Raw genomic sequence first — 72,089 nt, 5'->3', positions numbered from 1 at the left:
ACTGATCTCTCGAATGGCATTCGTCTATATCATTTAGATTGATCTCGCTTTAGTCTCGTATCAATCAATCACGCCTCCTGAGCAGAGTATAGGCAACTATACTGTCTGTCCTGGGAATAATGAGCCCCTGGCCGGACGTGATTTGTTGTTGATGAATAGAAGAGAGCTTGATTATTAAGATTGATTTTCTTTTTAGGATTGTCCCGCATCACTTCCGTCACTGAATTAAAAATTCAGATAGTTCAGTGCCTAAGTGCAGTGAGTTGCTTGTAAGTCACCGTGGCGGTCTCAGGTCGGAGGAATATTTATACTCATATTCCATCGGAGCAAATCTTGACAGCAGAAATAGCTCCGGAGTCAGTCACGTTCAGTACAGATGTACCCTTATATCTCACCTGTATGCCATACCAGTGTCTCCACACTCATTGATTAAGAGGACAACCAACCTATATGGCACACAACGACCTATGCTTGATAAACATTGTCGTCCTTGGTAACAACGTATCATTTGATCGTGAACAGATTTAAGAACTAAACGACAAATCCTCTTTTGTCGAGTCTAAATAGTCCTAAGGACTTCACCACAACATAAGAGTTCATTAGAAGATGAAACATTTTGTGATAAAAAATACTAAAATAATTTTTATTAATTCATAATTCATGTACATATACAAAAATAAGTACAACCGTCAACAGACTGATGATTGACTTTGGAATACTGTTTTCAACAGATAGATCTCTTATAAGTACACACCCTACTCCTATAGCGAACCTACTGTAGCCAACGAACACCACAAGACCCCAAATGGCTAAAGACCATATTTATATATTGTCAAACTATAGCAACTCCACTGTGAACAGTCGAGGCATCATAGGTCTAAGAACTACTTACACAATTACTGCATCGAGATAGTCATTGATGAGTGAGTAGACATCTAAGTGACTTCTCATTGTTGATCACATTCAGTATCATTGTTCTCTAATAATCACCGACACTCTCGCTCCAATATCCCCACACTGTAGACTCAAGATCCGTTTATCCAAAGAGAAACGATCCGTGCATCAATCTTAATGGATCAATCACCGTCTCCATGATGATTCAACGATCAGGAGTAATTCAGGAGTTAATCTATAATGACATATGTCTCAAATTCTCAACTCTTGAGAATATGTATTATTAAATATTAACTCTTTGATCGATTCTAGAACACATTACTCTAGAATGAAAATAATTATCTATTTAATTAATTTTAGTAAATCAAGTATAAAAATTTATTCTAAAATTAATATAATGTGTCAGTCAACAATTGACTTTTCAGATCAATTGTTGGCTTAAAATATTTGAGGCACTTATTAGATGGGGATGGCTTAAGCGATACATGGACAAGCGACTAAATAAGAACGATGCTCGAACTAAACCCTGACAACCCAAAGAAAATTCAGAGAATAGATCTACTATAGACATCACATCAACATCATCTTTGGAGGCCAACTTGGCAAACTGTCTAAGAGCTGCAACTGAGCTGAGGAGAATGAGGGAAGTTGTTGCCAAGCTAGGAAGGCTCATACCAGATCGATGAGTTGGTGCAACCCAAAACTTATTAGCTTAGACATTTAGATGGGACTCTGGTGTTTTGAATCTAGAATTTAAAAAACTCATAGATTTACCATCAACACTATAATCATATCCACTATGAATAAAAACTCCTTTGATTTCATATTTCCTTCAAATTCCTTAAACTATAGCAGGCTGGATCCATTAAAGTCGAGTCGAAGCCAAGCCTCTTGTCGTCTGAGCATAGGGAGAGCAAGAATAGCCTCTCCACATCCGAATACAAGGAGAGCCTCTCCTCATCTAAGCACGGAGGATAAGATGAATCTCTCCTTGCTTGAGCGCAAGAAAAGAATCAAGGCTCCCTCCTCATCCAAGTACAAGAAGGGCAAAATGAACTTCTCCTTGTTCAAATATGAGAAGACCACGGTGAGCCTCCCCTCATCTGAGCATGAGGGGCAAGATGAACCTCTCCTTGCCCAAGTGCAACAAGAGTATCAAGGCTCTCTCCTCATCCGAGTTTGAGGAGGGCAAAATGAACCTCTCCTGATTCAAGTATGACAAGAGCATGGTGAACCTCCTTTCGTTCGAAAACAGAGGATAAGATGAACCTCTTCTCATCCGAGTACAAGGAGAGCATCAAGACCTCATCTCGTCTGAGTGTGAAGAGGACACAATGAGCCTCTCCTCATTCGAGTATGAGGAGAGTATGATGGATCCTCTCATCCGAGTTGAAAGAATAATGTCCTACAAGATAATCGCATATGGGATGCGATAGGGTATTTTTATAATTTATCTTTCAAACTCATATAAATTGATATTTATATTATTAATAAAAGAGATATTTTTGATTCATTATATGTTGTATCTTATTAATTTTAAGATTATAATAAACCCCATAGGTCTGAACAATGATTTTAGGACCATGATGAGATCACACCAGTGAGACCTAATTTCTCGATAGCTCTGATCTAAAATATTTTTAGTCATTAGTACATTAAATCAGAGATCAATGATACTGGTAAGACTGGCATGTCCTATGTATGCTCAGAAATGAGGATGGTTGATCTCACAATCACTTGTGTGGTGACACTAATACAAGGATATAGGTGCTCATTAGAGAATGAGTTCACTGAATTGACTTAAAGAGAATATCAGATGGAGTCTTATTTACATATCAACTGATGTTTCTTTAGTGAGAGTTGTGTAAGTGATCCTTAGACCTGAGATCATCATGGTACCTTATGTACTTAGATCCATATTTTGGTTCACTACCTAACTTGGTTCTCTGATTTTTGTATGGAATGTTCTGGATATGGTAAAGAGTGCATAAAGATTGTGAGTGATCAATAAAAAATCAGTCACTCTTAATAAGAGGAACGAACATCCTATGTGATCTCATAGATCGATGATTCTGGAAGTCTTTGGCCAAAGTAGGATGATAATTAAAAAAAAAATTTAATATATCATCAACTAAATCATCATCTTTTGATCAAGATATATAATGATAAGTAATTGAGTTTGACATATTTTCATACCCACAGCTCATCTAGAATATTGTTTGACTGAAAGATTGAATTACACGGGAACTTGTCACTGAAGGATATTTTGATAATTTTTTATCAAAATTTTTAAATCTTTTGAATAGTCATGACATATTTTTAGACATCAATCTTGACTCATGGGCTCATCAGAATTAAAAGATTTTAATTTTGAAGTAAATTTGAAAGAGTTCAAGTTGATTGGGACTCTTCGGGTGACCTAATCTTATCAGATTAGGGTTACATCGAAAGTCTTGATCCACTGCTGGCTAGATTTGGAACCTAATGAGTCACACATTTTGAAATTTAATCTTGATCTGATCTAGTTAGAATTTAATATAAATTCTATGAGTTAATTTGATATGCTAGCACATTGTATTAACTCAAGTTTTCAAATTGGTTTAGATCAAATTGTTTGAGCTAATCTAGACCAGTTGGCTTTGACCTAATAGGATTGGGTCAATTTGGATTGGATCCTTATCTAACTTGAAAGATTTTTATATGGAGAAGAAGTCTCCACATCCACCAGAAGTCACGGCAAAAAAATAAATGCCACCCACTTTAAATTGGCGTGAGAAGTGGAGAGTCCTTAATGAAGGCTCTTAACTATTACGCATTACCTTAAATTCTCGATCAGTTCTCCTATGATTTGATGCCAAATTTAATTTAAATTTTTATGACATCTAGAAGACCGAGAGTCCTTCTACTCTAAATATCTAAATCACCAAAAAATTACTCGATGAATTTATTTGATGCATGGGAAGTTGGAGTGCCAAAGGTTGGCGCCCCATGGTCTCATGTGACATCCCTTGGTCCCTATTTATAGGGGATGTCCCGGATGGTTTCTTATGGTGGTTTTTGGCTAAGACTAAGAGGAGGGATGTGATAAACATAAAAAAAAAAAATCTAAAAAAAATTTGGAAAAAAAGGAGAGAATTTTGAGTGGCAAAAGTTGCTACTAGGGTGATGAGATTTTTAGCAAGTGTTGCTTAAGTACCCTAGGATTTAGTTTTTCTATATGTTGGAATCAAAAATTAAATCTTTAGTTGTATGATATCTGAAGAGTGTCTTCTTAGTATCGTTCTGCTAGTGAGATCGAAAGCAACTGAGCTTTGGTGCGATCGTGATGCAAGTTCGAAACTGGCAGTATTCTTAAGAAGACAAGGCTGCGGTAGCACACCGGTTGGGAAGGACTTTGGCCAACTTTCGTGTGAATCACCATTGGAGGACTTATACCTTGGGGTCTTGTGGAGAACACCAATGTACCATTTTTTTATATTGGTTAAAGTATAATTTTCTATCTCTTTGTATGTTTGAATTTGCTTTGATCATGATCGACAAAGTGATTCCAAGGTTTTGAGTTTGGCTTGATAGTTTTATTTGATAAGGCTATTGATTTGCTTATTTTAAAATTTTTAAAAATTATTTTTCACTGCATGGTTGGAACCCAACAGTGATATCAGAGTCACCTTTGTCTGATTCGATCAAACAAGTGCAATAGTTGTGCATCGAATCGTTCTTATGCATATCTTGCCAAAAAATTTTTGCATTGATTTATAGCATCAATCCTTTAAACTCAAAAATTATTTTTGATTTTATATATGCCATGATACATAATTTTAATTATTAAATTATTAATTTATGATAATTTTAAAATTTTTATTATTATGGTTGTATGATGCTCAACTTGATGCATTATTAAGGGTGCAAAGCATGCCTAATGTGATTAGGGTTTGCTATTTTTCTTCGATATACTTGATATATGTTTTGAATTTCATTGCACCCTTATATAATTTTAGTATGTCATATGATTGCTATTTAGAATAGTAAAAGCATATCAAATTACATAATTTATAGTGTACATTTTATGTAGTTATAGTTAGGATGTGTTGAGGCCAGTTTAAAGTCTCTCGTAAAAAATTATATTAAATTATAATGTCAGGATTTATTTTATTAATCAAAATTTAAATTCTCAAGATCAATTGGTGTTGAGAAAAGTGTCAAAGATAGTTTTCTAATTAGATCCGTATGCTGGCCTGGTCAATTCTATTGGTGTCTAGAAAAGCTACGAGGAGCCTCCCACCTACTTGCCTGGCCAATTTAGTCTTGTTGAATTTTGGACTTAGATTGAATAGTGATGAAGACATTATAAGGGCCTTCCTTCACACTTGATCGATCGAGTATGTCTAGATCTTAGTGAGCTTGTTGTGCTATCCACAAGACTTACTATAGAAATTGACATGATGTTGATCAAGTGCATATTGATGCTCATAGCATATTTGAATGCTATTGCTTTGTTGTGCTATCCACAAGGGTAGCATTGTTTAAGTATGACCATATAGGATTGAAAGGTCAACTTAACCAGAACACTATAGTTTGTTGTGCTATTCACAAGACTATATATGATCTAGAGGTCAGAGTGAATGATATTGAGAATTGTAAAGGTATAATTGATAAAGAGTTACCTACTCTTGAACTCATAATGCTTGTTGTGCTATCCACAAAGTGTTTGTAAGAAATTGGGATCTCAACTCCACTAAGAAAATATTAGAATATTTTTCGATTTTTATACTTGAGGGCTATGAAGTTCGATAAAATAGTGAGAAACACAATTAGATAAAAGTCCTAGTCTAGTTATGCATGTCATCATGAGTTGTCCGCTTATATTATGTTCTTATTGTTGTAAATTAACTACCACATGGCATCCTCACTTTCACTTAGAGGTATCTTAGATGCAAACAAGTTGACTGGACCTAACTATGTCGACTGATTAAGGAACTTGAAAATTATTCTCACTTAGGAGAAAATCTCCTACATTCTGGATACACCTGCTTCAGATTCTCTTGATACTTTTAAAAAGGATAGGGCCACATACAAGATATAAAAAGATGACAATGTGACTGTCAAATATATCATGCTTGCCTTAATGAGCAATGAGCTCCAGAGGCAGTATGAGGACATAAATATTCTCTCTATTCTCCTTAATCTTAAGGAGCTATATGGGGAATAAAGTCGGACTACTCGATATGAGATATCGAAGCAATTATTCCGTGCCCGTATAACTGAAGATTCTTCTATGCAAATGCATGTCCTAAAGATGATTGATTTGATCACTCATCTGGGACAACTGAGTTTTGCCATAGATAGTGAACTGAGCCAGAATTTGATTCTGCAGTCTCTCTCTGACTCCTTTTCTAAGTTTGTCATTAATTATCACATGAACAAACTAAACATCAGCTTGCCAGAACTGCTGAACATGCTGAAAACAGCAGAGAGTCATTTCAAGGGTGAAAAGGCTCAGGTTCTTCATGTTGATAAGATCAGCAAGAAGAAGGTAAAGAAGGGTTCCAAGAAGAAGGCAAAGAAGAGTTCTAAGAAAAAGTTAAACCCTAAGGCTGGCATCTCCAAGAAGAAGGCGAAGAAGGTCTCCACCAAAGGTATTTGTTATCACTGTGGCAAAGAGAGCCATTGGAAGAAAAATTACAAGGAGTACCTTGCAATCATAAAATCGGCAAGTATTGCTAAAGATTTGTATATGATACAAATTAATTTATCATTAAGTACTTTATTTTCAGATTCTTAAATTTTGGATACCGCCTATGGTTCGCACCTTTGTAAATCATTCAGGATCTACAGAAAATAAGGAATCTGAATAAAGGTGACTTCGAGCTGTTCGATGCTAGTGGAGAGTCTATTCAGGCCGAAGTCATAGGAACTAAGGTTTTGAAGTTGCCTTCGAGTAAAATTTTGGAACTGAAGACCTGTTATTACATTCTTAATATTGTTAAAAATATTATTTCTATACCGTTGTTATTGGAATAAGATTTTGAAATAATTGTAAAGAGCAATGGTTGTTCTATTTATTTTTCTAATGAATATAATGGAAGTGTTTTTATTAATAATGATCTTATGTTTCTTTCACTTAATGATAATGTGCTACATGTTGATAATATGAACAAAAGAAAGAGAGAGGATGTGAATGTCACATATCTCTGGTACTACCGACTTGACCATATAAATAAGTCAAAGATTAACAAGTTATACAAAGATAATTTCTTTGATCCTTATTGTTGCTCCTAGATTGATTTTGATGATTACAAAGCAGATTGAAGGGATACAAATATTTTCATTTGAAAAAGTCTTTATGCTCTTCAGGGGCAAAATTGTAATTTTGCTAAAATCCTGATTTGATAGTATCATTTGTTAGAACAAAAGATTTGTGATCCAATGGTGAAAATTTTATTGATTTTGGACTTGTATTTTGAAAGTTATGCATATTTGAAAATCATGAGTCAACCCGTGAGTCAACTCATGGCACAATGAGCTGATTGGCACCCAGATTTTTTGTTGGCACACCCTGTGAGTCGACCCCATGGGGTCGACCCCCAGGCATGAGTCGACTCATGAGTCGACCTCTGCTGATTTGGGCCAAAAAAATCCAGAAACCACAATTCTGGCTGTTGCAACAGAAGTCGACTCATGAGTCGACTCCTGAAGCATGAGTCGACTCATGAGTCGACCCTTGCGACGGAAAATGTCCGCAACGGCTAGTTTTTTGCCCGTTTTAATTGCCTTTTATGCTTCCTAAAAATGCTCTAACGGCTCTTTTTCTGCTTAATATATTTTCTCTTGTTTCTTAAGGCTATAAAAGGTTTCAAATGGTGAAAGAAATCGTAGAGATCAAACATATATACAAAAGGATCCAAAATCTACACGAGAAAGTCTGAGATCAACGAAATACCCAAAAGAAAAAGAGAGAGGATCCACAATATACAAGAGAGATTGTGAAAGAGAAAAGCAAGAGCATTCAAAGAGAGGGTTTTTCACGCCTATTGTTTAACCTTGATCAAGAGATCTTTCAAAGCCTTCAAGAAGTCTTCAATCAAAGATCATCTTCTTCTCAAGCATTCATTCAAGCGTTCATCCACCTTGAGAAAATCCAAAAAGGAGATTCTTCATTTGAGTAAAGTATTTTTATTATTATATTCGCTCATTTAAGGAGCTGTTATTGTATTAATTTGTGCTCTAAGCTATTTTACTCTTTGTGAGTATTTGTTCTTATTTTTGGAGGATTTCCAAAACAAGGGAAGGTTGATCCGAACCTGAAATCGGAGTGTTTTGGGTTGACTTGTACCCGAGAAACAAGTAGACTAGCTTGAGATAGCTAGTGTCAGAGTTTTCGACGTTTGTATTCGGGTTGAATACAAGTATAGTGGATTAGAATTTCCAAGTAGGAGCTTGGGGAGTGGATGTAGGTGCAAGGTTGGCACCGAACCACTATAAATCCTTGTGTTTGTGGTGTGCTTTATTGTTTCTCTTTATTTCTTTATTATATCCTTGCATTCTTGCTTTAGGAAATTAATCTTGATTTAAAGTCTTTGTTCTCATTCATCATAAGTAATTAATTAAGCCTAAAATTTTTAGAAACCCAATTCACCCCCCCTCTTGGGTTGCATAGCTGGGCAACAAGTGGTATCAGAGCCCGGTGCTCTAGCCCTTCTTTGATCTAACAATCAAAGAGCCAAAGATCTATGGCAACCCATGTCGGTACTTCTCTAGTCGAGGGGCAATCTACAAACCGACCTCCACTTTTCAATGGGTCTAATTACACCTATTGGAAAGCTCGGATGAAGATTTTCATACAAGCACTCGACTATGATATGTGGAGTATCATAGTGAACGGTCCTCACACACCCACCAAGATTATAGATGGTGAGGAGTCAACCAAACCCGAAAAAGAATGGGATGAGGTTGATAAGAAATTGGCACAATTAAATACCAAAGCTATGAATGTTCTTTATTGTGCACTAGATGCAAATGAATTTAATCGCATTTCTACTTGTGCATCTGCTAAAGAAATATGGGATAGGTTAGAAGTAACCCATGAGGGAACAAATCAAGTAAAAGAGACTAAAATAAACATGCTAGTGCATAAATATGAATTGTTCAAAATAGAGCATGATGAGTCCATAACTGCTATGTTTACTCGTTTTACTGATATAATTAATGGTTTGAAGAGTCTTGGCAAATCTTATACTAACAGTGAACTAGTAAGGAAGATTCTCAGGTCATTGCCAAGAACTTGGGAAGCCAAGGTGACTGCCATCCAAGAAGCAAAGGACTTGAACACTCTACCTCTAGAAGAGCTTCTTGGATCCTTGATGACTCATGAACTCAGCATGAAGCAACATCAAGAGGATGAAGTCAAAAAGAAAAGAACCATTGCCCTTAAATCCACAGCTTCGCCTGATTATGAAACGGATGACACTGAAGATGAAGAACAGGATGAAGAGATGGCACTCATCACCCAGAGATTCAAGAAGTTCCTAAGAAAAAGGAAACAGGGGATGAGAAAGAAGTTCACAAAAGGGGAACAAAGCAAAGAGAAAGAGAAAGATCAACCCCTTATATGCTACGAGTGCAAGAAGCCGGGACATTTCAGATCCGAATGTCCACAACTGAAGAAAGGTCCCAAAAAGTTCAAAAAGAAAGCAATGATGGCGACTTGAAGTGCGAGTGATGACTCAAGCTCCAATGAGGAAACCTCAACAGAACAAGCCAACCTGTGCCTTATGGCACACGAAAATGAGGTAACTTCTGAATCCACTAGTGAATTTACTTTTGAAGAATTGCATGAAGCATTCTATGATTTAATTGATGAATTAAAGAAACTAGGAAAGAAAAACAAAGAACTGAAATTGGAAAATCAGTCCTTAGTGAAACAAGCTGAAAACCTTTCAATTGAAAAATCCACCTTGATTCAAGAAAATCAAAACTTAAAGAATGAAATTAACAAGCTGAAACCTATAGTAGATAAGTTCACCTTATGTTCAAACAAACAAAATATGATTCTTGATAATCAAAAAGCTGTATATGATAAGGCTGGACTTGGGTATAACCCCTTAAAGAAACAAAAATTTCTGAAGAATATTTATGTAAATTATTCAAGTAACAAGTCTACAAATATTACTTGTCTCAAATGTGGTAGAATAGGACATAAATCATACACATGCCTCAAATCTGCAAACAAAACTATAAAGAAAATATGGGTTCCAAAAGGAACCATTTTGACTAACCTAAAAGGACCCAAGAAAGCTTGGGTACCTAAGACAGAAACTTGACCTTTGCTTGCAGGTGTGTCTAGCATCCCAAGGAGGAAACAGAAAATGGTATCTTGACAGTGGATGCTCGAGACACATGACTGGTGATGAATCATAATTCATCACGCTTGATGCTAAGGATGGAGGGATGGTCACCTTTGGAGATAATGGCAAAGGAAAGATCATCGGGATAGGTAACATTGGTATCACTCCCTCCAAATACATTGAGAATATTTTATTAGTTAAAGGTTTAAAGCATAACTTACTTAGCATTAGTCAATTCTATGATAAAGGGTATAAAGTAGTTTTTGAATCATCTGTTTGCATTGTGACTAGTCCTATTAACGATGGCATTAAATTTATAGGACATAGGCATGGCAATGTTTATATGGTAGATTTGAATGACTTAGCCAAATTAGACATGCAATGCCTAGTATCCTTAAATGCTAAAATTAATGAGACTAGTTGGCTGTGGCATCGTAGACTTGCACATATTAGCATGCATTCTCTTTCAAAATTAATTAAAAAAGAATTAGTTCTTGGTTTGCCAAAATTGAATTTTGAAAAGGATAGAATTTGTAATGCATGCCAATTAGGTAAACAAACTAGAGTTTCATTTAAATCCAAAAATACTGTTTCAACTTCTAGACCTTTAGAGCTCTTACATATGGACTTATTTGGACCAACTAGAACCACTAGTCTAGGAGAAAAATGATATGGCTTTGTAATTATAGATGATTACTCTCGTTTTACTTGGGTTTTCTTTTTGGCACACAAAAATGAAATTTTTCATATTTTCACTAAATTTCATCGAAAAGTCACTAATGAAAAAGGGTTTTCAAATCAAAATATTAGAAGTGATCATGGAACTGAATTTGAAAATCAAGACTTTGAAAATTTTTGTGATGAAAATGGAATTGGCCATAACTTCTCTGCTCCTAGGACACCCCAACAGAATGGGGTAGTTGAAAGGAAAAACAGAACCTTAGAAGAAATGGCCCGTACCATGCTTTGTGAAAGCAACCTTCCAAGATATTTTTGGGCGGAAGCAATTAACACAGCATGTTACATTTTAAATCGTGCTTTGATTAGACAATTTTTAAAGAAAACCCCCTATGAACTTTGGAAAGGAAGAAAACCAAATATTGCATATTTTCATGTTTTTGGTTGCCGATGTTTTGTATTAAATAATGGCAAAGAAAAACTTAGTAAATTTGATGCAAAATCAGATGAAGCAATCTTTCTAGGTTACTCCTCCACTAGTAAAACATTTAGAGTTTTCAACAAAAGAACTTTAGTAGTTGAGGAGTCCATACATGTTATTTTTGATGAATCTAACGATCTTCCTTCAAGGAAGAATGAGGGTGTTGATGATGCAGATCCACTAATAGAAGGTATGAAGGAGATCACTCTGAAAGATTCAGCAACTCCAGAAGACAAGGATCAAGAAGACGAACAAAATGAGAGAGGTGAAGAAATTCAAGAACAACCTCAAGGTACAAATGACCTACCCAAGGAATGGAGGTATGTTCACAACCACCCTAAGGAGTTAATTATTGGTGATCCTATGCATGGGGTAAAAACCCGTTCTTCACTTAGAGATGTAGTTAATCATTGTGCTTTTGTATCTCATCTTGAACCTAAAACTTTTGAAGAAGCTGAAAATGATCATAATTGGATTAATGCAATGCAAGAGGAACTTAATCAATTTGAAAGAAATAATGTTTGGACCTTAGTATCAAGACCTAAAAATTATTCAATAATTGACACAAAATGGGTCTTTAGAAACAAATTAGATGAGCATGGAAATATAATTAGAAATAAAGCAAGACTGGTTGCTAAGGAATATAATCAAGAAGAAGGAATTGATTTTGATGAAACCTTTGCACCTGTTGCTAGATTAGAAGCTATTGGACTTCTACTTGCATATGCTTGCTTTATGAAATTCAAATTATTTCAAATGGATGTTAAAAGTGTATTTTTAAATGGATATATTGCTGAAGAAGTATATGTAGAACAACCCCCTGGATTTGAAAATCATGCTTTTCCTAATCATGTCTTTAGATTAAATAAAGCTTTATATGGATTAAAACAAGCACCTAGAGCATGGTATGATAGGCTAAGCAAATTTCTACTAAATAATGGTTTTTCAAGAGGTAATGTAGATACAACCCTCTTTATTAAAAGAAATCAAAATGATATGCTAGTTATACAAATTTATGTTGATGACATAATTTTTGGGTCTACTAATGAATCTCTTTGTCAAGACTTTGCTAAGCTTATGCAAGGGGAGTTCGAGATGAGCATGATGGGAGAACTCACCTTCTTCCTCGGACTCCAAATCAAACAATCAAAAGAGAGAATCTCCATCACCCAAAGCAAGTACACCAAGGAACTACTCAAAAGATTTGGAATGGAGAACTGCAAACCAATTGGCACTCCAATGAGTCCCTCATGTAAGCTTGACAAGGATGATGAAGGTAAATGTGTAGACTTAAAATACTATAGAGGTATGATTGGCTCATTATTATATTTAACTGCAAGTAGGCCTGATATCATGTTTAGTGTTTGTTTATGTGCTAGATATCAATCTAATCCTAAAGAATCTCATTTGAATGCTGTTAAAAGAATCCTTAGATACTTAAATGGTACTCAAACTCTAGGGTTATGGTACTCTAAGGACTCACAAATTGATTTATTAGGATATTCAGATGCTGACTTTGCTGGATGTAAATTAGATAGAAAAAGCACAAGTGGAACTTGCCAATTTCTTGGAGTTAACCTAATCTCATGGTTTAGCAAGAAATAAAATTCGGTGGCACTGTCTACGGCTGAGGCCGAATACATTGCAGCCGGAAGTTGTTGTGCTCAAATCTTGTGGATTAAGCAACAACTCGAAGACTTTGAAATCAAACTTAATGAAATACCAATAAGATGTGACAACACAAGTGCCATAAATCTATCTAAAAATCCAATTCAACACTCAAGATCCAAACATATTGAAATAAGACATCATTTTATAAGAGAACATGTTCAAAACAAAAATATAATTCTTGAATATGTTTGCACTGAAAATCAATTAGCTGATATCTTTATAAAGACCCTTAGTGAGGATAGATTCTGTGAAATTAGGAGAAATCTAGGAATTCTAGATCCATATGCCTAAATTTTTCTCAATTTTCAAGAATTGATGTCAAAATTCTTAGAGCTCAATTTTCAACATCTATCCTGGTCTCAAAAGCTCAAATTTATCTTTCTAAAAACTTATCATTGAGCAAAACTCCTTCTCCCAAAATTTCGAATTTTTTTGGAATTTATTCATATTTTTTCTGAATTTCTGAACTTCATGAGTCGACCCCCATGAGTCGACTCAATGGCAAACTTGTTATTTCCTCAAACTTCCCACGGGCTCATTGTTTTTATACTGGAACCCTGTTCGTGAGACGACTCATCTTCTCATCGTCCTCCTTCCAAAAGCCGTCTTCTCAAATTCTTTTTGCTCCAAATCCAAAGATTTATTTCGAGGCAATTCTCCCTCCTCCTCTCCACCAAAAATCGCCACCTTGGAAAGGAATTTTTTGTGCTTTCTCGCATTGTTTGGCGCGGTTGGAACGTGCCCTAGCACTTCACCGATCTTCCCAAATCCACTTCTTTTCTCCACCAAAATCCCTCTTTACTCTCTTGTGATCCCTCCTCCACTCAATTCAAGTCTCCTTGCCTGCTACTATATTGAATATGGCTCCAAAGATGAAGCTTCCCCAAAGAAGAAAGTCAATCCGTGAGCCTGAAGAAATTGTCCGAAAGAAAAGGCATGCTCAGTCTTCAACTGCTCCCACTCCAGTTTCAGTATCTACTCAAGGTCCCTCTCAATCCTCCCTAAGCCCCAGTAAGAATCCTCTTTCTGATAGAAAAGTCGAAACCGGAAAGAATATAGATTTTCGGTTCTTTGAAAAAGAGGGCTTTACTTTTGCAACTAAGATTAAAAACCAAGGATGGGAACTCTACTGCTCCCTTAAGGAAGTCACCTATGTTGACCTAGTTAGAGAATTCTACCAGAATCTATATTATGAAAATGGGTCAGTGACTTCAACAGTCAAGGGTATTGATATTTGCTTGGATTCTAGTATATTGAGAGAAATACTTCAGTTGCCTAGTGAGGGTTACTCTTATATGGAACTCCCAGTAAAAGAAGAGGGGATCAGAATTATTCTAGGAGAAACTTATTCAGGGAGTTTAAATAAATTGGAAGCAAAGATTTTGTCCATTGAGATGAGGATCCTGCATCAGATGGTAACGAAGCTCTTCTTTCCTAGGAGTGGTAGGCATGATTTACTTTCCAGCAGAGATGTTTGTATCATGTTTCATGTCATCACTCAGACCCCCCTGAACCTCCCTGCACTTATGATAGAGGCCATGAGAGAGACTTTGAACAGATCCAAGGCACACTTGCCTTATGGTATGGCCCTTACTAGAGTATTTAGGAGGTTTGGAGTTAGCTGTGAGGGGGAGGCTTCTACCAAGCTCTCTCATGTGGACACTTTCAACCAACACACCCTGCACCGAATGGGATTTACAAAGACTGATGGTGGTTGGATCAAGGGATCTGAGGAGAGAACTGAAGAGAGAACTGAAGATAGAGCTGAAGACAGAACTGAAGGCAGAGCTGAAGAAGAAGATCCATCATCTCCTGTACATGATTTTAAGGCAGCATCACCAAATATCCAGTTCATTCCTGATACAGAGGCTGGCCCTTCAGAGTTTACTAGGATGCCCACACCAGTGTATCAGCCAGAGAGCAGAGCACCTCCATCAGAGTTCAGACTGGCTGATGATCAGATCGAGCATATATCACAGCGTGTGGCCTCTCTGCTATCTAGTCAGTGGAGTAGTACTACTTTTGCACCAGGAGCCACTTCTTCTGATCAGACCATTACTCTCCACATCTCCACTGTGTTTCAGATGATATCAGATCAGTCCATCCGGATTCAGCAGCTTGAGGACACAGTCTGGAGACTGACTGGCAGAGTTCTTGACTTGCAGGGGCAAGTCCTTGCTTTAGCCCATCCTAAGCCACAGGAGTCAACTATTGAGGTCACAGACCTCACTGCAGAGGCTGGCAGGCTCAGAGGAGCACTGGAGGGTGGATATGAGTTACTGAAGAGAGAGATCCGAGGATCGAGTGAGCATGCATCCACTCAGTTCACTGCTCTACTTCAATCTGTTTCCAGAGCACTGAACGTACTTGATTCCATCAGACTCACCCTTTCTGTTCAGTCCTTAGCATCTCAGCGTACTCAGCCTCCCAGTTCATCTCGCGCTCCTGCTCGTGCCAGAGGCAGACGGAGTAGAGGACGTACTTCTGATAGAGATCCATCAGCTTCTCATACCATATCTGATGACTCTGATCCTTGACTTGTCTTGATCATTACTAGATCTTAGGTGTTAGTGTCTTATTCTAGGATCTGTATTTTGGGGCCATGTATTGACAATTAGCTGGTTGACTTTTATATTAAGAACTATGTAATGAAACAATTATGGTTTTATGCAATCATCTTTTACTTATATTTCTATCTTTTGTAATGATGTTGATCATATTTTGGTTATATATATTCTCCTTGTTGAAATATTGTCTTCTCTTTGTTGTTGTTTGCTGTTAATAATTGCTGTATTAAGGGGGAGCAAACATCTGTGATAAACTCTAAAGGGGGAGAAATTAAAGAATATTTCAGAAAAAGGAGAAGTTAACCATGTTTGATGATGTCAAAAAGGGGGAGAAATTAAACAAAAATTTGAGAAATTAAACAAAAAGCAATCCAACAAAAGCAAAACCATAAATTATAAGCAGTTAAAGAAAAAGCAATCAAAAGCAAAACTACAAATTATGAGACATTAATGAATAAATTGGAGAATTTAAAGAACAATATCAAAAGTACAATGCTAAGTACAATGCAAATAAGTAACTTTTAAATTATTTCTTTACATATGCTCTGATTTACTTAAAAATTTAAATATGCTCTGATATACTTCAAAATTCTAACTTACTCTGATACATCTTTTGAAATTTTATTTACCTTGATACATCTTAAGAAATTTAACTTACTCTGATACATCTTAAAATTTTTTTTAACTTGCTCTGATACATTGTAAAAATTTTCTCTGATACATTGTAAAATTTTCTCTCATACATTATAAAATTTTCTCTGATACATTACAAATTTTTCTCTGATACATTGTAAAATTATTTTCTTGCTCTGATACATTGTAAAATTTATTTTTCTCTTGCTCTGATATATCTTAAACTCAAAATGAGCTAATACACTTTCAAAATCAACTCTTAAACATACTTTGGCACACATAATTATTTTTTTTGTATCAAAAAGCAATTAAAGCACATAAGTATTTTTTGCTCTGATGCTAAAACTAAAATCAAATGAGAATGAAATTTTCAAAATACAGCTTAATCTGATAACAAAAATAAGTTTTTTGCTCTAACACCAAAATCACATAATCCAATGAGTATATCTTCAAATCCTTAAGCAAATGGACAAATTATTTTTTTTATATTACATGCCAAAAGAATCATACTCTTTTCAAGCATATACACTTATAATGCATTCTTTTGAAATTAGTGTTTCACATAAATGCTTTTGTTCAAATATTTTGTCATCATCAAAAAGGGGGAGATTGTTGCTCCTAGATTGATTTTGATGATTACAAAGCAGATTGAAGGGATACAAATATTTTCATTTGAAAAAGTCTTTATGCTCTTCAGGGGCAAAATCGTAATTTTGCTAAAATCCTGATTTGATAGTATCATTTGGTAGAACAAAAGATTTGTGATCCAATGGTGAAAATTTTATTGATTTTGGATTTGTATTTTGAAAGTTATGCATGTTTGAAAATCATGAGTCAACCCGTGAGTCAACTCATGGCACAATGAGCTGATTGGCACCCAGATTTTTTGTTGGCACACCCTGTGAGTCGATCCCATGGGGTCGACCCCCAGGCATGAGTCGACTCATGAGTCGACCTCTGCTGATTTGGGCCAAAAAAATCCAGAAACCACAGTTCTGGCTGTTGCAACAGAAGTCGACTCATGAGTCGACTCCTGAAGCATGAGTCCACTCATGAGTCGACCCCTACGATGGAAAATGTCCGCAACGGCTAATTTTTTGCCCATTTTAATTGCCTTTTATGCTTCCTAAAAATGCTCTAACGGCTCTTTTTCTGTCTAATATGTTTTCTCTTGTTTCTTAAGGCTATAAAAGGTTTCAAATGGTGAAAGAAATCGTAGAGATCAAACATATATACAAAAGGATCCAAAATCTACACGAGAAAGTCTGAGATCAACGAAATACCCAAAAGAAAAAGAGAGAGGATCCACAATATACAAGAGAGATTGTGAAAGAGAAAAGCAAGAGCATTCAAAGAGAGGGTTTTTCATGCCTATTGTTCAACCTTGATCAAGAGATCTTTCAAAGCCTTCAAGAAGTCTTCAATTAAAAATCATCTTCTTCTCAAGCATTCATTCAAGCGTTCATCCACCTTGAGAAAATCCAAAAAGGAGATTCTTCATTTGAGTAAAGTATTTTTATTGTTATATTCGCTCATTTAAGGAGCTATTATTGTATTAATTTGTGCTCTAAGCTATTTTACTCTTTGTGAGTATTTGTTCTTGTTTTTGGAGGATTTCCAAAACAAGGGAAGGTTGATTCGAACCTGAAATCGGAGTATTTTGGGTTGACTTGTACCCGGAAAATAAGTAGACTAGCTTGGGATAGCTAGTGTCGGAGTTTTCGATGTTTGTATTCGGGTTGAATACAAGTATAGTGGATTAGAATTCTCAAGTAGGAGCTTGGGGAGTGGATGTAGGTGCAAGGTTGGCACCGAACCACTATAAATCCTTGTGTTTGTGGTGTACTTTATTGTTTCTCTTTATTTCTTTATTATATCCTTGCATTCTTGCTTTAGGAAATTAATCTTGATTTAAAGTCTTTGTTCTCATTCATCATAAGTAATTAATTAAGCCTAAAATTTTTAGAAACCCAATTCACCCCCCCCCTCTTGGGTTGCATAGCTGGGCAACACTTATGATTATGAATCATATGAAACTTGTGAATCTTACCTCATGAAAAAAATAATTAAGACTCCATTTACTGGACATGGAGATCGGATGAGTGACATTTTGGACCTTGTACATATTGATGTATGTGGTTCAATGTCGACTCAAGCCAGAGGTGGATACTCTTACTTCATCATGTTTACTGGTGATAGGTCAAGGTTTGGATATGTGTATTTAATAAAATATAAATTTGAAGTCTTTGACAAATTTAAAGAGTATCAAAGAATGGTTGAATAATAAACTGGTAAAAGTATTAAAACTCTTCGATCAGATCAAGGAGGAGAATACTTATCCAGTAAGTTTCTTGATTATTTGAAACAAAATGGAATACTCTTTCAATAGACACCTCCTTATACTCTACAATTAAATAAAATTACAGAAAGGAAGAATCGCACTTTATGGTGCGGTCCATGATGTGTTTCACGGATCTTTCAATATCCTTTTGGGGATACGCCCTCGAGGCTGCTGCGTATATTTTAAATAAAGTACCTTCAAAATTTATTTCTGACACTCCATATGAAATATGGAAAGAAAAAAGATCAAATCTTAAACATCTTAAGATTTAGGATTGTCCGGCTTATGTGAAAAATGTTGATGGACATAAGCTGGATGCTAGATCAGAAAAATACAGGTTTGTAGGTTATTCCAAGGAGAGTATAGGATACTACTTCTATAATCCTACTGAACAAAAGGTGTTTGTTGGTAGACATATCATTTTTCTGGAGAAAAAGTTGATTCAAGAAGGAGGCAATGGGAGGTCTGTTGAACTTGAGAAAGTTCAAAACCTACAATCCATTCAAGATTTACCAAATAGTTCTCAACCAGTTGTGCCCATTGTTGAGGCACAGCCACTACACACACTTTCTCTCCGAAGGTCAAGTAGAGTGCGTAGTATACCACTCAGGTATGGATTTGTTATTGAGAATGACAACACAACCCACATCATTGAGAATGATGATCCCATGACCTATTCGGAAGCTGTCATGAGTAGTGACTCTAACAAGTGGCTTAACGCCATAAAATCCAGAATGAACTCCATGTATGTCAACCAAGTATGGACTTTGATTGATGTGCCTGAGGGTGTGACCCCAATAGGCTACAAATGGGTCTTCAAAAAGAAGTTTAGAATAGATGGTTAGGTAGAGACCTATAAGGCCAGGTTGGTGGCAAAAGGTTTCAGATAAAAATAAGATGTTGATTATGAAGAAATTTTTTCGTCAGTAGCCATACTCAAGTTTATTCGGATAATACTTACTATTGCAGTATACCATGATTATGAGATCTGGCAGATGGATGTCAAGACTACCTTCCTTAATGAAAACATTGAGGAAGAAGTTTATATAACTCAGCCAGAGAGATTTATCTCTAGTGGGAGAGCAAATCAGGTATGCAAGCTGAATAGATTTATTTATGGATTGAAGCAAGCATCAAAGAGCTGAAATATCCATTTTGATGAGACAGTCAAATCATTTGGCTTCATCAAAAATATGGATGAACTTTGTATGTACAAAAAGAATAGTGGAAGTACTATTATCTTCTTAGTTTTGTATGTGGATGACATACTGCTCATTGAAAATGATATCCCGATGTTACAATCGGTCAAGATTTGGCTATCACAAAAATTTTTCATGAAAGATTTGGGTGAGGCATCCTATATACTTGGTATTAACATCTATAGGAATAGATTGAAAAAGATGCTAGGCTTATCTCAATCTCGGTACATTGAGCTTGTGTTGAAGAGGTTCAACATGGAGGGAAGTAAAAAAGGTTACTTGCCCATAGGTCATGGCATACAACTCTCTAAGAAGATGTCTCCTAAGGCACCTAAAGAGAAATAAAATGAGTTCTATTCCTTATACTTTGACTGTAGGATTGATAATATATGCTATGTTATATACCAGGCTTGATGTGGCTTATGCCTTGGGCATTGTAAGTAGATTTCAGGCTGATCCCGGGAAGGATCATTGGAAAGCTATGAAAAACATACTCAAGTATTTGAGAAGGACTAAAGATGTTTTTCTGATATACGGTGGATCTAATTTAAAACTAGAAGGTTATATCGATTCTAGTTTCCAATCTAATCTGGATGATAGCAAATCCATATCTGGGTATGTGTTCATCTTGTATGGTGGTGCAGTAAGTTGAAAAAGTTTCAAACAACAAACAGTTGCTGACTCAGTCACTGAGGCTGAGTATATTGCTGCAAGTGAGGCTGCTAAGAAGGCCATCTGGATGAAAAAATTCATCATAGAGTTGGGTGTAGTTTCAGAGATTGAACAATCAGTACCTCTTTATTGTGACAATACTGGGACAGTTGCTCAAGCCAAAGAACCAAGGTCTCATCATAAATCCAAGCACATCCTAAGACGGTTCCACCTCATTCGAGATATTGTCAAAAGATGCGATGTGATCGTAGAGCAAGTTGACATCAAGAATAATATAGCAGATTCATTGACTAAGGCCTTGTCAATACAGTAGTTTGACTGCCATCTTGATAGCATGGTATCAAGTATAGGGGCGATTGGCTTTAAATGCAAGTGGGAGATTGAAAGAATAATGCCTTACAAGCTAATCGCATATAGAATGCGATAGGATATTTTTATAATTTATCTTCTAAACTCATATAAATTAATATTTATATTATTAATAAAATAGATATTTTTGATTCATTATATGCTGTATCTTATTAATTTTAAGATTATAATGAACTCTATAGGTCTGGACAATGGTTTTAGGGCCGTGATGAGATCACGCCAGTATGATCTAATTCTTCGATAGTCTTGATCTAAAATATTTTTAGTCATTGATAATTGAATCGAAGATCAATAATAGCGGTAAGACTGGCATGTCCTATGTATGCTCAGAAATGAGGGTGGTTGATCTCACAACCACTTGTATGGTGACACTAATACAAAGATATAGGTGCTCATTAGAGAATGAGTTCACTGAATCGACTTACGAGAGAATATCAGATGGAGTCTTATTTATATGTCAACTGATGTTTCTCTAGTGAGAGTTGTGTAAGTGATCCTTAGATCTGAGGTCACCATGGTACCTTGTGTACTTAAATCCATATTTTGATTCACTACCTAACTTGATTTTCTGATCCTTATGTGGGGTATTTTGGATATGGTGAGGAGTGCATAGAGATTGTGAGTGATCAATAAGGGATCAGTCACTCCTAATAAGAGGAGCGAACATCCTATGTGATCTCATAGGTCGGTGATTCTGAAAGTCTTTGGTCAAAGCAGGATGATAATTAGAAAAGAGTATCTAATGTATCATCAACTGAATCATCATCTTCTAATCGAGATACATAATGATAAGTGATTGGGTTTGATATATTTTTATACCCACAGCTCATCTGAAATATTGTTTGACTGAAGGATTGAATTACATGAAAACTTGCCACTGAAGGATATTTTGATAATTTTTCATCAAAATTTTAAATCTTTCAGATAGTCATGACACATTGCTAGACGTCAATCTTGACTTATGGACTTATCAAAATTAAAATATTTTAATTTTGGAGTAAATTTGGAAGAGTCCAAGTTGATTGGGACTCTTCGGGTGACCTAATCTTATCAGATTAGAGTTACGTCGAAAGTCTTGATCCACTGCTGGCTAGATTTGAAATCTAATAGATCACAAACTTTGAGATTTGGCCTTAATCTAATTTAATTAGAGTTTAATATTAATTTTATAGGTTAATTTGATATGCTCGCATATTGTATTAACCCAAGTTTTCAAATTAGTTTAGATCAAATTGTTTGAGCTAACCTAGACCAGTTGGCTTTGACCTAATGAGATTGGGTCAATTTGGATTGGATCCTTATCCAACTTAAAAGAGTTTTAAGTAGAGAAGGAGTCCTCCATATCCACTAGAAGTCATGGCAAAAAATAAATGCCGCCCACCTTAAATTGGCGTGAGAAGTGGAGAGTCCTTCTTAATGAAGGCTCTTAACTATTACATGTTACCTTAAATTCCCGATCAGTTCTCCTATGATTTGATATCAAATTTAATTTAAATTTTTATGGCACATAGAAGATTAAGAGTCCTTCTACTTTAAGTATCTAAATCACTAAAAATTTACTCGATGAATTTATTTGGCACATGAGAAGTTGGAGCACCAAAGGTTGACACCCCATGGTCTCATGTGGCGTCCCTTAGTCCCCTATTTATAGGGGATGCCCTAGATGGTTTCTTATGGTGATTTTTGATTGAGACCAAGAGGAGGGACATGGTAAATATAGAAAAAAAAAATTGAAAAAAATTATTAAAAAAAAGAGAAAATTTTGAGTGGCAAAAGTTGCTACTAGGGTGGTGAGATTTTCAGCAAGTGTTGATTGAGTGCCCTAGGATTTAATTTTTCTATGTATTGGAGCCAAAAATCAAATCTTAGGTTGTATGACATCTGAAGAGTATCTTCTTGGTGTCGTTTTGATAATGAGATTGAAAGCAATTGGGCTTTGGTGCGGTCGTGACGCAAGTTCGAAGCTGGCAGTGTTCTTAATAAGACAAGGCTACAGTAGCGCATCAGTTGGAAAGGACTTTAGCCAACTTTCATATGGATCACTGTTGGAGAACTTTTACCTTGGGGTCTTTGTTGGAAAAGGTACAGAATTTCATGCATGAATTTTAAATTTTTTTTAAAATATAACGCAACGGAACATGTAAATTAAAAAATTTAATCTATAAATACATGTAATCAAATTACTAAACCATACAATTAGGACCTATAACATGTCATATTATATTTATAAATCAAAAAATAAAAGATTTGATATTGATCAAATCAATATTCTAGATTTGAAATAGTTTCAGATCTAAAACCTAGATCATATCTAGATAAAAGAAGAGATCAGATCTCTTACCTTCATACGGGTCAAAAACTTTATGGTTGATTTTTTTTATTACCTTTGAAGCCATACATGCGTCTGACCTCTACAGGTGATCCACACGAGACTGCAACAAAATTGGAGGTTCGTTGAATGAAGATCCGCTCGAAGTGCTAGCTTCTTGTAGATCCCTCCGGATGGTTAATCTAAAAAATATTTTTTGGATCTCTTGGATATTTCAAGAGATGAAGAATATGAAGAGAAATAAGTGAGAAATCAAACTTTTTGATCTTCCTAAAATCAAAATTAATATTTAATAGAAAAGGGTCCTAAGAGAAGACAGATCTTCTCCTTCAGTACATCAACAATTGATATCCTGAAAATATCTCTATGCTAGGACTTGAGAAGACCTTCTTCTCTTGATATTTTTTTAGTTTCTAGATCTTATGATATCTGATTTTTCTCATAGAAAAATCTCATGATTTATGGAGAAGAAAGGTTCGAAAAAAAATCTTAAGACCTTCTTTTCTTCTTCTTCTTCCATCAGAACATGATCATATCATGTACAAAATAAGATCACCATGCTCCAACTCTTTAGAGCATGAATTCACCACGCCATCCCTCTTTCTCTTTCAGATTTTTTATCATATAAAAAATATAAAATAAAGAGATATTAATATGAAAGGAAAAATAATAAGAGAAGATAATCTTCTCTCTTATCTTTTTCTTTACAAGACATCAACCTTTGATCTCTTGATTGAAGAATTTCCTCCAAGGATTTTAGCACCTCAAACCACTCATGTAATCCTTCTTTCTCTCTCATATTTTTATCATATAAAAATACAAAAAATAAAGAGAGAAAAAAATATGAAAGAAAACCAATAAGAGAAGACAATCTTCTCTCTTACCTTTCTTCTCTACAAGACATCAACTTTTGATCTCTTGTTAGAGGACTCTCCTCCATGGATTTTGGTGCCTCAAACCTTCCAGGTCTTTCTCATTCTCTTCTGATAATTTTATCAATTTTTTTATGAATTTTTGACTCCTATATCATGGCATATGGGGCCGCCTCCTTTTTTATGGCAGACTAAGTCATAAGACCTAGTCTAACAAGGAGTCCATGGGGCGTCCAACTCTTGGATGCTCCCTATCTTATTTATTTCATGGATGGCATGAAAATAACCACAAAAGGGGCAACAAAAAAAGAGGATAAACATGGGGGAAGTTGGTGCAAGAGAGGGAGAGAAGAGTCCTTGTGAAGAGGGACTCTTTCAAAAATAGAAATAGGCTAAACCACTTTCCACAATGAACTAAATTAATTTTCATGTTGAACCAGATCAAATCTGATTCAAATCTCTAGAATAAATGGTGTGAGATTACTTTTCTTAGATCATAAAAAAATTATCTGGAATTAATTAATGGGCGTGGGCTTTGATTTTCTTAGGTGGTGCAAGAGAAGATAGAATCCTAGTCTAACTAGGATTCTTATTTAGATTAGGTCAAATACTTTGAACCCAATTTAAATTAACTGTAACCTAATTAATGATGATCCTAGTCCAACTAGGAGTCTAATTAAATCAGATTAAATTATATTTAATTGAAATCCTAACTTAATTAGGAATTAGGTGCATACAAGTCCTAGTCAAACAGGGACTTGTTCTCCCTTGCAACTGGCTTATCCAATAAACCAATTAGACTTAATCCAATTAAATCTAAACTAATTTTAATTGAATCATATTCAATTAGACTTTATCTCAGCTCAATTGCTCAATCAGATTGAGCCAATTAGCAATCTAATTGCTAATGATCCTCCTGCAACACTTGCATTAGGTCAAACATCAATCATATTGATTGTTTAACCTTAGAACGATTCTCAATCATCGATTAACCATCTAATTAGGTTACAACCTCTTATGTGTATGATTCTATAGGTTCGAACCTAAGTTGGTAGTACAGAAACTAATTTCTGTACCAGTCGAAGTAACCATCTAGCAATGGTTTCCGACATCCAGATAGGTCGAATGTATGCAAAGCAACATTCTAAGAATCCTGACCCATGATTACCGTATAATTCATTCTTTTGATCAATAATGCTCAAGATGACTTCGAGTATACTGTCAACACTCATGTAAGTCATCTCTATTGTGTCTCAAAATTTTTGCAAATCTCATGACTCTTCACGAGGATTACCCAGGCCTAGATTTTGCTAAATTGAAACACAGCGAGACATTCTCTTTCTAAAGTTAATCAGGAGTGGTCAATTCCATCTTGACTCACACATCGACTTCATAAATACTTGACTGTACCTAAAAATCTTTCAAACTTATATTAAAAATACAGACAGTCTGGCATCAAAGCACAGTGAGTTGCTTGCAAGTCACCGTGGTGATCTCAGATCCGAGGGATACTTATACCCATTGATTTTAGTTAACTACTCTTGACAGTGGAGTGTTACATTGGTCACATTCAATGCAGATGTACTCCTACATCTCATCTGGATGCCATATCAGTATCTTCACACCACTTGATTACGAGGACAACCAACGCATATGGCATACAGCGACCTACACTTGATAAGTTATCGTCTTTGTTAATACTTATCATTTGGTCATGAATAATTTAAGAACCATCCAATAAATCCTCCTTTATTGATTGATTATGGTTCTAAGGATTTCATCATAATTTAAAAATTCATTTAAGGAAGATAAAACTTTTATGATGAACCTGTCAAATAACTATTATTATTAGATAATTCATATACTAATTTCAATCATCTACCACTTAGATGATAGACTTTAGTGTTGGAGCACGATCCTGGCTCCTCCCACGGACCTTGGGTGTAGGGAAACCAGCAACGAACAGATCTGGAGACTTCTGGACTCGATTGAAGGCCCTTGACGAAATCAGCCTGGTTGCTGTCTTCTTCGTCAGCTTTTCGTTCCAGATGAAGAATGCCTCTAAAATCATCTTTGAAAAATTCAAGATCTGGTACCCAACCAGATCAGGCCTGGATCGAGGTCTTTCAATTCATAGATCTCAAATCAGGATATTCTAGATGGGGAAGAAGGTAGATGGAGACAGACCTTACAGATCTGTCCTGCTGCAGCCTTTCCTGTAGATCTGTTGATGGAGATCTCACCTGCGCCTCAAACGACCTCAGATCAACTCCAAATCTGAAAGAAATTTGTATCAACCTCTTCTCAAGAGATTCTAGGTCTTGGACCTGATGCTTGGGTGGCTGCAAGAGAGGGAGAGAAGAAAATGGCTGGCGACTGCAAGGGGGAAGGGGCTAGCGCCTCCCCTGCTTTTCCTGCCTTTTTGGGACCTGGCGGCAAGAAACCCTAGGGTTTCTTGCTCTTGGGGCATGGAGAATAGCTGGATATAGAGGGAGAAGAGAGAGAGAGACTTGGGAGAAAGAGTTTCGTATTCTTTGACTTAATCAAACCTATACAGTGCATGTATATATAAACACAGGGTCAAGTGACCCAAACCCAAAACTCCCTTGACCAACTCTATGGGAGATTAGGTTAACCCAAGTCCATGTACACCCATGACTCAATCTAATCTTACCTATCCTGGGCCCAGACCTGGCCCATAAAGAGTTGGTCCCTTGAGGCCCACATAACCTAGACCTCAAGAACCCGAAAGGCCCACAGCCTTTCAACCTAGGGCCCAACTAGCCCTAGAGCCTCCATGAAGCCCTCATGAATGATGGACCTTGGCCTTAGCCTTGGTCCCCTGGGCCTTGGGCACACCACCTGAATCACAACAATCTCCATCTTGGTGTCCCAAGGCCTCAACCAGCTCCACTCTGTCCATCAGCCGCATCAGCTCAACACATCTCTGAAAGCTGTCCCGTGGAAGTACCTTCGTAAGTGTATCAGCTGGGTTCTCCTTGGCATATACCTTTACCAGCTCCACCTTGCCATCCTCCACAAGCTCCCTGATCTGATGATACCGAATATCGATATACTTTGTCCTTGCATGATAGACTAAGTTCTGTGCTAGTAGAAGTGCACTCTGATTGTCACAGTGCACTCTAATGGCCTCCTGAGTAAGGCCCATCTCCGTCAACAAACTCTTCAGCCAAATTACCTCCTTAGCTACTTCTGTCAGCCCGATGCACTCCGCCTCTGTAGTGGATAGGGCCGTGATAGGCTGCAGACTCGATCTCCAAGAAATAGGACCTTCATACAGGCTAAAGATGAAGCCTGTCGTAGACCTCCGGGTATCCACATCTCCATCAAAGTCTGCATCTACATAGCCACCAATCAGCCCCTAAGCCTCCCTGGACATGTCAGAGTATCCCACTGCACCTCCTCGCTGTCCGTAGCAGATGCCAACTCCAACTGAACCCGTCAGGTATCTGAATATCCACTTCAGAGCTCTTCAGTGCTTCCTGCCAGGCTGCACCATGAACCTGCTAACCTGACTCACTGCATGAGCGATGTCTGGCCTACAACAGACCATCGCATACATCAAGCTCCCAACTCCTGAAGCATAAGGGACCGTCTCCATCTCCTGAGCCTCCACCTCAGTCTGTGGTGCCATGGTCTTCGAGAGTCTGAAGTGACCGACAAGTGGCAGCTCCGTCGGCTTTGCTCCCTTCATCCCGAACCTCTCTAAGACCTTCTGTATGTAGCCCCCCTGAGATAGATGCAGCACCCTTCAGGCTCGATCTCTGAATATCTCTATGCCTAGGATCTTCCTTGCAGGGCCCAAATCCTTCATCTCAAACTCCCGAGATAAGGATGCCTTCAGATCCTGCACAACCTTCCTACTCTTGCATGCTATAAGCATGTCATCCACATACAAGAGTAGGAACACCCTAGAACCATCCTCAAGAGACAGAACATAAACACAGGGATCAAACTCACACCTGGAAAGTCCAATGCTACGCACATAGGAGTCAAACTACTTGTACCATTGCCTCAGTGACTACTTCAGTCCGTACAGCGACTTCTGCAGCAAACAAACCTTTCCCTCTAATCCTGGATCCCTGAAATCGGGTGGCTGCTCTATGTAAATCCTCTCCTCCAAATGCCCATGGAGGAACGCCGTCTTAATATCCATCTGCTCCAGCTCTAAATCCTGAGCTGCTACAATGCTCAGCAATACTCTGATGGAAGTATGTCTGACGACGGGAGAGAAGACCTCGCTGAAGTCGATGCCTTCCTTCTGGGAGTATCCCTTGACCACTAACCTCACCTTGAATCTGATACCTCCCTGCTCTGAAGGCCCTTCCTTGCGACTGTAGACCCATTTGCAGCCAATGGGCCTCTTCCCCTATGGCAACTGCACCAATCGTCACGTCTGGTTCTGGTGGAGAGACTACATCTCCTCGGACATCGCTTGGACCCACCGCTCTCTGTCTTGGCTCTCAATAGTTTCCTGATACGTATATGGGTCTCCATTCACTATCACCAGGGCATATGATAGCATCTTCTCGAAGTCATATCGGTCCGGTTGCCTGATGGTCCTCTTGGGCTTGTGTAGGGCAACACCGATATCAGTCCTCGGTCCAGCTCGCTCCTGCTGGACCTCTCCACCTCGATCATCCGTCCGAGTCCTCTCCACCTGTGGAGACACCTTAGGTAGGTGCTCCACCTGAATGTCATGTCCTCCAGCAGTACCTGCAAGAGGCAAAATCAAAGAGGTTAGCTGTCTAGCAGCGCCCTGCTGGACCTCCTCCTACTCCTGCTGCTCCTCCATGCCTGCTCACCTCCGTAGGATGACTCCTCATCAAAAGTCACATCCCGATTAATGATGATCTTCTTTTTTAAGGGATCCCACAGTCTGTATCCCTTGACTCCTCGCGGATAGCCTAGAAACACCGTCTTGCATGATCTGACATCTAGCTTGCTCCGCTCACCAGCTCCAATGTGCACATAGGCCGTGCACCCAAATACCCGTAGATGGCCCAGCCCAACTGTCCTCCCAGACCATACCTCCTCTGGAAGCCTGCCATCTAACCTGGTGTGAGGTGACCGATTGACCAAGTAACCTGCTGCGTCAACTGTGTCAACCCAGAACGCCTTTGGAAGCCCTGCCTGCAGCCTCATGCATCGTGCCTTTTCCAGAAATGTTCTGTTCATCCTCTCGGCCATCCCATTCTGCTGTGGAGTCTCCTTAACTGAGAAGTATCTCCTGATCCCACACTCCTCACAGTAGTCCTGGAACTCTCTGCTGGTGTACTCCCCGCCATTGTATGACCCCACTTCACGCTCCTCCCCTGCTCCTTCTCCACCCCAGCTCTCCAGATCTTGAACATGGTAAAGACCTCTGACTTCTCTCTCATGAAGTAAATCCAGAGTTTTCTTAAGAAATCATCAATTAGGGTCATGAAGTATCTGACCCCATTCCTAGCTAAAACTGGGGCTGGTCCCCACACATCCGTGTGTACTAACTCCAGAGGGGCTGCACTGTGGGCTGTACTGATGTTGAACTGAACTCTCCTCTGCTTTCCCATCTGGCAAGGCTCACCGATCTCCCCTGTAGCACCATCCTCCAGATCAGAGATGAGTCCTCTCCTGCTCAACTCCCTCAGCCCCTTGTCACCCATGTGGCCTAGGCGGTAGTGCCACATCCTGTAGACCCTCTGCTGGTCCTGTGCTGCAGCTGCTGCATCAGACTCTCCGGTCACCACAGATCCCTCTATGCGATAGAGGTTATTGTCCAACCTCCTGCCTCTCATCACCACCATAGCTCCATTGGAGATGTTCAGTACTCCGCTTCTAGCCCTACTGCTGAAGCTGTATCCACTGCGCTCCAAGTAGCCTAGTAACACCAGATTCTTTTCTAGCTCCGGGACGTGCTTTACATTTGTCAATGTCCTCACAATCCCATCAAATATCTTCACCCTGACTATCCCTATCCCAGCCACCTTGCAAGGATGATTGTCGCCTAGAGTCACTGATCCCTCATCTGTCTTGGTGTATATTGCAAACCAAGATCTGTGTGGTGTGTAGTGATGTGAGCACGCAGAGTCTAGTGTCCACTCCTCTGTGTAATGCCTGTGACCATCTGATACCACAAGTAGATCATCCTCCTCCTGCTGCCCAGCAACTGCACTCACTGATTCTGAGCCACTTCTTTCTCCCTTCTTGCTCTTCCATAGTAGACATTCTCACTTGAAGTGCCCTAACTCGTTGCACTTGAAGCATTTCATCTCTTTCTTTCCCTTCCTGGACTTGGACCGCCCCCTGGACTTGCTTCTGCCTCTGCCTCTACCTATCCTCTCCCCTACTGCCAAACCCTCTTGGAGAGCCCGATCTCTGGTCAACTTTTCTCTCTGCTCATTAGACCTCAGCACCGAGACCATGTCCTCATATTCTAGAGTCTCCTTGCCGTAGAGCAGTGTAGTCACCAAAGAGTCATATGATCTTGATAGTGAACACAAAAGCAACAGGGACTTGTCCTCCTCATCCAGCTTCACCCCGATATTCATCAACTCCGTGCACAACTGGTCGAACCTCTGAATGTGGCCAATCACATCAGATCCCTCCTGCATCCGAAGACTGTACAATTTTTTCTTCAGCATCAGCTTGTTGCACATATTCTTTCCCATATACATGGTGTGCAACTTCGACCAAAGGCCCTTCGGGGTCTTTTCTTCCAGCACTGAATACAATGCCGCATCCGCCAAACATCCTCTGATCATCGAGCATGCTTTCTTCTCCAACGATGCCCACTGTCTATCTGTCATTCCCTCAGGCTTCTCATCCAAAGTCTGATCCAGATCTGCTTGCACCAGAAGATCCTCCACCCGAATTTTTCACATGAAAAAATTTTTCTTGCCATCAAACTTCTCGACATCGACCTTCATATTACTGCCCATGACTAGATCCAAGCCAAACAAATAATATAAAATCAAGAAGTATAGAATATACCTTGATGGTACCTTGCTGAAAATTTTCAGCACTTGGAATCTTCAACTTCTCGCGCTTGGAACCGCTTCCTCACCACCGTGGCTCTGATACCAACTATTGGAGCATGATCCCAGATCCTCCCATGGATTTTGGGTGCAGCGGAACCAGTAACGAACAGATCTGGAGACTTCTGGACTTGATTAAAGGCCCTTGACGAAATCAGCCTGGTTGCTGTCTTCTTCGTCAACCTTTCATTCCAGATGAAGAATACCTCTGAAATTACCTCTGAAAAATTCAAGATCTGGTACCCAACTAGATCAGGCCTGGACCGAGGTTTTTCAATTTATAGATCTTGAATTAGGATATTCTAGATAGGGAAGAAGGTAGATAGAGACAGACCTTACAGATCTGTCCTGCTGCAGCCTTTTTTGTAGATCTGTTGATGGAGATCTCACCCGCACCTCAAACGACCTCAGATCAACTCCAGATCTGAGAGAGACTTGTATCAACCTCTTCTCAAGAGATTCCAGATCTTGGACCTGATGCTTGGGTGGCTGCAAGAGAGGGAGAGAAGAAAATGGCTGGCGGCTGCAAGGGGGAAGGGGCTAGCGCCTCCCCTGCTTTTCCTAACTTTTTGGGACCTGGCGGCAAGAAATCCTAGGGTTTCTTGCTCCTGGGGCATGGAGAATAGCTGGAGAGAGAGAGAGAAGAGAGAGAGAGACTTGGGAGAAAGAGTTTCGTATTCCTTGGATTAATCAAACCTATACAGTGCATGTATATATAAACACATGGTCAAGTGATCCAAACCCAAAACTCCCTTGACCAACTCTATGGGAGATTAGGTTAACTCAAGCCCATGTACACTTATGACTCGACCTAATCTCACCTATCTTGGGTCTAGACCTGGCCCATAAAGAGTTGGTCCCTTGAGGCCCACATAACCTAGACCTCAAGAACCCGAAAGGCCCACAGCCTTTCAACCTAGGGTCCAACTAGCCCTAGAGCCTCCATGAAGCCCTCATGAATGATGGATCTTGGCCTTAGCCTTGGTCCCCTGGGCCTTGGGCACACCACCTGGATCACAACATTTAGGACACATTTCTCAACAGTCTTGTGGAGAACACCAACATGTTATTTTTTTATGTTGATTAAATTATAATTTTCTATCTCTTTACATGCTTGAATTTGCTTTGATCGTGATCGGCAAAGTGATTCTAGGATTTTGAGTTTGGCTCAATAGTTTTATTTGATAAGACTATTGATTTATTTATTTTAAATTTTTTAAAAATTACTTTCCACTACGTGACCAGAATCCAACATGAGTACAAAGAGAAAATAAGCCGACCTTGGCCTATTGGGAGTCTAAAAGAGGACACCCAACCTCCTCGCATGAAACACAAATTGAATCGAAGCTGACCCTCTCCTCATCTATGTACAAGGAGAGAGTAGGCTGATCTTGGCTTGATGAGTAGGGTGCCCAGAAGAAGACGTATTCTCCCAGCATGAGATGTGAACTGAGTTGAGGTTGAACCTCTCCTTGTCCACATACAAGGAGAGAATCAGCCCACCTAGAAAACAATGACAGTAGTGACAATGATAAGAAATAAGAAGAGATCATTGGAAGGAAGCAAAATAGATCTTTCATTAAATGAAGTTTGGTTATAAAAGATGGGTTTTCCGATCCTAAAAATCTACTCGGATAGACCCCAAGTAGGATTTACAAAAATAGACCAAAAATAAGACTTTTATAGGCCTAAGCATCTGCAATCGTGGCTGGCTCCTCAGTGGCAGAGATCGGGACTGGGGCAGGTACCTTGTCAGTGGCCATCATGGCAAGGACCTTAGTGGCAGCTTTGGTGATATCCCCAGCCTTGGCTCCCTCACCACCTTCCTCCTCGACCATCGAGGCCTCCTCGTCGATGCCTTGGTGCCCCAAATTGAGCTAGGGGAATAGGCTTTGAATTTTGGCTCAATATTCTACCATCTCCTCTACATAGGACTCGATAGCAAATTTCACCAAGTCCTCCCGGTGCTCGATCGAGGCATGATACTCTTCGACCATCTTCTTCTTTGCCACCTCGAGCTCCACCTTCCATGGGACTTGGTGGTGTGGAAAGCCTCGGTCATCCTAGCCTCAGCTTGGGCAACTACCTCCTTGGCTACCTTTGCCATGAATTTCAGGGTATTAATCTCTTAGCTAGCCTCGAGCAGGGCATGCCTAGCCTTCCCCTTGGCCTTTAATGCCTCGGCCATCTTCTCCTCGATGGCTTGAGCTCTTGCCTCGACCTCATCCGCCGCCTGCCTGGACATCCTCAAGACCTTAGCACCTCGATGAAGTACTTGAGGTGGTGAATTTGCTGAAATAAAAAATGTTAGTACTAAAATAGTGAGCATGAGAGAAGAGGCCAAGGCTAACTTACCTAGAGGATCGAGTCATTAGAGTCTTGGATGTGGAACCCAGGGCATTCAGCCTTCATGAGCTCCATATTAGCCAAAAGGATCACCCCCCGAAGCAGATCCCAGGTGACCTTGTAGTCCTTAAGGCTAGGGGTGCAATCAATCCGAGCTGAGTCGAGTTAAGTAGTTGAAAGCTCGAGCTCGACTCGACTCAAAACTCGACTCGAACTCAATTGAACCTTAATATCTCAAGCTCGAGCTTGAATTAATGAAAAATAAATAAAGCTTGAGATCGACTTGACTTAACTCAAATATTAATTAAGTTATACTCGAGCTTGAGTTCGAGCTCAAAATCGAACCTTAACTTATTAATAATATATATTATAAATAAAAATAATATTATTAAAAATATATAAATTTGAGTAGATTCGTGAGCTTTTGAGTCAAGTATCCCACTATTCGAGCTCGATAATAACTAAGTCGAGTCAAGTTCAAATAGCTCACGAGCAGTTTGACTCATTTACACCCCTACTTAAGGCCCAACCTTGGACCCCTAAGACCCCTATCCGACATTGACAAGGGTCAGTTGAGAGATTGATCTGGACAAACTGGCTTGATATGGGGAGAAATGCAATGAGCTCTGAGGCCCCACCTCACCTCGAGGAGTAGAAGATGAAGCTACTTGTGCCTGGGGGCACAATCCCATCACCCAAAGGGGGTTGACGACATGGACCTTGAATGAAGAGGCCCCATTCCTTGACATTGGACCCCGACCTGAAGTGCGAGAGCAATCTACAGTCGATTGCACTAGAATAACCTCTACTTAGCTCCACTTCAGTGTCAAAAAGCCTGGTTGCCACCTTGTTCCTCTTCTAGGCCATGTGCCGAACTGTCTCTAGCTCCTCGGGCTTCATATCTGAAATAAAAGATCGAGGAGAAAAGATTAGAGTTTAAAGATGTGACAAAACTAAAATAAATAATGATCCAAGCCTACTACTGGGATCGACCAGGCTCAAGCCAACTTTGAAGAGTGCCTGCTAAAAAAAGAGCTCTCGAATATCCAGAGCAACATGCTTAAATATGAGCTCAATGATCTCCTCGACCAACCCCCATGATGTGTCAAACCCCCACAACTGCTTGTTCGAAACAAAAAAAAATGCTTCTTCTATCTATGAATGGAGGAAGGAGCACCTCAGATAAGATGATGCTTCATTCAAGGTGAGACATACCACCATTCGATCTCTCAAGGGTGCTCCTTGAAAGTAAAGCATGCCCCATAGTGGTGGATGGTAGGCTCAATGCCAAGGAGAATATAATGGAAAAGAAAGACGGTGATCAACGATCATGAGTTTGACACTATTGAACATGAAACGATCCAAAAAAGTTTAAGTAGTTCTATGACAAAAGCATGGAAGGAAAACAGCAGGCCGGCCTTAAGAGATTCATTATAAAGCCCTATCTGACCTGAAGGGGGCTTAACAATCCAGTCATCTGGACCGATGAGCTCCAATCAGAACTCTAAAGGGACTCAAAATTGGAGGCGGATGACCTCAAGTCCTCGTGGGCAAGGATAAAAGCCACCTAGAAAGGATCATAGGTCATTCCTACTTTCACCTTAGAACTGTTAGATGGGGGATCTAGGCCTCGAGGTGAAGGACAAGTCTTGGTCCAAAGATTAGCTATCCATCGAGGCACTAGGTTGACTCATGGAAAGAAAATAAAAAACCTAAGGAGTTCGGACTCAGAGCTAACCTATAGAAAGAAAAGCCGAAAAGGGGTTGACAAAATAGCTCCAGTGGTTGACCTCGGGGTTCCAAGCTCAAGGAGCTCGATACTAATGGAGGCTTGCTGGAGTGATCAATGATGATCACAGGTGAAAAGCCAGAAATTGCCAAAATAACACCTCCCTATAGTAAAAATGAAAAGTGAAAAGAATTGGGGAACAAGCGATGGCTATTTATAGGATCTCAGATGGTCCCGATCTGATGGTAGTTCATCTAGCCACTATCTTATACTCACCAAGTGTCAGCCTCAGATTGGGGGGAACTAACCTCCTACGAATCACCCACGTCAACAGCCCAGATTAGATGGCCAATCACTTGGGTGCATAGGGTCATGATACGTGGCATGTCCGCTGCTCTCCCAGCTCACCCGTTGAGATGCATTTATTGCAAATGGCTTGACTTCAATAATTGCTTGGCCTCAGCCATTGACATCTACTCCCTTCACTCGACCTCCATGAGAACTCAATCTTAGGAGTAGGGGTATTGATATAGCTGCATCACCCTGACCTCGATCAGAAAGTTTTTGGCTCAGATTTTGGATGCGCTCGGGCTCAACCTTGGCCTTAGCCATCCTGATGTCCTCGGTCTATATGGCCACTTTGATCGACCCGAGCTCTTTAGTCTAAGCTGACCTGGCCATCTTAGCCAATCTCACCTCCTCGACTGACATTGAGGAGTCCAAACTACATCAAATATTTGTTGATTTTGGAAGACGATCGCATCCTCCAATTGTAGTGAGCCAGATAAGACATCCATAATGGTATAAAGAAAGACAAGGGTGATAGTTAGGCAACAGCTTGCCCCAATGCATCCAAGACACGATGTGCGATCTCCGCCTGTGCAATTCGCATGAATGTTCCGATAACAACTGCCTCCCTATATGGGAAAGGCCACTACTTTCCCACTATAAATAGAAGGATAAGAGTGTTTCTCTTTCTTCTCTGATGGTCTATTGTTGGATGCATTGGGGTAAGCTGTTGCCTCTCCACTTTCTAAAAAGTGGAGGGAAGAGGTAAATCCTAGAAAGTGGAGATAGGACCTCTTGTTTGATTAAAGTTTTAAGAGTAGAGAGAATAAAAAAATCTCTTCTTATGAGAAGATACTTCCTACATTTTATGAAAAGTGAAAATTCATGAGAAAGATGGATTTTGAAGCTTCTCAAAAGCCTATGAGATAGAAATTGATTATGCATTTTTTTCAAAAATATCTTTTTAAGATCTATGACTAAGATTTTGTAAAATATCAATAGATGGTTATGATGATAATGATATTGTAAATATGTGATTGTGGAGCATACAAATTCTTAAAAATATCATTTAAATATCATCTTTATAAATAATAATATTATATTATATTAATATCATTATAATATTTATGTGAATATAATTTGATATTTTTATTAATATTATAATATTTATTATATTTTAGTATTTATACTAATATAATATTTTTATTAATATTAATATATTATTTATACTAATAAATTTATTATGTTAAATATTAATTTTATATCAATATAATGTTAATATATTAGTATTATATTAATATATTAAATTATTATAATCTAATATTATATTATAATATTTTAATATTATATTAATATTAATATAAATATAATATTATTATTTATATAAAGTGTAGGAGCAAAAATGTATGATTTTATATCTATTAAAGATATAATAGGTATATTCTGCTACCGTGATAGACTGAATTCGGAGCGACATGTGCAATCGGACATGCACCCGCTCCTTGCTCCTTCAAGACATTTGAATCTGTCTTCGTGACTTCATTGCGGTCTCTATTCAGCATGTCTTCCAGGAAGCGAACAGTATTACTGATTAGGTTGCCTCTTATATGGTTGCATATACTGGTGATTAGATCTGATATTAAGATCAGACTTACCCACATCCACTATATGATATTTTATTTTTGGATCTTTTGGGATTTACTCACACTAGATCAGGTAAGTATCCGCTTGTATCAAAAAAAGAGATATAATAGGTATTCTACGTAATTTTTTTTAAAAAATAGATGCTCAATCAAATATAAGTTACTTTGCAATAAATATGACTGAGCATGGATCAAATTCGATCGAGTTAAGAAAAAAACTTTATCTGATTGAACTCAATCGGAGTGAAGAAAATTCAACTCGCTACCAACCGTTTATCATGTATAAACTATTTGAAAATGAAGTAGACAGTTTGTAGCAGATTTGGGTGGATTGTGTTAGTTTAGACTTCACTATTGATCCAATATTGATTTTAAGTCCAATGTTGGCCAATTTAAGCTTTTTTTTTTGTCAATTTAATGTAACAAAGACCTAAACCTTATAAGTTACAAATTTTGGATTTATTTTTGAACCTGTATAAAATAAAATAGAAAAAAAAATTTACTCATCTGAAAGTTACTACATCTAAAAGCTTTCACTTTAGAATTATCTCAAATTGGTGTGCTTCTATCAATAATTCAATATTAATATTCTTATGAATTCAAATGGGTGATGGAATATATTTTAGAATAAAATATTGAAATCTAAATGATGCCATCCTAAAATAAAAGTGAGTTTATAAAATACTACATCGGTTGAATTCGATTTCATATAGATTAAAAATATAGGAACCAAATCCGATCGTAAATAATTAATTTTTTATAAATTCCAATCCGATTCCATCCGATTTATATCTTTCAACTAACCAAAATCGATGTTTATTGGGTCGGCTTGGATGAATTTCTTCGGATTCGATTATTTGCATAGTCTTAATAATAAATTATTTTTTCATAATAAATTTAAAATATCAATTTTTTAAAAATTATTTTAAAAAAATTATTTTTAGAAAAAAAAATTTCACGGATCAAAAAAGTCCTTGATTCAAGAAAAAATTACTTCCCATCAGGAATTTCCTTTCGCAGGGCCAACTCCATTCACACGGGACGTCTCTCGTCTCGGCCGCAAGCCATCTAGCAGATCTCAGCTCGGATTGCGGCAGCAACAATCATCATTTTATCTTCTCTGGCGGCGTGCTGATTCCTTCAATGAGAGAAGGGGGACGGTTGGGCTGTAAATTGTTGGCTGGGAGTATTAAATTGATGAGACCCACCATCCCGACACCGGACCGCGAGGGAGAGGAGCGTGCAGGCCATTCATTGCTGGTCAGAGGAGGGAGGCAAACGCTGCTAAGTTGCAGGCGAGGGAGAGAGGAGAGTAAAGCACACCCGTTCGTCGCCAACCGTGGGGAATGAGTCAAACCCCACCTTGGTGGTTGGTATCAGTCCAGAGCTTAGGCCATCAAAGATCCACTTCGTTAGGCGCCTCCTTAGTGGTTGGAAATCCCTCCGTCATCAAAGACGGCATCTTTACTGCGACTGCTGCTGCGGTTTACTCGCCACCAACCTCAACTTGAGGTCATTCATTATATACATTCACACACACACAGAATGAGGGAGGGTAGATAAAAGGGGTTAGAAAGAGGAGGAGAAAGGAGTATCGAGGAGGAGGAGGAGGAGGAGGAGGAGGGATGGTCGGGCCAGGGCGGCCGGTCTTCGTTCTTTTTGGCTCCTCCATCGTCCAGTACAGCTTTAGCAACGGGGGATGGGGAGCTATCCTCGCCGACGTATACGCCCGCAAGGTACGCAGCCTCCTCACCCTCTTTTTGTCATCCATTTGATATAAACCCCACCTCTCAGTCCAAACAACCTGTTTCCCTATCTAAATAAATGCAAAACTTTTTCACAAAGCAATGGTATGAAGTATCACGCAGAAAGTTGAGACTCAGTAGATTATATTCCTTAACCAGAAACTGTACTCACTTTGACCTACATTAGAGATGGAGAGCAAACAGCTGGATAGGAACCTAGAGAACCTAGCGATCCAAGCTGAACCCAAGCTAGACTAGTGCATTCAAGCATGAGGCTTTCCCCGGGTAGAGATAATAGAGATACGCTGGCCCCGCAAAAATATATATCCTTACTACGTTTTACCCATTTCTTACCACTTATCCTGTTCTTGAAGGAACAACTAATTTCTGTTCCTCCCCTTCAAGCCATCATGCCTCAGACATTATGCCACACTTGGATATGAATTTGCACTGCAGTATTCATGGTAATGCTGGGATTATCTGCTTTATTAATAGAAATGTATCAGCAACGATATTGTGTGCATCTGCCTAAAATCATACAACTGCAAATAAGCTTACCCAGCTTGGTGAATGGAATGTTCATCTCTCTAGTGTTGAAGGCTACACTTTCTACGGTGCCACATCTCATGTGGTTCTCTTTTAATTTATGAAAGTGGAATGCTGCAAATTGCTGGAAGGGCACTTCCTGTTGTTGCTAACACGCCCAAACTTCCTCAGGTTGAGTTGCTTGTTTCTTTTTTAGTGGTTATATTTTTCATCTTCGAGTATACGGTGTTTCTTTTCTTGTTCTATAAGAATGTTTTTTCTATTTTGGACTTTCTGATCATGAACTCCCCTCAGACTTCGCATGCGGTCTTCATTGTGTAGACAATTTAATATAGTGGTTGGCTGTGAAATGATTAGTTTTACTTTGGTCTTGTAGGAAAATTTCTTCATGCTTCACCTCCCACCAAAAAGAAAAGAAAAGAAACACCATACACACACACACACACACACAGTCCAGTTAATTTGTTGCGTTGCAGCATTTGGTTGAATTACTATTTCAAGTCTTGTTGAGGGAAGTACTTAAAAAATTGTCACCTGAACCAATGGCATTCAATTGCAGTGCTTCTTGAAGTCGCATTTTAAAAAAGAAGACATTGACTACTTGGTGCAGATATCAACTCCAATGCATATCCTCCAGTCTACCCGTAAACATGTCAAATTTAACTCTGCAGTTGCTAACTTCCATCTTGATCCACATTATTGTGCTTCTTTCGAGCCATTCTTCATTTTCTTGGTGAGGGCCTTGGTGCTCTATTCGTCAATTTATCGAACCATGGTTAGTTGGCTGACTCTATGCCCTCCAGTCCATCTTTTTCACTTCCTCCTCTACTCTCTGGCATTTTGCATTGCACTGCTACATTGAACTCATTTTCTATTTCCAATGTGCTAAGATAGGGCAATTAATCAGTGGATCATCTTGCTAGCCCGCATGCTAATTTGCACTTCAATTCTATAGCTCAGTTATCCCAACATATCAGGTTTCTTGTTATAGCAGATGCTACTAGTCCTCAATTTATTAGACATAGACCATGTATTTTTCTTTCTTCCGTGAGATCTTCTGACCTCCTATCGTACCAAATTATGTTCTCAGTCTCTGGACCAAGTCGGGTTTTCTTAAGTAGTTTCTGAACTATAAAATCCTAAACTTTAGTCCCTTAACTATCTGAACCGCCTTAATATTATCCTCAGATGCGATTCCGATGGTATTCTCTCACCGGAGTCCGATGTGGCAACATCCAATGCTAATGTGGTGCTTACATGGTATTAAAATTTGAAAAAAAAAACAATGATGTGGTGCTTATATGACATTATGTTTCTTTTCCCATCGTATTTTTCTTTCTTCTTCTTCCTCCAGTCTCTCTTCTTTGAGGATGATGGAGTCATGGAGAAAAGAGAGTTTGGAATGGGAGAAGACCCAATGCCGGCTCGATAGGAAGCATTGGGAGGAGACTGTGGGAGATGAGTGAAAGAGAAGAACCAAACAAAGGAGGATGCGGCCATGGAGGGAAGGGGTTTTTCTTTTTTCTTCCTTTTCCATTGAGGTTTTGGAGACGAGAAAAAGAGAGATGGAAGACGACAGATTTGAAAAGGAGTGGGTAAGGAGAGTTCGGTGGGATGAAATGGTGAGAAATAAAGAAGAAAAAATGGTGAGAGAGTATGAGAATCGGGCCATGGAGGGAAGGGTTTCCTTCTTTCTCTTATTTTTCTATTAGAAATTTAGAAATGAGAAGAAGAGAGATTGGAGATGAGAGATTTGGGGAAGCAGATAAAGATTTTGGGAAGAAGATGAACATTTCAGAAAGAAGATGAAGATTTGGAGAAATGAGATGTTAGGATTTTGACATTTGGAAAAGAAGAAAATAACATGGCTCCACATAAGCATTGGAAGTTGTCATGTCAGACTTTCAGTGAGAAAAAACCGCCAAAATCACATCTGAGGGCAACATTAAATCGGTTCAGATAGTTAGAGGACTAAAGTTTAGAGTTTGATAGTTTAGAGACTATTTAAGAATATCTAACTTAGTTCAAAGACCTGAAACATAATTTATCCAAAAAAAGAAATAAAACCATTCCACAAATCTAGCATGCTGCAATATATAAATGAATTTTATCTTTGGGCCCATTTAGATAATTCTTCATACTAGAGTAGTTGGGTTCCATGTCTGCACATTTTTACCTGCTTAGTCATGGGTCAGTTCTTTCAGGTTTCCTTCACTTTTCTTATTTCTGTTTTACCTTATCTTGCTTCTTAAATTGGGACGCTTATGGTCCTTTGACGACAACCTCTCACTTACATCCAAGGTACAAAGCAAACTTCTTCTTAGGAGGATGTTATCTTCTTCATCTAGCTGCTGTTTGAGATCCTTCTATATAGGGCTGGTAAAATATGATTCGACCCATCAACCCGATCCGTATTCGACCGGCTATAAATAGATTTGGGTTTAAGCTAAACGGGTTTAGGTCATAAACAGATCAATCCATTTATTATTTGGGACGGATTTGGATTTTAGGTATCTGACCCATTTAATCTGTTTAATATTCAGATCGGATTGAGTGAGATAACTCATTTAATCCATTTAACCTATTTAATATGTTTAAAACTTATTTAACCTATTTTTGATCCATTTAATCCGATCTATTTAAGCCGTTTAACCCGTTTAAAATCTGTTTAACCTGTTTAAAATCTACTTAACCTATTTTTGACTCATTTAATCTGACCTGTTTAATCTGTTTAACCCATTTAACCTAATTTGATCTATTTAATAAATGGGTTAAACGAGTCAGATCGGATTACCTGTTTAATAAACAGATTGAGTTCAGATTTGAATTTTTGACCTATTTAATAAACAGGTCGGATTTGAGTTGATGATTTTCTGATCCGACCCGCATTGACCCGATCTGTATATAACCCTACCCGACCCAATTGCCATCCCTATTTTTATGCATGCTATGTCACTTCGATTGAATTTATGCATTATCAGCTGGTTTTGTGATTTTATTTTGCAATATGCTTAGTGTTAACCATCTAGAATTTTCAGTATTTTCTTACCATGTTTTAAACATGTAATTTTGTTGGACAGATCTTCTGATAATTCATATATACTAGTAATGCTGCAAAAAATGTTATTCTTGCCTTGTTTCCAGGCGGATTTGTCTAATTCATTGGGAGAGACTTCATTCTTCTAGTCAGAATTGTGTGCTTTAGTGAATGGAAAATTTGCATAATATGGTGAACCAATGCTTAGTATACATTACTCTTTTGTCCAAAAGACACAAGCTTGGGAGAGTTTATGATGTTTGAATAAAGCTTGCGTCAGTTCAGTTACTGGTACAATCATGGAAGAAAATCAGAAGAACTTGGTTTTGGTTTAGGGTTTTTAATATATTGTCCTCAAACAAGGATCTTCCATCCCACCCATCCTCCCCCCCAGAGAGAGAGAGAGAGAGAGATGCATGAGGTTGTCCTATGAGCTCCTAAGCTATGACTCGTGATCCTTCTTAAAGCTATGACTCATGATCCTTCTTAAGGCCCATTGCAAGTGCAGGGGATGCTGAACCAATCACAAGTGCTAGGACTTGACGGCAAGGAAATGAAGTGGAAAAACAGAAAAATGGATAGGTGGTGTATCAGAAACTTGAGAGAGAGAGAGAGAGAGGGAGAGAGGTTTCTCTGAGATCTTTGTGTATAGGTCATGCTCATTTTATGTGTCTTGGTTATCTTTGTTGCACAATTACTTTGTTATATGTTACCTTCCGGACCATGTAGCTATCTTATAAGTTTCTGCCTATTCTCTAAAGACATGCTGGATATGACCTTGGATGTATTTCTCTACTTGATCTTGCCTCTGGCCCTATCGTTAGGTAAGTCTTCACCATCTATCCATTTTTTTTGTGTTAACTGTTAAACCCAAGATAAGTTTTCTCTTGGATACCAGCAGGAACAATTTAACAAACAATTACAATAGTGCTATATAAATTTGTTAGTTAAGAATCAATGAAGAAATTGAACAAGAAATAATCAAGTAAAGATGGGAACGAGGTTAATGCACCGTTGCTTGAGGCCTTACATGCACTTCACCCTTTGCTGCATCACAAAGTTACTGACCTGTGGTGTCAAGTCTAAATACCTAAATGTCCGGATAGGACTCTATGAAGATGAAAAACATACAAAGGCATGCGTTATTTTCCTCCTCAAGAAATATAAAACTATCTTACTTTTCAAAGAGAGGGTTTGCTGTTAAAAATTTCGAACCTAGAAAAACTAAGGGACTTTTCGCTTAACCCATATGATAGGGATGAACATTAAAAGTATTGAAATTTCGTATAGGGACGTGTATGTATGTTTCAAATTTTTTTTTTTCTAAACAACACAACGGAATAGAAGATTAAAATATCTTTTAATTTAAATCATATATATATAAAATATAGAACATAAGAATCTACTTCATATGTTGAAATTGAACACATGTTGAATTTTATGCTGAAATTAAATATGTGATCGAATCACATACCTATTTTATTATTTTTTCTTCAAATCTGGATCTAGAAAAAAATAGGCTCTCTCTTAGCCGTGCAATTGCTCAGTCTCTATAGGTATCTACTCAGGATCAGTCTGAAACAGTCCTCTTTGGTATTGATCTTTTTTCTCCAAAAACAATCATCCTGCGAATCTGAATGAAATCTGAATCGCGATCAACTCTTTTATCCTTTCTTTGATCTTTTTTTTTTTATCTTCTTTTCTTGTTCTTTTTTTCTTGATTATGAAGCAACCAATGTCTAAAAACCAGCAAGTAAAGGGGGACGTCCAAATACCCTTTGGGCATGAAGATGGAGGACACCCAATACCTTTGGGTGTTGGAACCAAAGGGAAGAAGAGAGGGAGACGTGGGGAGACCTTAGGGGACGAGGAAGCTACTGAAAATCTGATCATAAGAGCCTTAGAGAAGGCTCCTTTAAATATGCAAAAGGTTTGAATCTTATTCAAAACCAAATAACTTCTTAATATAAGTCCTACTTGCATTAAGAATCCTAGTAGCCTTAAATATTTGACCCACTTTAGGAGATCCATTAGGCGCCAACTATTGGAGCCTTTTCATCCACTTTTTCACATGCCACATGGGGCTTAGGAGATGCTCCATGCTGGTCCTTCACGCCCTCTTTTATGTGGGCACGTCCAACTTGATCAAATCAAGTAGCGTCCCAATGCAAACAATCAAAGAATTTAATTAAAAGTTTGAACCCTTAATGCATATGATATAAAATCCTAAGGACCCAACAATTGGAGCCTAATGAATTTAATTTATTTAAATTATTAGCAGATAATTATCTTTAATTAATCTTATCAAATAAGAAATTCAAGTACAAAGAAAAAATTGGGTTCAACAATGTACTAGCAAGGTTACTCAGAATCCAATAGGATTTTTTCAAATCCGATTAAGACTTTATTAGTCCAATTGTTTATTCCAGATCTAATCTCCTTGTTCTGTGGCCCCATAGATTCAATTCTATCTAGTAGTGAGATATACCATGATCTCTATCATAGTATCATTGAAACTCTTTTCAATGGATTGGAACGATTTACTCTAACTCATCAAGGATTGTCAATCCTGAGCAATCCTAGTGAGCTCTCACAATTGATCAGTGACACCTAGCAGTATGTAGGGACAATCTAGTAGAACTAAAAAAGAACCTCAAGGTGTAGTTCATATGTGATTCAGTCCCTCTATCGTGAGTTCCGACTAAATGGCATGTCATGGATAAATCGTCAAATCTCATCATTAGTCATATGAAAGATTCGATTAGCTCAAGTTCAATTATGATCCTCATGAAAACTCTTTTCTATCAATCACACTGCTGTGGCCACAAACTCACAGACTAAGCTTCTCAAATCTCATAGAACTACTCCTCTATCAAGATTGATAGATTCAATCTAGATGCGTATCCTACTCCTACAGTGGATCAACTATCACCAACATCCATTATAAGGTCTCAATGAAATCATGTTTATATGTCAGTCAAACTCCAGCAGTCTTACTGCGAGCAATCGTACCATTGCAGATCAAAAGATCATTTATACAACTACAGTATCGAGATGATCACTAAAAAATAAAAATCCAAGTAATCTCTCGTATGGTCACGTTCAGTACTAGTTATTATCTAACAACTATCCACACTCATCGTTCAGTATCTCTACATTGTAGATCAGAGACGCATCTGTCCTGAAAGAAGTGATCTATGCGTCGGTTTATCTAGATTGATCATCGTCCTCGTGATGATACTATGATCGAAAGCATATAAAAATTTTATACATACCTCTAATTTTCAACACTTTAAGAATATGTATCGAAGTATTAATTCCATGGACGATTCAAAGACATATCACTCTTGAATGAAAATTAATCTTATCCTTTTATTGATCAAATTAATATTTTAAGTATAAAATTGTGTCTTAGATTTATTACAATATGTTAGTCATATTGGCTTCTAGAATATACATCTAACAATTTTTCATTTGGACTAAAACCAATTGGCCACTAATCTAAGTCCCATCTTTTCAAGGTGGACTTCCATCTTTGGCTGGCTCAATTACTTTGTTAGTGGATCTGCCACATTATTTGTGGAGTCTACTCTTCGTACCTCTACATATTTTTTTTTGAGGTAGTCACGTATACCGCTGCTCTATGTGCTTGGACTTCTGGTGAGACCTTGGCTCCTTAGCGAGGGCTTTGATATCGTTGTCTTTACAGCACATTGTCATAGCATCTCATGATATGACATTCAGTTCTGCAATTAACATTAAAATCAGATTTTATCCTACATATTTATAGTGTTCTCAGCTTCGATTGATCGATTATTTGGAATCTTTTCAACATACCAAACCAGCATTGCATAAGAGTACACCCCAATGTAGATATTCTACCATCAGCATCTATATATCCTCTCACTCTTAGCTCTGATTTTTCTTCAAAGATCAGGAATAACTTCTTAGTTCTTCTCAAGTACTTAAGGATATTTTCACAACAATCCAGCACTCCCAATTTGGATTTGACTGATATCTGCTCGTGATATTCACAGCAATGGCTATATCAGATTGAGTACATGGCATGACATACTCTTATGCCTAAGAGATATACTATTCTGTGAAAAGACAAGCATCCATTTGGATCTGTCACTATAGACTTTAATTCTAAGAATGTAGGGTGCTTTTCCTAAGTCTTTCATAGAGAATTACTTAGACAACCATCTTTTGATCGAGGTTAGCATGGGAATATCATTCCCAATAAGGAGAATATCATCTACGTACAATATGAAGAATGTTATTGCGCTCTTAATGATCCTCTTGTATATACAAGGTTCCTCTTCGTTCTTTATGAAACCAAATGATTTGATCGCATCATCAAAATGAAGATTTCAACTCCGAGAAGCTTGCTTTAATCCATATATGGACCTTTGCAGCTTGCAAACTCAGTAATCACTATCACCAGATGTGAAATCCAAAAGCTGCTGCATATAGATATCTATTCAGAAAAATAGTTTTCACATCCATCTGTCAGATTTCATAATCATAATAAGCTGCAACAGCAAGCAGAGTGCGGATGGATTTCAACATGGCTATGGATGAGAAGATTTTCTGATAGTCAATGCCTTCGCGCTAACTATAATCTTTTGCCACAAGTCTAGCTTTATAGGTCTCTACCTTACCATCTGTATCTATTTTTTTTTATAAATTTATTTACACCCAATGGGTACTATACCCTCGGATGGATTCACTAAGGTCCATATTTGGTTCAAGTTATAGAGTCAATTTCTGACTTCATTGCATCTAATCATTTCTCGAAATCGATGTCAAACATCACCTCGTCAAAGATATTAGGATCATTACCATCACTCTTCTCTCCCATAAGGAATATTTTTTTACTTCCTCCATAAGCATACCCTTGTATCTTTTAGGAGGATGAAAGATCCTGCTAGATCTATGAGGTGGTGGAAGAATATCAATTACTGACTCATGAATAATGGATTCCTGAGGATCTATAGCTCTTCGTTCTTTATAGACCGTCTCTTCAAGCTCAATTAACCTCCCACTGTCACCATCCTGGATAAACTATTTTTCTAGGAATATGACGTTCTGACTCACAATCATATTGTGATCTTGTGAAAAGTAGTAGTATCCTATTGATTCTTTTGGATACCCAATAAAATAAGCTATTATAGATCTATTTTCTAATTTATCAGCCATCTGTCTCTTGACATAGACTGGACTTCTCCAAGTCTTAAGATAATCTAGACTTAGCTTCTTACCATGCCATATCTCATATGGTATGGTAGGAATGGATTTTGATGGAATCCTATTCAATAAATGAATTGCAGTTAATGAGACATGTCTCCAAACATATAAGAAAAATCAGTGAAGCTCATCATGGATCTGATTATATCTAATAGGATCCTATTCTTCCTTTCAGATATTTCGTTGAGCTGAGATATTTTAGGAAGAGTCCGTTAAGAGACTATGCCATTGTCCTAAAGATATCTCAAAAATTTTTGATTAAGGTATTCACCTTCTCGATCAGATTGAAGAATCTTAATGGATTTGTCTGTTTGTTTCTATACTTCATTTCTGAATTTTTTAAATTTTTTAAAGACTTCAGACTTGTGTTTCATCAGATACACATACCTGTACCGTGATAAATCATCAGTAAAGATAATGAAGTAAATATAACCACTTTTGGTCTACACATCAAATGACCCACACACATTGGTGTATATCAGGGCAAGTAAATTGGTAGCCCTTTCTCCATATCCCATAAAAAGTAACTTAGCTATTTTTTTTCGAAGACAAGATTAGCAAGCTGGGTACGATTCTGAATCAAAAGAATCAAAGATTTCATTCTTTTTCAATTTGTTTATCTTGTCTTCTCCAATATGGCCTAATCTATGATGTTACAAGTATTTTTTATTAATTTCATCTCTGGATCTCTTTTGACCTACGGTACTTACTACTTATTCATTTAAATTCATATTAGCATCAACATGCAAGCGATAAAGACTGTCAATTAAAAGATCACATGCAATCAATTTATTTCATAAATAAATAAAATAAAAATATTTATTAAAATTAAAATTAAAACCATCCTATGTTAGCATAGACATGAAAATTAAATTTCGACTAGCTACAGGAACATAATAACAATCTTTCAAATCTAATCTAAACTTTGATGGTAATCGAAAAGGATAAGTACCAACGGCTTCTGTAGCAATTTTTGCTCCATTATTGATCCGAAGAATCATGTCACCTTTCCTCAACCTCCTATTTTCTATTAGACCTTGCATTGAAGTATATATATGAGCACTCGAACCAGAGTCCAATACCCAACTAGAAGTAGAAGAAATCGTAAGGTTAGATTCAATTATGAGTATACCTTCTGAAGATTTATCATCCTTTTTGATCTTCAAGCTCTCCAGGTAGAGTGGACAGTTCTTCCTCCAATGGCCGTCAGCATCACAGTGGAAACACTTTTTCTTTGCTTCAGTCTTCTTCGAAACATTCTTCTTTGGCTTGCTCTTTTTCTTCCGCTTCTTCATGGATTTATCCTTCTTCCAACCAGACTTTTCTTGGATGAAGAAGTTCGCTTCATAGCGAGAACAATGTCTCTTGAACTCTTCAAAGTTTCCTCAGCAGTGACCAATATATTGACCAATTTGAATATAATACAATCCAGTTTATTCATATGAAAACTTATAATAAATTGACTATATGAACTCGTAAGGGATTGAAGTATTAAATCCATCTGTAATTCCTTTTGTATATCAAGCCAAAGCTTCCTAAGCTCCTCAATGTCCTTTATCACTATTATATAATGCTCATATACTGACTGTCCTTCATGCATCTTCAAATTGAAGAGTCTCTTGGACACTTCAAAGCACGCTGTGTGGCTCTGCTTACTATACAACTCTTGTAGGTGAGTAATCATAGCCCTGACAGTGGGCATATGCTCATACTGGCTCTGCAACTTATTTGACATGAAAGCCAGTACATCGCACTTAATCCGAGTGTCTTTATCCATCCACTTTTCATATGCTATTCTTTGCTCAGCATTAGGATGGTTTGGCAACACGAGGGGTTTCTGGTCAGGTACATTGCCTAATTTTTTAAAAGTCAGGATAATCCTGAAGTTTCTTAACCAGTCTTTAAAATTAGTTTCGATCAAACAATTGGATTCAAAGATGCAGGTTAGAGGGTTTGAAGCTGACATGTTTTAACTACGAGAGTAGAGATTCAAGTTAGACTTTCATACTTTAAATTTATATTTGCTCTAAAAACTTTAAGAAGCAAATAATGACTCCCACCATTTTTCGAATCCCTCCACTCTGTGTGGAAAACAAAAATCCTAATACGACAACTGAATTTCTAATAGGTGTTGTGATCCCACTGATGCCATGTACCTCATCTAATAGTTATTGGTAATATACACACCGATGTGTAGACAACCCTTTGTCCAGATGCTTCTCTAAGCATATTGTAGCGACTTAGTCTCTAAGTTATGTAGGCTTACCTAATAGTTATTGATCACACTTCTTAGTTAAGTCCGGCTCACCGTTTACAAGCGTTCACAAGCAGGTGCAAAGCCATCATTGGATCCTCACCTAACAATTATTGGCTCCAACTCCATTTTTATCCTAGAGCAACTCTTTGCTAATAGAGTGGTTACGTATGTTTGATGCAACTAAACCACTATGACCAGTCGAGAACAATCAACATCAGTACCACGTCCGCTCATCTACAATGGTAGAAAATCTATGGACTTAATATTTATGAGGAGGTTTAGATTTAGGTCTCATCTAATTAGTCATCATATGATCGATCTAATTGGCATGGGCTAAACCAAACCGCTAAGCAATCTTATTCAAGACTCAATCTTCTAAATTGACCAGATAAATGGAGATCAGTGGGGATCCCCCTGTTGCTTTCCTTAGACACTAATAAATTGGTCAAATTAACGAACAGAACCAATTAAATAACCACCTCTCAATTACTTACCTTAGACACAAATAGATTAATTGATCCAAACAGATTAGCTGAAGCAAATCAGGCTCAAACCATCGAGCTGAATTAGGTCCTTAGGTTAATCAATTCTATATATGGGATTTAATTAATTTGATCAACAATAATTGTATAATCTTAAAACTTAATTGACCTAATCCTAATCAATACTTGATCTGGTTTGATCAATTACTTAATCGAATTAGACTCATTATGTTTAAATCAAAAATTCTAGATGCAATCTAATTACATAACTTAATTTTTTGATTTACCTATGACCAAAACCCTCATGTACCAATATAAATTTTAGATTCTAAAACTAAATTTCAGATCTAAATTCATTGCATGAAAGATAAGTTTAAAATCATGAAACTAATTTTCAGATTTAACGTACAAGCATATATCTCATATATATATGTAAATTCAGATCTAAATAAAAATTCAGATATTAACATGATATCATATATCTCATATACAAATCATGAATCATATTGAAACTAATTTTTAAACCTAAATATGTAATCATACATCTCATATATGAATCATAAATTAGGTCAAAATAATTTTTAGATTTATGCATGCATCCATATATCACATATACATGAACTAGAATCCTATCTAGAATAAATTTTAAATCTATGCATGCCTTCACATATCGAATATATGAACTAAAAATTAAATCTAAAATAAATTTCAGATTCAAAGAAATTATCTATACATCTCATGTATCAAAAAAAATAGATTTTGAAATTCTTTTCAAAAATATGTATGTCAATTTTATGCATATAAAATCCATGGCTCTGATACCACTGTTGGAGTTTCGTGTAGGGGCATGCATGTATGTTTCAATTTTTTTTTCTAAATAACGTAGTGGAATAAAAGATTAAAATATTTTTTAATCTAAATCATGCATGCATAAAATATAGAACACAAGGTTCTACTTCATATGCTGAAATTGAACACATGCTGAATTTTATGCTGAAATTAAATATGTGATCGAATCATTTTACAATTTCTTTCTCTGAATCTAGATCTAAAAGAAGATAGGCTCTCTCTTAGATGTGCAAGTACTCGATCTCTATGGGTATCCACTCAGGATCAGTCTGGAATAGTTCTCTTTGGTGTTGATCTTTCTTCTTTAAGAACAATCACCTTGTGAATTTGAACGAAGCCTAGATCGCGATCAACTCTTTAATCATTTTTTTAATATTTTTTTTCTTTTCTTGCTCATCTTCTCTTGATTATGAAGCAACCAAAGTCTGAAAATTAGCAAGCAAAGGGGGATACCCAAACACCTTTTGGGCGTGGAGATGGAGGACGTCCAATACCTTTGGACGTTGGAACCAAAGGGGAAAAGAGAGGGAGGCATGGAGAGACCTTAGGAGGCAAGGGAGCTGCTGCAAATCTGATCATAAGAGCGTTAGAGAAAGCCTCTTTAAATAAGCAAAATATCTGAATCCTATTCAAAATCAAATAGCCTCTTAATATAAGTCCTACTTATATTAAGAATTCTTATAGCCTTAGATATTTGACTCCCTTTAAGAGATTCATTAGGTGCCAACTATTGGAGCCTTTTCATTTACTTTTTCATATGCCACATAGGGCTTAGGAGACTCCCTATGCCAGTCCTTCACGCTCTCTCTTATGTGGGCACGTCCAACTTGATCAAATCAAGTGGCATCCTAATGCAAACAATCAAAAAATTTAATTAAGGGTTTGAACCCTTAATGCATATGATCCAAAATCCTAGAACCCCAACAATTGAAGCTCAATGAATCTAATTCATTTAGGTTATTAGTAGATAATTATCTTGAATTAATCTTATCAAATAAAAAATTTAAGTGCAAAGAGAAAATTGAGTTCAATCATGTGTTAGCAAGGTTATCCTGAATCCAATAGGATTTTTCTAAATCTGATTGAGACTTCATAAGTTCAATTGCTTATTTCAGATCTAATCTCTTTGTTATATGATCCCATAAGTTCAATTCTATTTGATAGTGAGATATACCATGATCTCTATCATAGTATCATTGAAACTCTTTTCAATAGATTGGAACGATTTCACTTTAACTCATCAAAGATTGTCGATCCTGAGCAATCCTAATAAGCTCTTACAATCTACCAGTGACACCTAGCAGTATGTAGTGGCATCCAATAGAATCGAAAAAGAATCTCAAGATGTAGTTCACATGTGATTCAGTCTCTCTATCGTGAGTCCCAACTAGATGGCAGGTCATGGATAAATCGTCAAACCTCATCATTAGTCATACGATAAATTCGATTAGCTCTGGTCCGCTTGTAATTCTCATGAAAATTTTTTTCATCAATAGCACTGCTGTGGCCACAGACTCTCAGACTAAGCATCTCAAATCTCATAGGACTACTCTCTATCAAGGTCGATAGATTCTATCTGAATGCGCATCCTACTCCTACAATAGATCAATTGTCACCAACATTCACTACAAGGTCTCAATGAAACCATGCTTATGTGTCAGTCAAACTCCGGCAATCTCACTACGAGCAATCATACCATCGCAGGTCAAAAGATCATTCACACAACTACAGCATCGAGACGATCATCGACGATCAAGTAGAAATCCAAGTGATCTTTCGTATGGTCATGCTCAGTACTAGTTGTTCTCTAACAACTACCCATACTCGTCGCTCAATGTCTCTACATTATAGACCAGAGACTCATCTACCCTGAAGGAAGCGATTTGTGTGCCAATCTATTCGGATCGATCACCGTCCTCGTGATGATACTATGACCGGAAGTATTTAAGAATTTTATACATACCTCTAATTCTTAATATTTTAAGAATATGTATCGAAGTATTAATTTCATAGACAATTCAAGGACACATCACTCTTTAATGAAAATTAAATTTATCTTTTTATTGATTAAATTAATATTTTAAGTATAAAATTGTGTCCTAGATTTATTATAATATGTCAGCCGTATTGGCTTCTAGGACATATATTTAATAAAAGGATGCTTCATATAGTTAGAGCGAACGGTAACACCAAAAAATTAATGATCACCCAAAGTTTTCCCCTGTACAATTTTATGTCCATATATCTAACATATAAAACCTAAGTCCATGAAGCATTTAGTTTAACATATTTAGTTAACATTTGAATTTCAGTACAACTTCTATTATCACATGGCAACTTTTGTTCTTTTCTCTGTGCTTCTGAATAGGCTGATATTTTGCTGCGAGGATATGTTGGCTGGAACTCAAGACGTGCTCTGCAAGTGGTTGATAAAATCTTCCCTAAGGTATAAATTATGATTTCTTTGAACATCAAATCATTGAATAACTTAGATAAGTGTTTCACATAATATATGTTTAAAGGACTACTCTTTTAGGCGATTGTATAATTGGTTGGAACTATTCTAGCTCATTTTAGAATGCTTGTATGTCTTTCCAAGTGGTCAGCTGGTTGCATGCAAAATTTATTGTAAATGTATGAGGCCTTCTGTCAGAGAATTGGTTCACTTTATACAGCTCATATTTATCTTGGCTACCTCTTGTAATGGCATAGAAAAAATATAATGACATCATTCAATCACATATATTGGTTTACTCGAGCAAAAAATGCCAATACTTCATTCAGGTCTTGAAAAGTCGAGCTTATTTGCTACTGCTTCTCTATCTACCAAAGCATCAGAACCTATAAGTTACACCCATATCTTCAGTTTATAATGCAAACTTATGAGCCATCTGTTCATGGCCCACGAAGCCTTCAATCTCTCTCTCTTTCACCACCCTATCCAAGTATTATATTTAGATAATGTAATACTCAAAATTAGTATTAAAAAAAGTCCTGCAGCGTCGCTCCTTATTCTCGAGATTTCGCTAGTTGTTAATCTCTTCATCCAGTTGAGATCTCCATGCCTTTTCTTTGATTCAAGATTCCTTTCGAAAAGCAAGTAAACAAAAAGGGAAGAATATCTATTAAATCCAATAAGAAAATGCTTGATTGACCGAGTTGTAATTATCCTAAGCTTCTTCTTAAAGAAACCATGTGCATCTCCGCATCCTAGTGTAGATAATGTGTGACACCTATTTACTTCCATCGACATATGGATATAACTAACACTTCCACTGATCTTTACTGTCAAGAACCATATTCTTTTTTTGATTAAAAAAAGAAAAAAAATAATCATCAAGCCTTTTCCTTCCATTTTTTTGTTAGCTTTAGAATCATTAATTAGCAAGTTTTCTTGTCTCGCGATGCCTCCAGCAATTGTCTGAAACCATTAACTTGGACTCAGCCGTTTTAGTTGGCTGGTCATGGCCCAACTATTTAACCATGTTTTTACTGTGATCAACTTATTCATCGATGGCACCATCAATAAAATAATTAAGTAATACCCAAAGTAGTACAAAATTTAAAACATAAAATTTATTAAAAAAGAAAATACATAGAAATTTCAATAATGATTCAGGTATTTGTTGATTCATCCCTAGAGTTTGGACCGTACATTGATTGTCTTTAGGGGATCTTATTAGGATTTGAATAGGTCTTGAGATACCGTCTACAGGTTCTAGTGGATAAAACATAGTTGAATTCAAAGATCGAACAAAGATTTATAGAAAAATAGTATTTAGACTAATGATTCAGCACACAATAATTGGTTGTCGAATGTATGGTATCACCTCCCCGATACCCCCCGCCTTCACCATCGATTATGATCCCCCAGATTCCTCCGGAGAGATCACTATCACCCTTGGGATACATATCAAGGCCACCGACCAAATGCTCTAATATCTTCGACTCGCCGAGGAGTTGATGAAGATGGTGATCCTATCCGCTGACTGGAAAGTTAAGAAGGCCCATCTAGTCGCGGAGATCATTTCGGACTCCTACGCGTCATTGTTGTTGGTAGGTTTTCGATCTTTCTTCTTCGGAATTGAATCAACAGTTCTTTTGTCGAATAGTTGTTGGCCGAATAAATGACTTAACCAAATTTTTGATTTTTTCTTTTGTAGTTGACACATGACACAATAATTTTATGTGAGGGATTGACCGCCTTTGCGCGACTCAACTCCCAACTTGAAGATAAGGTCCAAACTGCGAATGCTCAGGCCGAAGTCACCGAAGAGCTTCTCTACACTGTCGAGGAGCAAGAAAAAAAAAATCAAGAGAAGATCACTCTACTGGAGGCCAGATTGGCATCTTTGGAGATCCAACAGAAAAAGGACAAGGAGTTCAAAAAACTAAAGGCTGACTACCAGAAAGAGATGGAGTCGGGAGAATCCGCCCTCAACGAGGAAAGGGGCAAACGACAAAAAGCCGAGAAGTCTACCCAAGAGATGAAGGATGAACTATCGACGATAGAAACTCAGGCCCAGAAGGCAGCTTCTCGAGCACTGATCGAGTTTCGAGAGTCCAAAGAATATGAGGATGAGCTTGTCAAGGGCTCCACGGATGCCTACCAACTCAGGTTCAAAGACTGCGAGAAGGCCATAAGCCGACTACAGCCCAAGTTAGACCTGAGCGGGCTACAAGCAGATAACCTCCCAGACAAGGAAGGCTCGAAGAGCGACAAGAAAGCAGACGCCATGGAAGACCATCCTCTATCTTCTTAGACTCTTTTTGTTTCTTGTCTTTTGCTTTGTACCTTTTTGTTCGTCAATCTTGTAATGAACTCCTTTTTGTAATAAAAGGTCTTCTTTTCAATTCTAATGTGTGTATGTTTGCCCATTTTCCTTCTTTGCCCATTTACTTGTCTTTCTGCAAAATGACTAAGTAATATTGTCTATAAGATAAAGTTATTGGTAGGAAGTTGCAAACTCATAACTGAATAGTTAGACTTAAAAATTTTCTAAGTCAGATAATCAGTTTTTGATAGAAGTCTTTGTCAGATTCAAATTGTAGTCGTAGATCAATTCATCGAAGAGGAACATTGTCGAAGATTGTTCCATAGAATGTCCCATCAAGCTAGGACAGTCAGTTTTAGAGAAAATTTTTTTAATTTATTCTGGACCAATCGATCCTTAGTCAGTCGGGAGCAAACCGACTAACTACATTTCTGTCCGCTTTGGCCGCATACATACTGTAGCTTATATGCTTGCGATTGTCAGGCTTCACAGATCATTAAGTGCTGGTTTGTTTTTTTATTAATCAGGTGTCAGCTGAATAACATTTCATCGGGTACTAGCTGACGATGCAATTATTTGACCGGATATCAAGCGATCAAGTTATTTGGTAAATTATCGAATATTTGAACTATTCAGCATTGGATTGTAGGAAAGAAAATCTTTTATTTTTAAAGTATTCTTATTAGTAGTAGATCCGTAGATTCTCGATATTTCAGGTTCGAAAAATTTTCATGCTATCTAAGTTCTCAATTTTATATGCCCCTGGTCATAGAACCGTAGAAATTTTATAGGGACCCCCCAATTTAGGGACAGTTTATCTTGCTCAGTCGGTTTGGAGACTTCAACTCTCCTAAGGACAAGGTCTCCTACTCGAAAGATCTTGAGTTTGATTTGAGAATTATAGTACCTGACTACCCTTTGTTGATAGGATGCCATCCTTAATTAAGCTTGTCTTTGAGTTTCGTCGAGCAAATCTAAATCACCTCATCGCTTGTCCGAATTGGTTAGTTCATCGTAATGCTCCATTCGAGTTTAAGGTAAGTTGATTTATACTGGGATCATAGCTTCTATCTCAAATGCCAATTTGAAAGGAGTTTCTCTGATCGGTATTCAAAGAATTATTCGGTAAGACCACAGGATACTGTAGAGCTCGTCAGTCCAGTTTTTTTTAGCTTGATCGATTCTCATTTTCAGATTTTATAGTATTATCCCGTTGGTCACCTCAGCTTCTCTATTAGATTGCGGGTATCCAATCGAAATAAATTTATGGATAATATGATATTTCGCATAGAACTCTTCAAATTTGTTGTTAAATTATCGATCGTTGTTGGTAATAATTACTCAGGGTAGACCAAATCGATAGATAATAAATTTTCATAAACAGTCAGTAGTCTTTCTTTTCGTTATTTGTGCCGGTGGTTCAACTTCCGTCCATTTGGTGAAGTAGTCGATGGCTATGATGATGAACTCTCTTTGCCCACTGGCAGATAGGAAAGAATCGAGTACATCGACTCTCCACTGATCAAATGGCCAAGCTGCCAAAATGATTGTAAGGTGACTCGACGGAAGCTTTCGGATGTTAGCAAACCTTTGACATTGATCATACTTCTGCACTAAGTAAGCAGTATCTTTTGTATGGTTGGCCAATAATATCCTTATCGAAGAATCTTATAAGATAGCGACTTGCCCCACAAGTAGTTACCACAAATACCTTCATACACCTCTCGAAGAGCATAGTCGGCTTCAGAAGATCGGAGACACTTGAGCAAGGGCAAAGATGCTGATCTTCAATAGAGTTGATCATCGATGATCACGTATTGAGCCGTCAACCTCTTCATGCGGCGTGCTTCAGCAGAATCAGCTAGCAAGGTTTCGTTAGTCAAGAATTCGATGAATAGGTCAATCTAGCTCGACTTATGACCGACTTGGGCTTGGTGCACTTCTTCTTCAAAGTTGAAGATCTTTTCCAATTCGCCACAATCAGAAGTGGTCAGTCGATGTAAGAAATTAGCTTGGATATTTTTCAAGCAAGGGATATGGAAGATCTCAAAGGAGTCGAAATTTATTTGCAGAGATCTAAGCTTCCATAAATATCTGAGAAGAATAGGATCTCGGGCCTCATATTCTCTTCAGGATTGGCAGGCAATTAGTTGAGAGTCGGTGAATACCTTTAGATATTTTATATCGAGATCTTTGGCGTTCTTTAGTCCGGCTATCAGAGCTTCACACTTAACTTGATTGTTTGAAGCCTTGAAGCCAAACCAAAGAGCATACTTAGTAACCATCCTATCGATGTTGGTTAAAATGAGACCCGCATCACATCCTTGGGTGTTTGAAGCTCCATCTACATATAAAATCTATGTAGGTTCCGAAGTCTCTTCTTGGGATTGATCTTCGACTTAACCATCGTCAATTGGCATGCACTCGACAACAAAGTCGACGAGTATCTGAGTATTCATCGAGGATCATGGAATATAAGAAAGATCGAACTCATTGAGTTCGATAACCTATTTGGCCATTCTCTCCAAAGTGTTCAACTGTTGGAGTAAAGTTCTTAAGGAGAGATCGATCAAGATCTTCATCGAATGGGCTTGAAAGTAGGGACACAGTCGTCGAATAGTTGTAATGATCGTGAAGATGACTTTTTCAATCCGAGAGTACCTTATTTTGGTCCCGTACAACACCCGACTTATGTAGTAAATGAGTTTTTTTATTTTATTTTTTTCTCGGACTAGCACCGAGCTAACAACTTCAAAAGTCGTAGCCAAATACATGAATAGCTCATCACTAGTATTTGGCTTTGTCAGAAGTGGAGGAGAATTTAAGTACTGCTTCAAGTTGTCGAAAGCTTTCTGACACTCTTCTATCCAAGTGAAATCTTTTATCTGCCTGAGGACTTTGAAGAAGGAGAAGCATCGTTCTATGGATTTGAAGATGAATTGACTTAAAGACGCAATGCATCCTACCAATTTTTGAATATCCATTAAGAAGTTGGAGGCTTCATATCGAGAACAATCTTGATCTTCTTGAGGTTGGCTTCGATGCCCCATCTTATCACCATAAAATCGAGGAACTTTCCCAAAGTGATGTCGAAAGCACACTTAGTTGGATTCAGTTTCATTTGATGTCTCCTCAAGGCATCGAAAGCTTCTGTTAGATTGTCGATATAGAGAGAAGCTTCATGGCTTTTTACAAACATGTTGTCAATATAAATTTTCATATTACAATCGATTTGATTTTTGAAGATCTTGTTGACCAGTCTTTGACATGTAGCTCCGATATTTTTGAGAACGAAAGATATGACTTTGTAGCAGTACAAACTTTTATTGATAATAAACGCCGTCCTCTTCTTGTCTTTGGATGTCATCCAAATTTGATTATATCCGGAGAAGGCATCCATAAAGCTCAACAGCTGATGGCCTGAAGTTGCGTCAACTAGTTGACTGATCTATGGAAGTGAAAGACTGTCTTTTGGACAGGCTTTAGTCAAGTCGGTGTAGTCGATGCATATCCATCATTTGCCATTAGCTTTCTTAACCATTACAATGTTCGCAAGCCAATCTGGGTAGGTTGCCTCATGAATGAAGTCAGATACTAGCAATTTGTGAACTTCTTCGTCAATGGCCTTCTGTCGCTTAGAAGTAAATTTTTTTTTCTTTTGTCTCATCAGCTTATGCTTGGTATTGACATTTAGTTGGTGGACAATTACATCAGGAGGGATGCCCGACATATCTGAGGCAGACCAGACAAAAATATCTGCATTCTTCCTCAAAAAGATAACAAGCTTTTTTCATAGTTCAACACTTAATAAAGATCCAATCTGGATGGTTTTAGTCAGATCTTCATTATTGAGGCGCACTGAAATAAGTTACTCTATGGGTTCTCCCCATCTCTCTTGTTCTCTCTGATCCAGTTTGTTGATGGGAAAAGCTTTGATTGGCTTCTTTCCTCTAATCACAGTTAAGTAATATTATCAGGCCAATTATTGATCTCCGCTTATTTTATCAGTCCCATTCCTCATCAGGAAGTGCACAAACAAGTGATATGTTTAGACAATCGCTCGGAGTGCATTCAATCTAGATCATCCCAAGATAACAGTATAGGCAGAAGGGACTCAAACTATGAGAAACTTGAGTCATACGATCGATTGCCGAGGTTGTTGTCCGACAGTAATAGGGAGTTCTATCACTTCTACTTTGATCGAGTCGTCAGTAAACCCAATTAGAGAAATATTGACTAGTTTTAGTTGGCTAGTAGAAAGTCGCATTTAAGAGAAAGCATCGTAGAAAATCACATCAGCGAAGCTTCCATTATCAACAAGACACCATTTTATATTATAATTAGCTATTGTCATAGATACAACAACAGCATCGTTATGAGAAGTTTGGATTCCTTGTAGATCTTTCTCGGAGAAAATGATATCATCGTTTGTCTGCTGACGTTTGGAGGAGCTTTCCGAGTCATCTGCCCCTCGAAGTTTCGATCCTGCCGAGATTATGTTGATCATGCCCGCTGTAAGTTGAGCGTGAGTTTCTTTCTCAGGATGTGGTTGTAGTTGAGGATAAACAGACAACTGCATAGGTCGATCCCATAAGTATTTTTCAAGATATCCCTATCATATTAAGGCCTCTATCTCGTCTTTCAACTGGATGCACTGTTCGATATCATGATCGTGATCATGATGAAACCGACAGTAGCACTTCTTGTTGCGAGATGTCGGTCGTGATTTCATCGACTGGGGTCGTCAAATGTAGTTCTCTCCCTCTATCTCTATAAGAATTTGTGCACGAGGAGTAGTTAAAGGGGTGTAAGAGTCATACTTGCTGTCGAAGTTTTTAGGCTTCGGACTTGGTCGAAAAGGTGGAGCCTCTCTCTCAATGTGGGCTCGATTGGATCCTGTGGAGGTTCTTTCCTTCATCTTTTTCTTCTGACTTTTACCTTTGAATTGACGTCGATCAGTTGCACCTTCCTCGATGCGAATATACTTCTGTAAATGCTTAAGGAGCTCAATGAAAGATTGGGGAAGAATCTTGTCCAGGGAGTAGGTGAACTTAGAGCTTTGCAATCCCCACTTCATGGCTGCGATCGCCGTCGACTCATTAAGGTCCCAGACCTCTAAGGTGGCGACGTTGAAATGCGCCACAAAGTCTCATAGAGATTCTCTGTCTTGCTGTCTGATGGAGAAAAGGCTGTTGAAAGTTCGTGGCATCCTTCGATTGGTGCTGAAGTGTGCTATGAAAAACTGTTTGAACTGCTCGAATGAATAGATACTCTTTGGTTGAAGTCTGGAGTACCATGTTCAGACAGTTTTCTGAAGAGTAATCGGAAAGGCTATACAAAAAAGGACATTGAATGCCCTCTGAAAAAGCATGAGAGCTTTGTAGCTCTTAAGGTGGTCGAGTGGGTCAGTGGAGCCATCATATGGCTCCATCTGCGGCATCTTAAACCGACTAGGGATCGATTCATCAAAAATCCTTCGAGAGAAGGACCAACGGGTGCTGATGCCGCGCTCGCTGGTGGGATCTCGATTATTTATTTAGAGCTGATCCAGATGGCGATCAAGCTCCCTCAGCTTACGGTCGTATTCATCTAACCATCACTAAGACTCTTTAGGATGCTTAGAATATCCTGGCGTAGAACTTTTTCCAGAAAACCTTGATGGTGATCATGGCCTCTTCCTCTTTTGTGAGGCTCATCGAGAGGAAGGAGATCGATGATCATCGAAATCAGCATGTGGGCATGCAGGGAGTCAGGACGAGATGAATGTCGGATGGGTTGATGACTCATCCGATGGGAGTGTCGAGTCGAGTGGCGGGATGGAGAACGAGATCGATGGCTGTGCCTGGAGGGCACATCCTACGGCGCTGAATCCTCCTACCGCTACTGCTGTTGCTCCACAGTCTATTGGGGACGGTGGACAGTCTCCATCAGAGTCTTCACTTACTGCATCAGGGCAATAAATTATTGTTGGTTTGTGGTTACCACTGATCGTGAAGCACTGGGCTCCCCGAGGATCGTCGGAGGTGCATCACGGCATGATAAGCATTGAGTGAAACTCGTGGAAGCATTTTGCGCTCTCATTTTGGCCATTGCGATTCTTGAAATAATGTTTCTTTCTTTTCCTTCTCCTTCTTGGCATGCCAAACTGCTGTAGCCTGTCTCCAGTGAGTTAGTCGGTCGGGAGCCGAGTTATTGCACTTGAGCGATGAATGACAGAGAACCTGCAAAAGAAGTCCTCTTACCAGAAGTTGTCCGATGGAAAACTCTCCGATGCTTAAGTTAGTCGAAAAAAGAGAACAACCAAAGAGCCAAAAGCAAGAGCGAAAGCTTATAATAAGAAAACTTACCAGGTTCCCCATTGCTTACCAGTATTTATAGGATAGGTGATGCCGTTACAATGTAACTCTCATCCCTGAATGTTTGGGATGTGGAAGTTATGGTATTTAGTGGGCGATTACCTCATTAACTACTGTTAAAGTCAAGTAATGGGCCACTCATGGACAACTATTGCGCTCCACATTCGCATGTAGTTAATACTCATGTTGGATAACCATCATCAATTTTCAAATGTACGGGATTCAAGTAGTCGGCATGGCATCGCGGAAGTAGTCGGCTATATGTCAAATATCACCAGGTAGTCGTAGGTTGCATTTCGAACCAAGTCAGTTAAATACCAACTTGGTTAGGTCCGTTGGCCTTGGTTGGTGGTCAAACCCCATCAATCTTAGTTGGTCGAAATTCGATTAGGTTCAAGCTCATTAATCCAAGTCGGGTTGAATCATAGTAACTCATCCAGTGCGGAGACGAGAAAGAGTCAATCACTGTGCACCTAGTCGGTTGGGAAGCGAGAAAAAGGGTTAGTCGGCTAAGCGATAAGAATCTACCCCAACAAATCTAAAGGAAGAAACCTTTTTTCATCGTTAATCTCCAAAACTCAGCCAAATACATAGCATAGAATCCCTTCATATAAAACCCTGCAACCTATGTTCCTATTAGGAATGTACATTGCCTATATCAGGAATATACAGAATATTAGGAATGTACATTGTCTAGAATATTTTTTACAATGGCATGTTACAGAATATTAGAAATGTCCATTGTCTAGAATATTTTATAATTACTATGGCATGTTTTTGAATTGGGAGGATCACGTGATTGATACCGTGATCTCTCCAATTTCCTGCCTGTTTCTCTCTTCTTCATCTCTATATATGGATGTACATATCATAGTGAAATATATTGAAGAGATCTTCTCCACTTTTTTTTATGTTTCTCCTTCTTTTTCTACATCTCTCAGGTTTTTCTTTTACATGGTATCAGAGCAGGGTCGCCATTGATCCAAGTCTTTTCCTCGATTAAGTGTTTACAGCAGGTTGTTGCTGAAGCGTCCTCTTGCACGTAGCTGGAGGCAAATAGTTGCTACATCTTGTCCTCATCAACATGTCCGATCAAATCGATCAGAGCACCACAATCGAATCTATGGTGGATGGTTCGTCATCGACCTTAAATGCTGCACATGATCTGGCATCTCCCTATTTCATCTCACCTTCAGAGAATCCTAGGAATGCCCTTGTGATATCTCTACTCAAGGGATCGAACTATCTTGCATGGCGAAGGGCCATTATCACTACTCTTCGAGCAAACAAAAAATTCGGTTCGTTGATGGGACACTTGCACGACCTATAGATGGATCGTGGGATCATTTTCTCTGGGATACGTGCAATTCAATGGTGATGTCATGGATCTACAATTCTGTTGTACCAGAAATCTATGACAGCATCTCTTTTTTTGAAAGTGCTCGAGATATTTGGGTCGATCTTGAGGAAAGATACTCTCAAGGCAATGCTCCTCGCATTCATGAGTTAAAGACCCAAATCTGGAGTTTCAGACAAGGCAATGATATGACTATTGCCGCTTATTATATCCATCTTCATGGCTTGTGGGAGGAACTTACGGCTTATTCCAAGGTGCTGACTTGTTCGTGTGGAGCCACTAGAGAGATCCAAGTTGAGAAAGAAGAAGAGAGACTACATCAGTTTCTTTTTGGTCTCAAGGACTCCTACGACACGTTGCGAGATCAGCTGCTGTCCATGGAGCCATTACCAACAGTTAATAAGGCATATGCCTTATTGATTCGAGGTGAAAAGCAGAAGGAAGTCACCGCTGTTCGAACTTCTCAACCCGAAGCCGCGGCTCTCGCTGTTAAGCCCATGACAGAAAAGGCGAATAAAGAGATTGGCTCCAAAGAAAGGAATAAAAAATATTTTCGATGCGACCACTGCAAGAAGACAGGACATACCCGTGATAGATGCTTCGAGCTAATCGGGTACCCACCTAGATGGCAATCCAAAGATCGAGTTAAGGGCAGAGGCAATGGAGCCGAGATCGGTAGTTAGCACCAAGGAGAGGTTGCCGTGAATGCTACTACACCATTGAATACAGACAGAATCTCTCCAATACCGGGTCTTTCTCCTACACAATATCAGAAACTTATTTTCCTTCTTGGATAAGATAAGACTCAAAGTGCCGTAAATTTTGTTGGTAAGGCCTCTCTTGATTCTTTTCATCATTCTTGGATCCTTGATAGTGGTGCTTCCGAATACTTAACCTTTTGTAAGTTCTTTCTTCATGATATTGAACCTCTTGACAATGCACTCTCAATTACTTTACCTAATGGAGTCAATATGTCTGTACATTCATATGGTGATGTTACTTTGACCAATGATATTACCTTGCACCGTACTTTATATGCTCCTAATTTTACTTGCAATCTTGTTTCGGTAAGCAAACTTGCTCGAGAACTTAATTGTGCTGTTCTCTTCTTTCCCACATTTTGTGCTCTACAGGACCTTGCCACGAGGAAGCTGATTGGATTGGATGAACTCCGAGATGATCTTTACTACTTCAAAGGCTTGGCAATACGTCCTGCACAGACAAATAAAGTCAATATTTCGATTAATCTCTGGCATGCTCGGTTAGGACATTGCTCTTACAAGCGTTTGAAACTTGTTTCTTTTCTTTCAAATACTTCTTTTGATTCCATAAATAATTATTGTGACATTTGCTATCGTGCAAAACAAACAAGAAAGTCTTTTTCCTTGAGCATTAATAAATCTACTTCACCATTTAATTTAGTTCATATTGATATATGGGGATCATATCGCACCCCATCACACATGGGAGCTCATTTCTTTCTCACTATTGTTGATGATTGCACAAGGGCTACTTGGGTTTATCTATTACAAAGAAAATCCGAGGCATACCAATACTTTGTTAATTTTCATGCTATGGTCAAAAATCATTTTGATGCCAACATTAAACACATACGTAGTGATAACGCTCAAGAGTTTGTAGCCGGACCATTGAAATCACATCTTCTAGAACATGGGATTATATCATAAACTTCTTGTGTTGAGACACCAGAACAAAATGGGGTGGTTGAGCGTAAACATCGACATCTATTAAATGTTGCCCGTGCTCTAAGATTTCAAGCCAACTTGCCTTTGTCATTTTGGAGAGAATGTGTTTTGACTGCCGCCTATTTATTAACTTGACACCTACACCAAAATTGAATGGCAAGAGTCCCTACGAACTCTTATTTCATAAACCACCCACCTATGATCATCTGAGAGTTTTTGGTAGCCTTTGTTATTTGCATGAGACGTCCAGTGATAAATTTCAACCTCGTTCTCATGCTTGTGTGTTCGTTGGATACCCTCTTGGTCAAAAGGGCTATCGTGTATATAACCTTAAAACTCATGAAATATTTACTTCACGTGATGTTATCTTTTATGAAAAGACGTTTCCTTATTCTCAAACATTACCTTCCTTTTCTATTATACCTTCTTTTTCACAACCAAATCAGACTGATTATGATGTGGGATTTCCTTTGGCAACAAATAATTTACCTCATGTACCTAATTTGAGTCAGACCCAAGGACAGATTTCAAACCCTATTCTTTCTCATGAGTCAGATCAAACACAACCAATTCCATTGATTCGAACCAAATGTCAAGTTTGAACAGGACTCTTGATGCAATCGACACTATCTCTCTTGAGCAGGCTTCATCTTCTAAGATCATTGGACCTAATTCACGGCCCGTCAGAGATAGGAAGCAACCCGTTCGATTACAGGACTACATTGTCGATGCCCCAGGAGTGGGGAGACCCCCGGACACATCCGCCAATTCAGTGACCTCAGGTAAGCCTTATCCTATTTCTTGCTACCTCACTTATTCTAAGCTTAATGCTTCCCATCGAGTTTTTATTTCAGCTATTACCTCTCATAAAGAACCTAAAACCTTTTCTCAAGCCGTAAAGGATCCTAAGTGGCGAGAAGCAATGGGGGCTGAGCTCACTGCTCTCCAGCAAAATGGCACTTGAACTTTGGAGCATCTACCACTCGGGAAGAAACCCATTAGATCGAGATGGGTATACAAGATTAAATACAAGGTCGATGGTTCTATTGAGCGATACAAAGCTCGGTTAGTGGCAAAGGGATACACACAAATAGAAGGCCTTGACTACATCGAGATTTTTGCTCCGATGGCTAAATTGACTACAGTACGGTGTCTCTTAGCTGTTGCTTCTGCTAAATATTGACAGTTACATCAGTTGGACGTCAACAATGCTTTCCTTCATGGCGATCTTCATGAAGTATACATGACAACTCCGTCAGGATTTCTAAAACCAAGTGATACACGTGTTTGTCGGTTGCGTAAGTCTCTTTATGGACTCAAGCAAGCATCAAGACAGTGGTTTAAAAAGTTCTCCCACTCCTTGCTCCAATATGGTTGTACTCAATCTAAAGCCGATCACTCTCTATTCACCAAACAGGATGAGGACTCTTTCATTGCCATTCTTGTTTATGTGGATGATATGATTATTACAGGGAATAACCCTTCGAAATGTCAGGCACTGAAACAATATTTGTAAGACAAGTTTCACATTAAAGACCTGGGCAACTTAAAATATTTTTTTGGATTAGAAGTGGCACGATCATCTTCGGGCATATTTGTATCACAACGAAAATATACTCTTGACATTCTCCAAGAGACCGGAATGATTGGGACCAAGCCCACAAAATTTCCTATGCAGCAACATCTCAAGCTCACGACGGATGATGGAAAACTACTTGATGATCCAGGTCCATATCGTCGATTGCTGGGACGACTCATTTATTTGACCATCACTAGGCCTGATATTGCATACTCGGTGCATGTTCTGACACAGTTTATGCAATTTCCTCGGCAACCATACTTAGACGCAGCCTTCCGCATTTTGCGATATTTGAAAGGGTCTCCAGGTCAAGGCATATTTTTTCCAAGTGTCAACACCTTTCATTTATATGCTTATTGTGATGCAGACTAGGCAGGATGTCCTAAGATAAGGCGCTCTACTACAGGTTTCTATGTTTCCTTAGGAGATGCTCCGATTTCTTAGCGTGCTAAGAAGCAGACAATAGTGTCTCGTTCCTCTGCAGAGGCCGAATACCGGGCTATGGCATACACTATCAGTGAATTACTATGGCTTCGAGCCCTCTTATCCGACCTCAGTGTTTCACATCATGGTCCCATATTCTTTTATTGCGATAATCAAGCAGCTTTACACATTGCTGTAAATCCTGTGTTTCATGAGCGGACCAAACACATAGAAATTGATTGTCATTTTGTCAGAGAGCGACTACAATCTCAAGACATTGCTACACGAAATGTTTCTACACATTGTCAGCTTGCAGATATTTTTACCAAAGCTCTCGGCTGTGATCATTTTCAAGAGATTCTATGCAAGTTGGGCATTCGAAATCTCTATGCGCCAACTTGAGGGGGACTATTAGGAATGTACATTGCCTATATCTGGAATATACAGAATATTAGGAATATACATTGTCTAGAATATTTTTTACAATGGCATGTTATAGAATATTAGGAATGTCCATTGTCTAGAATATTGTCTAGAATATTTTATAATTACTATGGCATGTTTTTGAATTGGGAGGATCACATGATTGATACCGTGATCTCTCCAATTTCCTGCCTGTTTCTCTCTTCTTCATCTCTATATATGGATGTACATATCATAGTGAAATATATTGAAGAGATCTTCTCCACTTTTTTTTATATTTCTCCTCCTTTTTCTACATCTCTCGGGTTTTTCTTTTACAGTTCCCATGTTCCTTAACAATTGCCCGCCAACCCTGATTACTGTTCATGCTAAGTAACCATGAACAGTAACGCCCGTACTAATCATCCGATGAATTAATTCTATTTGATCTGATGCAACTTAATAATTTAAATGATGGCACATCATCAGCCCATCTAACCATTGGCTTTGAGATCTTTTAATCTCATCTGTACATGTTCTCAACCCATCAAAAATTAAGCTACACAAATGAATAGGAAAACTGCAAATCAAATGTCTAAACTAAATCAAGGCTGACTAGTCCAATGTACATCACATCTGTAAAGGCCTATTGTGGTTTTATTTATAAAAACTAGTCAGTCATTGTGGACCCGGGACTTGTAAGTCAGGTGTCACCTCATGTCCTCTTTTAATTGGCTTTCAAGTGGTCTGGAGGTCTCAGCAGGCTCTTGGTGAGATCAAAAGTTTTCGGAATCAGCTTTCAGTCTTCATTCTAGCACAATTTTCAGAGCATCCATGACATTCTTTTGAACCTAGGTGATCTTCAGCCTCTTTTATCAGCCATTGAACCCCGTTTGTCCAATAATTTGATATAGCATAGTCTATAGTGATATAACCATAGACTAGAGACTTGCATTAGCTAGCTTCTTCGCAACCTTTTCTTGAACTAACCAACCACCAGATCAATATCATCAACCTCCTTTCTCTTGTTCCACTTTTTATTGATAGTGAAGTTTTATTTTACCACCACCACCTCCATCATTGTCGCCACACCACCACCACCACTAGCCACTCCCTCATAGAATTTATGTTTATCCTGTTAAAAACAATCATCTTTGATATACATGTTTATGTTTAAAAAAAATAGAAAGAAAATTTCTATTTTGGTCTTTAAAACAGAAAAAAATATAAAGTGATGCAAATACAACCTTATAATTTAAGAGGTCAATGGTATTCTTACATAATAATATGCTTTTACTTTTTGCCTTCGTATCATATTGTCTAAGTTACATCATGTCTGTTTATTTTGTCTTAGGATGCAGCTGTGCAACCTTCATTGATAATAGTTTACTTTGGTGGCAATGACTCAATTGGACCTCACCCATCTGGCCTAGGTCCTCATGTGCCACTCCCAGAATACACTGAAAACATGAGTAGGATTGCAGATCATCTTAAGGTAACTCTTAGTCTAAGATTATTGAAAAATATTTTTTGCAGAATTTGATGACATGACAAACTACTCTGTATTCAGAGCCTATCTGAAAAGACACGCATTATTTTCCTCACGTGCCCTCCTATCAATGAGGAACTGCTTCGTCAGTCAACAAGGTGCCATAATGCCTGCACATTAGTTGTATTTGTTGCTCTTGTTTTTAAGGGTTTTTGTTGTTCTTGTTTTTAAGTTAACTTAGTCTATGCTCCACTTCAGTACCGCTCTAAGTGAGATTGTGCGGACAAATGAAACCTGCCAAAGATACTCAGAAGCTTGTATAAAACTGTGCAACGATATGGATGTGAAGGCTATTGATCTTTGGACTGCAATACAGAAGCAGGATGACTGGGCTAATATTTGCTTTACGTGAGTCTGCTTCATTATGGCTTGTTGTTTAGTCTCTGCTCAACTTCCTGAAAAGGTCTGGACCCTTTCTTACCAGATTAAAAGGATGGCCTAGGGTCTGGAAAGGGTGTACACAGCCTTACAATTATGTGCCGAGAGGCTATTTTCGTGTCTTGAACCCATGACCTCTAGGTCATAGTGGTAAAATGGCGCCAAATGGCACGTAAGCTCGCCCTTTCTTACCAAATTAAAAAGGAAAAAAAAAAAAAAGAAAATCTAGACATTTTTCCTTTTTCTTTTGATGCCCTTTCTTGTTTACTACAAGAAATAGGCATTATTAGTTGGTTTCTGTCTTACGTCGCCGCAATCTCTCTCTCTCTCTCACAAAGATCTGGCCAATTCTTTCATTTGCTCCTTAGAACATACCGATTGTTTGCTATAGGTGTTCCATTTGCTTTACTTATCTGATAATCCATATATATGTGCAATGATGTTTAGATCGAAAAAATTTGCTTGTTTCATCTCTCTCTCCCTCCCTCTCTCTCTCTCCTCTCTCTCGTACTGATAAAAACTCCGTCCCAGTGATGGGATTCACTTTTCCTCTGCAGGGAGCAGGATAGTTGCGGAAGAGATACTAAAGGTCCTCAAAGAAGCTGAGTGGGAGCCTTCGTTACATTGGAAGTCCTTGCCAACCGAGTTTGGGGAGGATTCACCATATGATCTCGTAGCTTCCGATGGAATATCCACCATCAACCCTTCTGAGTGGACTTTTCACAGGGAAATACAATGGGACTAGAAAACCCCGTGGCTGCTCAGCCAGTTTGGAGTTGCTTAGGTGTGCTTAACATTGCTAGATCCTATGGAATGCTCGAAAGAACACCAACCAAACCCTCATTTACCTCTGTGTTGGATTAGGCTAGCATGTTCCCATCGTGCTTTTTAACCGGGGATATTTGATGGAAACTGATTAGACTCCAGGCTGCACGAGTTGCTCATGCAAAACTAATGCACGTCCACATTCATGAATTTCAGTATTTTGTGCTAATTGCTCTCTTGTCATGTGCCCTAGAATATCAAAGATGTGGACGTCTAAGAAAAATGTTGCTTGCATTCGATTTTAAAGAATCTCTGGAGCTGGTCGGTTGGCAATGCAAAAATATTTTTCTAGCAATTAGGTTTGTTTGGTTAGGATATATCAAATTATCGGATGATTCTTAGGAATCAATTATTTGAAAAAATGATTTTCAAAAAAAATAATTTTTTTTTCTATTCGATTGATTGAAAAATTACTCGAAAAAATGGTGTGGAAAAAAGATTATTATATTTAATTAAGGGTTATCTCATAGAGGAATACTATCAAATTTTCAATAATACCTTTAAAAACAATTTGAGTAATAACATTTTTTTTTCTCAATCTATTTGTTGGCTATTTATAGCTTATTTATATGAACATTGGTTATTTCAAATATTGAAATATATTTACATAAGTAAATAAATATTTTTTAAATTAATTATGTATAATTAGAAATATATTTTATTATAAATAAATTTTAGTATATTTTGGTATACAAATAAATATATTAATTATTAATAAATTATATGTTAGATTTTTTGATGATTAATAAATATTTGTTAATAACTAATATTTTTTATGTCAACATAATATTAATATAATATATATTAATATAGTTAATATTAATTATATAAATGTAGTTAATATAATATAAGTTATGGTATTTCTATCAAGAAATGACACTTTTAGATTACTTATGCTTGGTAATCTAGTATGAAAAAATAAATACCACTTCTTGGTAATATTTGTTTTATCTTCTCTTCCAGAAAAATAGATATAAGATCTACCATTTATTTTATCATCTCTTTTATTCATTGTTTATTCTAAACATGATAATCTTATATGTAATTTAGTTTTCTATGCTAGATAATTACCTCCAATCAAACAGGTTCCCGAAGGAAAATATTTCCTTCAAGAGCTCTAATGCAAAACATGGCTTGTGTTCTCATGAAAAAAGAAAAAAAAAAAAGACTTCAACAAAATTACATTCAAGTTTGGATTAAGTAATGCTATGCAGGCCGCTTTATTTCCTTTTGTCAAAGTGAAAAATTACTCTGTTACGAATGAGTGTGTAATGGGGATTTGGATGAATCATTTGGTGCCATGAGTACGCCACATCTGGGGACATTTAGTACCATGTTAGTGCCAAGTTGCGATAGATATAGCTTTTTTATTTTGATTATTTTGAATTCTTGCAAAACATATTCTTTTCTTGGTGCAGGCTGTTTTTTCCTTTTTGGTATAACGGCAAGTTAAGGCCTCAGGAAAAGGGAAAGGTTAACT

At 38.0% G+C, this 72,089-nt stretch overlaps 1 protein-coding gene across 2 annotated transcripts; it reads left to right on the top strand.

Moving 5' to 3' along the window:
* The first annotated feature begins 38,106 nt into the window (after nucleotides 1-38,106).
* LOC105046227 (GDSL esterase/lipase WDL1) lies at nucleotides 38,107-70,778 on the top strand. Of its 2 annotated transcripts, XM_010924740.4 has the most exons (6): nucleotides 38,107-38,829; nucleotides 53,628-53,705; nucleotides 69,212-69,352; nucleotides 69,428-69,504; nucleotides 69,605-69,754; nucleotides 70,316-70,778. In XM_010924740.4, exons 1-6 carry the CDS (start codon nucleotides 38,719-38,721, stop codon nucleotides 70,527-70,529), a joined length of 771 nt encoding a protein of 256 aa, XP_010923042.1. In that variant the 5' UTR covers nucleotides 38,107-38,718; the 3' UTR covers nucleotides 70,530-70,778. The 2 variants fall into 2 exon arrangements, with proteins under 2 accessions (XP_010923042.1, XP_073114833.1); XM_073258732.1 differs by lacking the exons at nucleotides 69,212-69,352; nucleotides 69,428-69,504; nucleotides 69,605-69,754; nucleotides 70,316-70,778 and adding exons at nucleotides 55,134-55,315; nucleotides 55,423-56,079 and having other exon boundaries at nucleotides 38,778-38,829.
* Nucleotides 70,779-72,089: the final 1,311 nt, after the last annotated feature.

Source organism: Elaeis guineensis, chromosome 5, assembly GCF_000442705.2.
Source record: "Elaeis guineensis isolate ETL-2024a chromosome 5, EG11, whole genome shotgun sequence".
NCBI classification, from domain to species: domain Eukaryota; kingdom Viridiplantae; phylum Streptophyta; class Magnoliopsida; order Arecales; family Arecaceae; genus Elaeis; species Elaeis guineensis.
This window is presented reverse-complemented; position numbering and strand designations above follow the sequence as displayed.

What these genes read in the sequence shown, in the direction of transcription:
- LOC105046227 (XM_010924740.4), top strand. Translation starts at nt 38,719, where the DNA reads ATGGTCGGGCCAGGGCGGCCGGTCTTCGTTCTTTTTGGCTCCTCCATC. An exon ending in CCGACGTATACGCCCGCAAG is followed by an intron (nt 38,830 to 53,627) that starts GTACGCAGCCTC and finishes GCTTCTGAATAG; the next exon opens with GCTGATATTTTGCTGCGAGG. An exon ending in CTGCTTCGTCAGTCAACAAG is followed by an intron (nt 69,505 to 69,604) that starts GTGCCATAATGC and finishes GCTCCACTTCAG; the next exon opens with TACCGCTCTAAGTGAGATTG.